This window comes from Akebia trifoliata, chromosome 7, assembly GCF_017979445.1.
Source record: "Akebia trifoliata isolate Shusen 1 chromosome 7, ASM1797944v1, whole genome shotgun sequence".
Classification (NCBI taxonomy): Eukaryota; Viridiplantae; Streptophyta; class Magnoliopsida; order Ranunculales; family Lardizabalaceae; genus Akebia; species Akebia trifoliata.
The window spans coordinates 29654519-29726607 of NC_141381.1; the positions used below are offsets into that span (position 1 = coordinate 29654519).

Here is a 72089-nt window from a genome sequence, read left to right on the forward strand (position 1 = left end):
AGCCAATGTGATACCGGAGGGAGGAGATGGAGTAAAACAGCCTCATTTTTTTTACTTTACATTTTTTTAAAACTTAACAGCAGAGAAGCTGAGAATGGAGAAGGAGCTCTGTTTTGGGAACGGAGGAGATGGAGATGGAGTTCTGTTTTGGGTGCTGGGATCTCTTCAGAGAAAATAAAAGGTGAGAAAGTTGGACTCTTCCTTTCCCTATGAGCAGCGATTCTTCAGCAAGAGATAATACTCAAACACCCAGCAATGAAGTTGTCTGAATAGCTTTCAATCAGATGAAAATCTGAGAATGGAGATGGAGCTATATTTTGGGAACAGAGGAGATGAAGATGGAGATAGAGTTCTGTTTTGGGCGTCTGTTTGAGGGCTTGAAGGAGTAAAAAAGGGTTTTAAAATTTATTTTACTTAACAGCTGACATGGCAATGAGAAAGTGAATCACAACTTGGCATCCACATCAGGGGGCATTAGGGGCGTGCGCCAAAAGAGCGTTATATTATCAACACTCTTTTTGGTATGTGCAAATAGATGCTCCCTAAATTAAAACCCTACACTTTTAAGAGCATCAAGGAGGGAACAAGCCATAACTGCTACTTCTATGGGGTCCTTTCATATTGAATTTTGTGCAATATCTCCTCTGTAACACTCGGACCAAATGAGGACAACAAATCCAAGCATAAAATTAAAAAAAAAAAAAGAAGATAAATTCAAGCGAGGAGAAGCATCTTCTTTTAACAAGATACCATCAAAACAAAATAAGAATGCATCTTAATGTTCCATGGAATATCATGGAATCAACTTCTAAGAACCCTCAAATAAAGTCTCTAGATTTCCAAGCAAAAGTTCAACTGCACCAAACACACACATTGTATTTGAGGGAACCCAATTCACTATATAGATGGGTTCATTGTATTAAATGATAGGTATCAGCATGATCATAATTTTGAAAATCATCCCAGACTGAGATGACTTGTGTCGTACACAAGAAGCTTTCTTCTTCTTCTTCAATCTCTTCTACAATTCTTGGTCCACAGATCGTAAAAAAAAAGCTTCAAAATCATCTGAAATACTTGAGATGGCTTGGCCAATTCATCTCAGTATCATTCACAAATGAGACCCGAAAGAATATTTAAAACAATGAGAGCAATAAATGCAACATTTTTGTGATTCAAAGTGTCAGTAGTACCATTCTAACATTATGCATTGCTAGATCCTCTAAAGTGAAACCAACATACCACTTAGTATTTCTGTTTGATGTTCCCGCTTGGGACAGAACATAAATGAAAACACAAAGTGTTCAAGGATTTTGATATGCCAAGACTTACAGACAAGAACAAACTTTTCAGTTTTATGTTAGATCTCCGCAAACAAGAAGAATGGATTTAAGCTTCTGAAATCTACCTAAGTTTTCAGAGCAGTCATTATCAAAAAGAAGTTTTTCACAGTAGACGAGTCATATAAGGGGTATTGAGTTGATATGCCAATCTTAACTCTTCTCAGAGTTGCTCTCCAGTTCCCTCTTCAGCTGCAGAGAGAAGTCATCATTGACATCATCGTCATCCCACTCATCTTCCCACTGATGAGTCACTTCTGTTCCATCTTCCTTGTCATCCCACTCTGTGAATGTCAACAGAACAGAAAAAGCATGTCAAAAGGGAACAATAGAGCTTCTACCACCTCATGCCCATAAAATTACGGATGGTTGGTCCATGTGGTTGAAACTTTTGAAGTGCAACGCAACCAATGAATATGGTATAAATTAGGAGAAAATTTTTCACATTCACAAGACATTAAGACCGATTATGATTTGTTTTTAGCATAATGGTGGAAATGAGTGTTCAAAAAGGATATAATAAAACGAAGAAGTTGATACTGACATGTCAAAAAACTATAACAAAGCAAATAAAAATTGAGTAAATTTAAAGTAGTTTCAAGTGGTCCCATAAGAGAATAATTTAAGGAAAGTTGATTGAGTTTATTTGAAAATAAACCACAAAAAATCAAAGAGCAATGATACACAAAGGGGGAGTGCTTTGCTATAGGTTGAAGGTGATGATGATATAGAATGAGGTAGTCAAAAAAGAAAAAAAAAAAAAAAAATCCTGAAGATACATGCTCTAACAAAAGATATGGCCCTAGATAGAGCAAGATGGCATGACAGGATATGTGTTAACAGATCCTAAATAGTTGGGATAATATTTCTTCATTACTGATATTCAAACTTCAAAGGTCAACAATTACATATTTTCATGAACAATTTTCTGGTACTCAATTGTTAAAATTTAAGTCAGATGTTTCTCTTTTTTAATCACACAATCTTCAGCTCTAGTACAAAAGATTAAAAACTTAGCTTGAAAAAAGACCCTAGTATCCTATCAAAACCCAAAGCATTTTCACATTCATGATTTGTGTAGCCTCTTCACATGTACAATCTTTAAGCATCATCGGGCTTGTGTCTTTGGAAGCTTTTGAAAAGTTGGTAGACAAGGTGAGTATGATATAGGTGTGGAACCTGGAGGAGTAAATGGGGCACGGGCATCACAAAATTAATGTAGATTGGGTGGTGAATCCAATGCCCTACCCAAGTCCTATATGGCTAACATGAAATCTTCAGAGGCATCAAAATCTACAAACTTGCTGTTGTGCAATCTAAAAACTGTAAAGTCTAATTCTTCCAAGTCAGAGCCGTGAAATTCTGGTTCAATAGTAAAAGATTCATCATCATTTCCTGCTATTTGCATTATTCCACTACATTTCCTTGCATATCATGCTGACATAGTACTCAAATAGTTTGGTTAGCAAAACCTATTCAAGAGTAGAGAGAGAGAGAGAGAGAAAAAAAAAAAAAAAACAATTTGACTGTAAGGTGAAAAATGCTATAAACTTGCTACTAAATTACAGTTCTTGATCCAACTGACGCAACAATTACTTGGCAACAATTTAGTAGCAAAGGTTTGTTTTTATGATCTCACACTATGACTGATAGAGCAACATGAGTGAAGTATCTTGGAAGGGTTATACTAAAAAAAGTAACAGAATGTGTTCATCGACAATGAAGCTATTATCTGGAAATTCTCCCTTCTTGCATTGAGTAGTCTTGAGCAATTTCACAGTTTCATGTGTAAAGAAGAACACATTTAATGCAGACCTGACCAAAAATCAATTTATGTGCAATACAATCAAAGAACATTGTTTACCAATTCAGAGTTGAACAGCATGATCAACTTTATCGTGACTCAGTTCGACTTTATGACATGGGTTCTACTTGTTCTGAAAGGGCTTTTAACTCTCTATAACTTGACTCCTAGTTGATTCTGCTTGAATCAACCTGAATATTTAATGGAAACAGACAAGAGCAGAATTGAGCTAGAAAAGATGCATCAACGATTTGGATCGATCCATAGAGACTATTATTACACTAATCTGACCTATTGAAAAGGTTCTCAACCAATGTGGTTGGAGCCAAAAGATCCAAACTTTTGAATTTATGGCCTATGGGTTACAACAAAAACTTAGCTACAACACGTGCTCTAAAGAAATGTAGGAGATTATGACCCACAAACATGAGTGGAGCATATAGGAATGGCATGGAGAAAATATCAAGTAAAACATCAAAATAGCACAATAAGCACAAAAAACTTACCTTTAATTTATTTTTTATGCATAGAAATACATCAACAGGTAGAAAGATTGTGAACCTCCCCATTATGATTAAGAGAATGAAAAATCTTTCTATTTGTCCTTTTAAAATTGGTTAATTAATACTCAATTCATGGAGGCAAAACAAAATTCTCATCCACTTGAGCAAACTCATGTTCTGATCCAATCATGAAAATCAAGTTCAATATGGAAAAAATCTATCAAACTTTAGACCAACTAAATTTCCTAACTACTAAACTAAAAAATGCCATTAAAACATTAAAAATACATAATATAGTAATACATTGCAATTCTATTGGGGGTTCAAGGATCCAATTACTTAGATTCCTAAGACAAGGAATTAGGGATTTCACATGAAGTTAGTAAATTAAGCTCTCGTATTTAGGATTAAGCCGTTAAGAAATCTAAATTTAAAGGAAAGATCTCCAAATTACCTCCATCGATTTCAAATTCTTCAAAATCATCATCGTTGTCGAATAGATCAACCTTGGCATCTTCAGTCACAACCTTCGATTCGGTTGCCGCCATTTGTCAAAATCTGCAACAATGGCAGAATTATTTCTCAGATAATATATTTCTTCCGTGCAATTAAACTAAAAGAATCCCACTGAAAAACTCTTAAACCCTAAATTTCCTCGATACTTCAAAATAAAAATAAAGAACAAGTAAAACATATAAACCCTCGAAGCAAACCCAGAAACAAAACCCTAGAGTTAAACCTCAAACCCTAACCCACCTATTGTTTAATAGCTATATCTGCTCCCGAAATCCTTTTATCTTGAAAGCAAAACCCTAACTTTCGTTGCACGAAGAACAGAGCTTATAGAAGTGTAAAGAAAACGAGAGTTGCTATTGACACCCCAGCTTTTACTTATTACACTCTATAAGTAAATGGTTGAGAATAAGTAAAAGTTGGGGTGCTGATAGAAGTTTTCTCTTGCTTTTTATTTTTATTATATATATTTTCTAATGTTACTTGAGATTATAATTTGAGCCAAACCTTCGTAATGTTTAAATGACATGTTTTAATCTTTAATTAAGGTGTAATAAGTAAAAGTTGAGATTGTTCCGACAAGGATCCAATTTAATAACTTGATGATTCAAGGCGGGATTGTTTCCAAATCCACCTTGAACCCATCTTGGGGAATTTGACAATATATGAACTTAATCATTCTCAATTGAATCTCTCTTGACACGAATACCGTGGTAAAATTATCCCTCCTCAATTAAACAACTGGTTCAAGTAAGTGTATACAAAGTAAATAAAAAAAATAAAGAACATTATATAAGAAAAGAATACACAATCATAAGATCATACAAACGAATGTATAGATTCATTAAGACATTCATGGTGAGAACACCAAAGTCAATAATCAGCATATTTCACATTAAAGGTTAATAGCATCCATGGTTTATAATCTAGTCCGAGACAAAATGACTCGCCTGACTCATTTCGGTCTCATTCAGCAATGATATAGATATAAGCGGTGTCTCAACATTCACTTCATTTCGCGAGGTAAACGAAATGTCTCAGGCAATATTTTGAAAATCTCGATCGAGGCAACCAGGATTTTGTAGATTTTGATCAAAATAATTATTTTTTTAGGTTTTAAATATTTATTATATAAATTAAATATGATTTTATGACTAAATAGTTCTTAATCTATCTTATTTTATTACAAAATTAGAATTATTTTAATTTAAATATATGTAAATCAATCAAAATAAATCGAGATTAATGGACTGTCTTATCCAAGACAACTAAATCATCCATGTAAGAGATGAGACATAAAACCAAGTTTTGAAACCAAGATAGCATCGGTGTTTGCAAATTAATTAGACTGCAAAAAGATGGAAAAATATATCGATAGATACATCTCACCTCACCTATACAATTAAGCAACACATTCTTGATCATGGCAGAAAGAATCTATAGAGAAAGAAAATAAAATTGAGGGAGAGAATAAATGAATTCTTGAGTTTCAAGTTTCAACGATTGGGCTTTTATGTTAAAATAAAAGAAAACAGATATCTTGTAGTTCTAGTCATGAAGTTCTCTTTAGAAACATAACTAGAAACACAAACCATCATGAAACGAGTGGGTGTTTTTGAACTGGCCCAGGGGCTTGATCATTAGATGGGTTGGCCTGGGGTAAGTATTTTGAGGCCCAAATTAATATTGGGCAATTTACAGTCTATCCAAAAACTAAACTGGCCCTTTATACTTCATATGCATGCATTTAGCATATTATGTTTAAAAAACCATTTTTAAATCTCGAAAAATTGATGTTTAAAACATGTCAGTCGACTTGGATTAGTTTAAAATAGTATATTAAATTTAGAAATAGCTTTTAATAATTTTTTTAAAACATAAATATTTGAGTCATTGATAATATGACTCACCAGGTGGCATACTCAAATGACTCCATGACGTGATAAGTTCGGGTACCGTACATCTGTATGCCTTGGGATACATGATTGCACTTTCCCCATAAAAAATATATCTCGAGGGAATCATGTATCCCGAGACGTACGTTGATCGATTGTAAAGCTTGCAATAGAGATGCAGAGATTAAGATTAAGAAATGGACTTTGGGTAAGTCGAATTCGTTCCACAGGGACAATGAGGATTCAAGGATTCATTCGGATAAAAGTGCCAAAACAGAATTGGAAAACAGATTTTTCTTAAAAAACAAAACAGATTTGTTGCACAAATGAAATGGAAATTAACTTGCAATTTGAAATAAAAACAGAAAGTAGAGATTGAAGATATAAGAAAGGAGGTTTAGAGAAATCAAATCAGCTTTTGCAAACTATCCATAATGCAGATCAATTCCAAGAATAACTCAATCCATGTAGCAAGTCATTGCTCATGGATCGGAAGGTGGAGCGGTTTAATTATTAAAGGTAACCAAGAGACATTCATGAAAATTCAGATTTAATTAAGATTGCCTAGCTTATATTCAGATTCTTCACAAAGCATAGCCGTTCTTGAACTTATCTAAGTAATGGCTATCAAAGTTTGAATCAGAAATATAAGTAGATCATCTAATCAAAGTAGAATTTCTAGAATAGTAAACATGTAAGCAAAATAAGGAATTAAAACTACATTAGAGGGATAAACTTGTTTCGGCATCATTGATCTCTCTAAAGAGGATCTAGCCACTCATTGCAAGATTCATAATTGCAACAATTAATAAAATGTAAAGAATATGGGTGAAGAAGATGAAGACGATGATCGATCCGAAATTCTCCTTTTATAGCTCTTCCAACAATTACATAAACAATGAGTGGTTCCTCTTGATGTTCTCACTACACTCAAGATCTCACTCAAAGGAAAATTGTAGAGAATTACAAAGAGGAGAAATCAAAACTTAGAGAAGAAGAGAGCAAGGAGAAGGACCATTCTCTAAAATCAACCCTCAAATTTATAATGTTCGTATTCGGGCAATCGGGTTGACTTTTCGGATGATTCGCTTCAAACTACCCATTCAGTTACAACCACCGAAGCTTCTGTGAAAATCTCGAGGGCAAATTCCTTGAGATGACCGCGGCGCGGTCATGCCTAGCCGCGGCGCGGTGACGTGGCGCCCAAATCCTTCGAGGTTTTTCTGGATGCTTCCTTTCGGCTCGTGTATTGTAACTGTAATTGTTTCGCGATTTGTTAGCTTCTACGTGCGCTATAATTAACACTAATATATCATTAGCTCTATTAATTTTGATAAATAAAATAATTTTGCAATTATTTAAAGGAACTAACATTTATGCAATGGTAATCTTAATGCAATTAAGGTCCCAAAATCGAATAATTGGGATCTTATCATACGTATCTATGGCTCTTGAATTAGTCCATGTCATGGAGTCATTTGAGTATGACACCTTGCGAGTCATATTATCAGGACTTTAAATATTTTTATATTTTGTTCTACATAAAATATTATCAGGTTTCTCATCCGACTTGGATGTTTTGATGAACTAACTTAATAATTTTTCAAAATGACTCGGTGAGTTGGTCCCATGAAATTTTGCACATGAGTTACCTCCAAATCCAATCCAGTTGAGTTAACTCAAATCAAGGAGGCTGTCTATAGAAGGGTTTGTCCAAACCTATGTTACCTAATTCGCTCCTAACATGCCAAACATGGTTTTAAAACTCGTTTTGAAGTCTCGTCTCGTCGTGAATGAGACAGAGTTGTCTTGGACAAGTTTTTCGATACGTTTGAGATGTCTCGTTCAACAATGAGAAAAACAAACGTGGGTTTTAAATTTTGTCTGATGCATTGACTTGTCCATCCATCCCTCTCATCCATGCCTGATGCCGAGACAAGTAGGTCTCGGGCAAGTTTTGAACTCATGATGCCAAATGGTGAAACAATACTAACTGAGCCAGTTTGCTGTCAATTCATACTGGGCTCGTGGAAAATAGTGATCCCTCTTGTCTATACCCAACTTTTGGTGAATATTAGGATACCCCCCATGTTTTGGTCGATATTAGAGATACTTTTGTTTTGGTCAATATTAGAGAGACCCCCATGTTTTTAGACGGATGACTTTCATCCACCCTTGTCCTAAGTCTTGTGTTCTATGACTAACATAAATGAACTAAAAGTTGGAATTCGTTTTAGAGTACCAAACACCAAATTGGAATTTGAATCGATGAACCAAGTAACAGAGATTCAAACCATGGAGCATTCATCTTGATTAGGTTTATTTATTCCCTTTTAGTACTTGGGTAGAGATTGAAGAGGATCATGACCTGCCTTCCTCTTTCCTTATACATGAACCTCCTCAACTTTTGAGATTATCTTGAATACTGATCTAAAATCTCCAATTATTTTAACTTGATTTTGTAATTTTCAAAATCAATTATGATGAGATATATGAGGGAGTGTAGGGAATTATAAATTTAGGATTTTGGTTTATTTACATTGTCATTTAGAGCAATCAAAGAGTATTTTATCTTGTTTAAACATATTTCCACCATTGATGTCATGCATGCAAGTAGAAAGGGCAAAAATTTACGAAAGATATGTAATTCTTCAAGGTTAGAATTTTAAAAATAAATCGAAGTCAAAGTTTGTAATTATACATGTGCAATGCACGTGCACTTTACTAGCATGGAAAGTGTGTAAGATTTGGCATTTGGTAGACTATGGAGGACAATTATTTTTTACAAAGCCCAGATGCCGTCCATTTCACAAGGTTCTATGACACCTGATCATATTGTAAAATAACATTGAAAAAATGGACGACATCCAGGTGCATGTCGTTGTAAAAATATTGTAACAAATAGTTGTCCTGGGACAACTATGTTCAATGAGTTGTTGAGTTTGGAAATCTATTTTGCTGAGATTTGGCATTAGAAGGAATGCTCATCATTGGATTTTTCTAAATACAGATTATAATTATGCGGTTAAAGCGATTCAAGGTGAGATTGAAATTTGTTGGAAATATGAGTTCTTACCGAGGGAAATTAGAGAACTAATGAAGCAGTTTGAAAATTTCACCATTGAATTTTTCTAGAGGGAAACAAAATAGGGTGGTAAACTATCTAGCAAAATGTTGAGCAATCGATCGATTTTTTGTTTTTGTTTTGCTTGACTATTTAAATTTTCCAAATGAGTTGCCAAGCGTTTTGCTTGATGATGTATCTTGCAACTATGTAAGATGATTGAGCCTGATGTCAGGGTGGGTACCCGTTAACACCTCAGCTTATCGATAAAAAAAGTGGTGGAAATTGAATTCAAACCGGAACATTTTGGTTCAGGTTCGGGTTTGGTTCAATCCATTCAGGTTTCGATTTGGGTTTAGTTCCGATTTTTAGGATCAATTTTGACTCGATTTTCGGGTAATAGGTAATTTGTACATCCCTAGTAGTTGAACACTACCCTACACTTATTTTGAGGATAAATCTCAACTATTGGAGTTTCAATTTAAATGGTTGGGATCATGTGTTTTTCCCTTGAGTCATTCTTCAAGGGTCATTGGATCCCAACCCATATTTATATACACTAAAATTTTCCCATGCTTGTTTGGGTTATAGGATAAAAAAGGAAAGATGACAAAATTGAATAAAGGGGGGAGAAGAGTAAAGATAATATAGTTGAAGGGTACTATTGAAAATTAAGGAAAATAGAAAAAAATATATAAAAATTTGAAGTGATATTCTTGGAAATGGGTAGAAGAGGAAATGTAATAAAATTGGAGATCTTGAAAGAAGATAAAAAAAGGCAATAAAATTAAAAATTGATCTCGAGTTTATATCCCAAACCCTATTTATGGGAGGGATAAATTGAGATAAAACAACCATATTGTGTTGTTTTATTTTATGCTAAGAGTTTGCTTGTGCCTATGACACTTCTTTGGGATTAAGGGGTAAAAGAGGAAAGAAAATAAAGTTGGGAGTATTATTATTTTAATAGAGGAGAGAGGAAAGATAATGTATAAAGTTGAAAAGATATTCTTGGAAATTGGGGTAGAAGGGAATGGCAATAATGTTGGAAGTATTATTTGAAAAGGGAGAAGAGAGAAGGAAATAAAATTGAAAATTTTCCTCGAGATCCTAATGGGGATAAAGATTGAGACAAAGGTAGGGAAGATAACTTTCCTATTTTATTATATAGATATATTAGTGTTTGAGTGTGCCTACGACACGAGCATCCTCTTTGAGGTTAAGGGAGTAAAATAGGAAAATAATTAAATTGAAGGGAGTATTATAATAATATATTTGGAGTTAAGGGTGTAAAAGATGAAAAATAATAAAATTGGAGAAGTATTATTAAGAAATGGGGGAGAAGAGGAAAGACGATAAATTTGGAGGGGTAAAATTGGAAAATGGTAGAAGAAGAATGGGAATAAAGCTAGGGTTATTTTCAGAAAGAGGAAGAAAAAATAAAACATATTCTTGAGATACATTGTTTATGGGTATAAATCTTAAGACAAAGCGAGTGGGATCTAACGCTAGGTTTTATTATATAAACTAGGGGTGCAACTTGGTCTAGTTCGAACCGAGAACCGAATCAAATCAATAGCTTTGGGGTGGTTTGGTTTTCTTTGGAACAAGATGTGATTCGGTTTCGGATTACGAAAATGAAGAATCGATTAATTTTGTTCAGTTCTCGAATCAAGCTTTAATAGAACCGTACCAAACCGAGAACGGAAGCTCTATACAATAAATAAATATATAAGTATATAATAATTATTATGAATTATTTTAGGAGTTAGAACATAGATTAGTGATCTTTAATGAATAAACTAATGAATTTTTATAGATAGATTTGTGATTTATTGTCTAAAAATTTGTGTTTATTTTATGTTTGTTTTTCATTAAAAAATATTACTTATAAAATTTATAGAATATTGGAAATCTGTAGAACTGAACCAAATCAAAGTAACTTTAATTCGGTTTGGGTTGATTTGATTCCAGTGGAATTTGGTTCAGTTTTGATTTTTATTTAGTGGAACCAACCTATGTTGGTCCGGTACCAATTTGACCTCAAACTGAACCAAGTTGCATCCCTAATATAAAATGGAGTTTGCTCATATCATAAAAGGGACAAAGAATAAAAACAATAAATTGGAGGAATATTATTAAAAAAAATCTTTGGGATTAAGAAGATAAAAGAGGAAAAATATTAAAGTTTGACCAGTACTATCAAGAAAAGGAGAGAAGAATGAAGGGATAATATTGGAAAGAGGAAGAAGAAAAAAAAGGTTAAAATAAAACTGTTTTCGAGACACGTTGTATATGAAGTATGCATTTGGAGACAAAAGGAGTGGGACCCACAAGTCCTACAAACTTTTCAAGTATAAAGGTATAACCATACTGTATCAAATGCCAAATCTTAAGCATTTTCCATATTAGAGGAAATTATACCAGATGACAATCCTTGCAAAGTCTCCATATTAAAGGAAAATTATAATTTACTAAAACAGTTGTACCAATTACCATATATATGTCAAATCTTACGAACTTTCCATATTAATGAATAATTATATCTCACACACCATCAAACTTACTCCTTAGAAAGACGATATTCTTTGTGAAATTTACCTATTTGTGGGAAAGTCTTCATCAAAATTAAAGGAGCAACACAACCATAGTCCTATAGAGCAACGTCAACAATGGGTAGTTTGAAGCTTGGTCTAGTGATGGTGGGGTTGGCGTTATTGGCATTGTCCCAATATTCTTCTAGTACCAGTGGCACCGACAACTTGTTTACGCCTAAAATACATGTATATGTGATGAATAATTTAACTACTAGGGAGCTGACCATCCATTGCAAATCCAAGGATGACGATCTGGGTAAGCATGTACTTGCTCAAAGAGAATATTTCACTTGGACTTTTAAGGTTAATATCTGGACAACCACACTTTTCTGGTGCTCCATGGAGTGGATCGATCCTTATAATAACCACCTCGTACAAGGAAGTTTCGATATATTCAAAGCTCAGAGGGATGTGGATGCATGTAGAGATTGCTATTGGATGATAAGAGAGGATGCCTGGTATTTGCTTCCAGATGGTACTGAACCTATATTGATGTATACTTGGCCAAAGTATGATAGAATCCAAACCAAGCCAAACCTAATCTAAAGGAATTATTTTAGATTTGTAATAACTGGTTTGGTGTTTCCTTAGTTTCTTTCAAAAACTATTATGAAATAAAAGGCTTTTGAGTACTTTTTTGGAAGTCTCTATTGTCGTAATGTGTTTTCTTAATCGAAGTCTGCAAATTGAAATAATTTACGTTCAACGCACTTGCATCCATGGTTTGAAAACTCAATCCAGACCGAGATATATTGCCCGAGTTGTCTCAGAATCACCCAGCAATGAGACGGACAGACAAGTCAATGTATCGGACAAGATTTAAAATCCATGTTCATTTTTCTCATCTTTGAACAAGATGTCTCAAATATACTGGAAAACTCGTCTGAGACGACTCTGTCTCGTTCACAGACGAGATGTCAAAACGAGTTTTAAAACCATGCTTTGATCTTAATAGTAATGAAAAAGACGTAAAGAGGGAAGCACCCACTTGAATCTCTCCCTCGAAGAAAAATTCTTGGCCCAGATTGCGATTTAATCCAAATGTAGTCGGGTCAGTATCGGGTTCACCAATTTTACTAAAGGGTTTAATAAATGGAATGGGATAGGACTTGATTTTTAGACAAGATAAAAAATGATCCACTTATAATTTGATCAACACCCCTAATTATAAACATCTTATGGAATTTAATTATGACTCTTTTGAGTCCAGACGTTCTTCAATCCATTCAAATGAATGGTGGACCAACTCAATGGCCTAGACCGCTATCAGGTATTACGTAAAAATTTTAGTGACGGATTATAAATTTATTAGGCAACACAATAAATTATATTTTAGGATTAGATCAAACAATGAGAGATTAGTATTACATCTAATGGTCATGGCTTTGATATTTATAGAATATAGACAAAGAGGGATTTTTAACTATGTTGCTTCTTTGACATACTTTTATTAATTTGTCGAAGGGTCACTCATGCCAATTTTTGTAATTTTAGGAGATTTTTGACTGATTCAGCATGGTAGGGGAAAATTCGATAACACGGATTTTGACAAACCAAGTATTCGACCGCCTCGTTGAGTTGACTCAATTAGATTTAATTTTGAGGTGACTCATTTGCAAAATTCCATGGAACCAACTCACCAAGTCAATTTGAAAAATTATTAAGTTAGTGTACATTTGATTGCACGGAAAATTGGGCAGAAAATGAAATTCCGTGGAAAACTGTTATTTTCAAGTGTTTGATGCTTCAAAAATTAGAAAATTGCAGGCAAAATGATTTGTCAATACATGCAATTTTCCTTCATAAATCATATCTTACCCCTCCCACCTAGGAAAATGATTTGCTATCACACGTAGTATTAAAATTTTAAAATAATGAATTATTTTAAATAGTTAAAAAATTATTTTTTATTTGTAAAATAAACATTTAAATTGGGTGGTTAGAAAAATGAAAAAAAAACAAGATCATAATTTTATTTGTAAAATAAATATTTAAATTGTTAAAAATAAAATAAAATTATCTTAGTTAATCACTTTTTTTTTTTTGTAAATTTTTTTATTAAATTATTTCAATATTTGTTTTGTAAATAAAAATAGAGAGTTACCATGGGCACCCAACTTTTATTGATTACACCCAAATAAAAAAAAATCATAAAGAAAAGTTTTGGGGCCAATAGAAACTCTCTTAGATTTTTTGTTACATTATTATCTATTTTTTGGTTTAGGATTTTATATGAGCTTAATCATAATTGTAAACAGCTACTAAAATTGTTTTAACAAGTGTTATAATGTTAAAATTATAATTTGTGCCAAACCTTTGTAATTTTTGAAGAGTGTGTTTTAATCTTTAATTGGATGTGATAAATAATTTAAGAAATTGGCGTGTAATAATTCAATATTTTCACAAAATAATGATTTTATCTTGATTTTTTTATATAGTTATCACAAAAGTCAAATTAAAATAGTAATTTTTTATTTTTATTTTTATACAACTCTTAAAACAAAAACAATTTTCCGTAAAAATTTTCGTTGTGCTCAAATAGTAGAACATGATTTGCGTGACTAATCATTTGCCTAGCAAATGATTTTCCAAGTAATATTTTCTCTACAATTAAGCACACCCAATCAAGTCAGCTCGAAAATGCATCAAGTTAGATGAGAAACCCAACCAAGTTATTTGATCATACATAATTTTTCCTTTCTGTAAAATAAAAATAAATATTTTTTAGTTTTTAAAAATTGAAATATTAACCTACTTTTAAAATATTTCTAAATTTAATATATTATATATGTAACAAATCCAAGTCGACACACATGTTTCAAACATCAAGTTCTTGAGATTAAAAAATGGTTTCTAAACATAATATGCTAAACGTATGAAGACGAGAATTAATTAAACATTGATGGTCTATCCCATATATGGCTGCCTATGGTCGGATGAAGTCATTTCCAACAGGCATCCTCTTTGAAGTTAAAGGGGTAAAAGAGGAATATAATAAAATTTGAATAGTATTATTAAAAATCTTTGTAAATAAGAGGGTATAAAAGAGAAAAAAATAATAAAATTAGAGATGTACTAATAAGAAATGGGGGAGAAGAGGGAAGACAATATAGTTGGAAGGGTACTATTGGAAAATGATAGTAAAAAAAAAAAAAGAATTTTTAAAGTTTGGGATATTTTTGAAAAGAGGAAGAAGAGAAAGGTAAAATCATCCCTGAGATACATTATTTACAATATAAATATTGAGACAAATGAAAGTGGCACCCAAATTGGCCCCAAAGATTGCTATCAAAATGAAAAATTTGACAAATTAAGGACTAAGATTTCAATCTTATAACAATAATTTTGAAAAGAAAACATAAAACCATCAAATTAGTCACCCAACTTTATGACAAATCTAAAACAAATCCTTTATTTATATATAGTTCCATTAATCAATTTCCAACACAAGCATCATCTCTTTTGAAATTCCTAGCTCTTGAGGTCTGTTTTGGTTTGGGCATCAATTCTTTACCCAAAGATACATCAGCTCACTTCTTGAATCAGGAGGAAGGTGAATCATATACCACGCATCATTTTCGATAGACCAATGGCATTCGATGTTACACTTTTTCATATCCCTTTTAGCTCTGTATACATCATGAGTTCCATCTACGAGGCGACCATTATAAGGATCAGTATACCACATGCGGCACCAGAAGAGAGTTGTTGCCCATAAATTTACTCGAAACCTCCAATTGAATGTTTGACCAGTTGCAAGTACATGTTGTCCTAGATCGTCGTCTTTGGATTTGCAATGCATTTTCAGCTTCGCTCCCAATGGTAGATTGTTATAAATAATTACGTCTACTGGATACAACATTGGGTTTGGAAGATCAAAAGCGACAGACGAACACACGCAAATTGCGACAGCGACCACCACAATTAGAGCAAGTTTGAAGGCAGTACAGCTGAAACTACTCATCGTTGCTTCTGCTGCTGTTGCTAATGCTATTGTTGTTTTTGAAAGTGTTTGTTGGTCTCTTAAATAATTAAAAGTCTCTTAGCAAAATGAGAGAATGGGGTGTGTTTCAAGTTCATTAAAAAGGCAATTAAATTCATTAAAGAGGTCCAATTCAGCGTGGCACATACATAGTGACAAGTGTAATGATTTTTGTAACTCAACCTGACATGGGGACTCAAAAATTCAACTGACTTTGTACCTTGCAAGGGCCTTGGATTTCCCCTCTGAATACACATCCCCATAAAATATGTGCAGTTGTGTATCCCGAAAAAAAAATTCTACGGTTCTTGTAGTCTTAAAAAAATTTAATTTATATATGTTATAAACAAAATAAAATTGATCTTTTGAGTTTTGTCCCACATCGGACACTCATTGCCTTGTCTCTCTTATTATAAGCTCTTGCACCTCTTCACTTATTATCAATTGATTTTGAATTGGAATTCCAATCCATTTTTTTGTATTGTCGTCTCCTTCTTATCTTTGTCTGACAAGTTGTGAAATCTTTATAAAAATCATCATTGTATCTCATTCTCGGAGCTTCACAACCACCACCCATTTCCAAGTCCACCTTGAGCCATCTCGAGGAATTGGACAGCATATATGGACTTAATCATTCTGAATTTGATCCACCTTGCTAGGAACTCGATGCAAAGTTATCCTTCCACTGTTATACAACTCATTCAAGTAAATTATATACAAATGAAAATTAAAGAAAAAAAAAGATTATATAAGAGAACCATACACAATTGCAATACATAACATAAGATCATATAAAAATTACACTCATAAAATCCCTTGATTTATATACCAAATCAATTTTATTACAAAATAAGTTAGGTCCCAACCGGGCCACCCGTTTGGTAAGGTTTGAAGGGAGTAGTCATTTTTGCTGTCCTTTTTATGGGTTGATCATCAAATAGCCAAATATCTCTTCCGACAGGGATGAGTGGGCCACTTTTATGGAGATGTACATTTTTGTATCCTAAGGAGTACAGAGCTAGAGCTACGGTTCTCACACAGGTCATGAGAGTCAACTGAGTATGCCACGTGGGGTACTCTTAAATTTTTTTTTTTTTCCTTATAGTAAGATTTGACCAGTTGCAACATCATTGAAATATTTTGTAATTATTGTCCCTTTACGTATAGCCTTAGAAATAGGGTCAGTGTATGTTATAAATCCAAGTCCTTTTCACACCACAAAGCATGAAGTGTGATAAGAAAACCAATTTTTTGATCCGATATGATCCTCATTAGAATTACGTGAAAATTGGAAAATTCGACATAAAAAATTGACGGGCCAAGGCCCACGAATTTTAGAAACTGAATTTTGACGGTCTAGGACCGTTGAAATTCTTGATGTTCCTAGATTTGATGGTTTAGAGCTGTTGAATTTCTCTCATCCTTCATTAATTTGACAATTTCAGCTTGTTGAAAAAAAAATTTGACAATAAAAAATTCGACGCCAATTCGTTCTCTTGGTCTGTCGAATTTTATTAAATTTGACTGCCCAAGGCCGTCAAATTTGGGCTTTTTTCACATTGTGTAGATCGGTCCCAGATTGACCTTTATCAAGAAATGTTGTTTGTTATTTTGTGGATGGAAAAAATATGTCTGAACTCATTTGATGATGACTTCAAAATCTACGTAAAAATGCGCTGGGGTGTATCTGTACAAAAACTCTCTGACATCCTTTTCCACACTTTTTATCTTTTCTTTACTATTATAACAAGAGAAGGCGGAGTAGAATTAATTCAATGAAAATTTTACATACCTTTTCCACACTTTTATCTTTTCTTTACTATTATAACAAGAGAAGGCGGAGTAGAATACACCAAAATTAGGATTCCAAAAATACCCCCATTTAACATTTAAATTATATATAATAAGGGTTATTTTGGTCAAAATGAAGAAAAATGTCAAAATGTTCCCTGGATGTTATCGATTAAGTTATGCATATGATGAGAAGGTCAAAGTAACATAACCTCATATTCCATAATAAAGATTCATAGCAATAGAGTAAGAAAATTAAATAAATATTAGACTGAAAAATATGAAAAAACACAGAGTAATTAAACTAGTTATCATCTTCAAAGATGAGAAAATTAAGAATCCAAAATGTGGAAACAGGAGTGCATACATACCATAGATACATATCACCTCACCTATACAATTACAAAACATAATTAATCTCGATGACCGATTTTGATTTTGGCACCTCAACTACATTACAGTTTAAGCGGCAGAAAAGCCTAATCGCACAAGAGAATATCATATATATTATTATTATACGTACGAAGGTCGGCCTTTCTGCAACGCAAACTGTGATGTGGTAGATATGCTTTAGAATTAGAACAAATCTATCAAAGAAAGAACATAAAATTTAGGGAGAGATTAATGAATGGATTTTTGAGTTCTAAGTTTCAACATTGGGCTTTTATTAAAACAAAATAGAAACATGACTTGACACTTAACTATCATGAGTGGGTGTTTCTGACCCGCCCAGCCCGACTTTTAGATGGGTTGGGCCGCAGTCAGTGTTTCAGGCCTGAAGTAATATTGGGCAATTTACAGTCCATTCAAAAACTAAACTGGACCTTGCTAGTAATTCAGAATACGGCAAAAATTCAATAAATGGAAAATATGCCGCATATGCTTCATACATGTGTATTATCTATTTCATTTTAAAAGTTTGGGGTGATGGTGGTGATAATGAAGACATTGAGGTTACTGTTCCATTGATTTTTTAAAAGAAGACTAAAGTTAAGGGACAAATCATCAATTTGAAAAATTAAGGTATAATCTCAAATAAATGTAGAGGGTCATGCCATTATTTTTTTTAAGATAAAATGGACGTTTGTCACGTAAAAATGTGGATTCCTCCAAAATTTTGAAGCATGACCACTTCAAAGTCAACTTGTGTTACACGTCACAACTTACAAGTTCGTACTTTGCAACATACAACAAGTTATAGTAGCATTTTTTTCACCAAGTTTTATAAAAATTCGTGTAATTTGTAGAAGTCGTAAAATTCGTAAAATTGCGTTTTATCTTTTCAAACTTAAAATCAGCAAATTATATTCAGAATAGTTCAGTATTCCGGAGTATAATACTTCCATTAAAAGAAAAAAAAAACCAAAAAATTCTTGAATTTTTCAAGAATTCCACGGGAGATTGCTAGCAAGGAACTAGACTAGCTAGCCCATTGATAGGCCTACATGGGACAGACCGAAATCAATGTTTAATTAATTCTCATCTTCGTACTTCTAGTCCATATGCATTTTAAACTTTGGATTTTGTTAACGGGTGCCCCCAAGGGCACAAGTTAAAGTGCATTAAATACATCTTGGGATCTGATTTTTGTACTAAAATTGCCCTCATTTTTTTTTGCTTTTAACCAAAAATACCCCCAGTTACTTGTTCATAAGGTGCATTTAATGCATTTTAACGTGTGCCCTTTGGGTACATGTTAACAAGACCCTTAAACTTTTACCATATTATGTTTCGAAACCATTTTTAAATCTGGAGAACTTGATGTTTGAAACATGTGAGTCGACTTGGATTAGTTAAAAGTAGATTTTAATATTTAAATTTTTAAAAAGTAAAAAATATTTATTATTGTTCTACTGATAAGAAAATATTATGTATAATAAAATAACTCGGTCAGGTTTCCTATCTGACTTGATGCATTTTTGAGCTGACTTGGTTGTTTTGATGAACTAAATAAATATTTTGAATTGACTTGGTTCCATGGTATTTTGCAAATGAGTCACTTCAAAATCAAATCTAATTGAGTCAACTCAATGAGGCGGTTGAATATTAGGTTTGTCAAAACCCGTGTCACCGAATTTGCTCCTACCATGCTGAATTGTGAAAACTAGTACTAAGTGAACCAGTTCGACGTCGATTCCTACTGGTTATGGAACACAACAAATCCACTCATATACCTCGCTTGCATTGCAAAAAATTGGTCAGAGCTTGATTGAAACAAGTTAAAATATCTATATTTTCTTGTTTGACTATAGTTTGAATTGATAAAGAAGAATTAGCCAAAAAAATAGGATACATTCTGGGAAAATAAAACTTTCATGAAAGAGAAACAAATGAAATGCTTTCTTAAAATTTTCTTGTAGAATCAATATTGAAGTTTTCATTTGAGTACATGTTAGATCATGAATTATTAACTGCATCCAATCTCCATAAAATTCGAAATTGTTCTGAACTTCCTATTTTTGGATAGGGATTACAAAATCTGGTAGGATCCAATAGAATTGAGCCACCAGTTTGGTATGGTTTGATGGTAGGAATAGCCATTTTTTTTGCTACTCCTATCGATGATTTGATCATTAACTAGTCAAAATCTCTTCGAAAAGAACAATAATTTTTTTAGGACTTTTGTAGGGCCCAACCCTGTTGGGTAGTTCCTATATAACATGGATGAGATTGAAATATCCTTCAATGTCATCTGATTATGAGAAAGAAAAATTCTAATGCTAATGGAGGCCAAGATTTATTTTTAGGTTCATTTAGATACGATCATTAAGGTTGTTTAAGATTTTCTAATGATTTGTTCAGCCAAATAATTAAAATCAGTATCTAATTTATTTGTAATATCGAATTATTTGATATAATCCTAAAACATGATTTGATATATCATAGTACATTTTATTATAATTTTCTATCTCTAACACTCTTAATAGGTTCCATGTTGTGGAATTAAATCCATAATACGTAATAAACCTACATAGATAGGCAAACTTGGCGGCTGTCCAAGCTCAAGTTGGTCAAACATTCATTGGGATGGGTTCGAGGATGTCTTGGTTCGGCTGCATTTGGATTAATTTGCAACCCAATTTTAGCCCCAATACAATTGGATTCATTTACTAGCTTGGTCTGGGTTTTTTTTTTTGAGGGAGAAAGTGAAGTGTTCTCTCTTTTAACTGTTTTTCAGTACTAGTAAAATACATGTACATTAGACGTGAATTATTTAAGAGTCATAATAATATGACTCACCAGGTGGACCGCTTAATCGACTCCTTGACGTGACAAGTTCGGGAATCGTAGATCTGTACGTCTCGGGATACACAATTCCACTTCCCTATAAAAAGTATATCCTGAGGCATACAAATTTATGGTTCCCGAGCTTGTGCAAGTCAGGGAGTCGATTGAGTATGCCACTTGACGAGTCATACTATTAGGACTCATTATTTAAAGGGCCAGACTATTTGCACCTACCATTTGTACGCTCATTGAACTCACTTAAAGCAAATTTTGGGTGCGAGTTATATAGGCAAATAGGTATCTTGAGCATAAATTGTTGGTACAAATAGAATGGCCCTAATTTTAATAGAGACTTGGATGTGTAAAGTATGGATTATTACAATGGATAAAAGTACTAAAATGTTTTTATTTCATAATAACTAATTTTGAAAGAAAAACCAATCCAACAAACTTTTCTGCAAATCTAAAACAATCCCTTTAAGTTAGCTTTGGTTTGGATTCTCTCACTTTCCCCAAGTATACCTCAATTCAGGTCCTTCACCATACTGGCTCGACTACATTTGGATCAAAAATTGCAATCTGGGCCTAGAATTTTTCTTCGAGGGAGAGAGTGAAGTGTATGCTTCTCTGTTTTCATCTTTTTCGTTGCTAGTAAAATGCACCCGTGTTGAACACGAGAATATGAATTATTTCAATTCGCAGATCTACGATAAAGAACGAATTAATTCAATGGAGATTTCGAAATAGTACTCAAAGTCTTTTATTTCATTATAAATTTTGAAAGAAACTAAGAAAACACCAAACCAATTATTACAATCTAAAACAATTCCTTGGTATCAATTCTCTCTCAGTCTGGCCAAGTATACATCAATTTAGGTTGGCCATCCTTTTCGAGAAAATACCAGGCATCCTCTCTTATCATCCAATAGCAATCTGTACATTTACCCACATCCCTCTCAGCTTTGTATACATCGTAACTTCCCTGTATCAGGCCGCCACCATAAGGATCGATCCACTCCATGGAGCACCAGAAGAGTGTGGTTCCCCAAACATTATCCCTAAAATTCCAAGTGAAATATTCTCTTGAAGCAAGTACATGCTTACCCAGATCGTTGTCCTTGGATTTGCAATGGATGGTCAGCTCCCTAGTAGTTAAATTATTCATCACATATACATGTATTTTAGGAAATATGAAGTTTTCAGGGCGAATGGTACCAGACGAATATTGGCAGAATGCCAATACCACCATCACCACCATCACTGGACCATGCTTCAATCTACCCATTGTTGATGTTCCTGTTTCTCTATAGGATTATGGTTGTGTTGCTCTTTTAAATTGATGAAGACTCTCTCACAAAAGGCAAGTACACAATGGGAATAGGTTGGCTTCAACTATTGATTAAATTCATTAAAGTGGTTCAATTAATGTGGGAATACAACAAGAAGGGAAATGCTGAAATGACAAAAAGAATTTACTGCGTTTCCATACAAGTATGACGTGGGATGTGCACATAATCATAGATGTGTTTCCTCGTGATACGAGTAAAAATCATCTATGATTATGTATGCATGTCCACGTCAGAATTGTGAGAATCACAGTAAATACTATGTCACCCCAGCACGGCTCAAAAAAGAATTCCAAGAAATTAATATGCACATATCACCAAGAAGCCTAAATACTTTTCTCGCATCTCGGCCTTATGATTTATGGTCCACCTCAAGCATATGTTCCTTGGTACTATAATACTTCAATTTTCCTTTAATATGGAAAGTTGGCAAGATTTGTCATCTGGTACATTATTGGTTTTACTATTAAGGTTATTCTTCCTCTAATATGGAAAGTGCTTAAGATTTGGCATTATGTACATTATGGATATCCTTTTAAATTTGGAAAGTATGTAAGACTTGGGGTAATATTTCCATATATATTATATATATATATAATAAAACGCAATTGTAAGACTCACTTTACCATAATTTTATTTGGGGGAGGGGATGAACATACGGGTGGCAATGGGTCAGGTCGAGTTGTGTCGTGTTGAGGTAAATGTATTATAAAAATTTACCAAACCCAAACCCAATCCATTTAATAATTGTGTAAAAAACTTAAACTCAAACCCAAACCCAAACCCAACCTATTTATAAATAATTATACTTGACCCAACTCTTATATATAACCTATTTAATAAAATTCTAATCTTTATTAAAAAAAATAAGTTTTATTTCCACAACAAAAAATTGTTAGAAATTTTTTACCTAATTTTGATTTATTATATTTATTTATGTAAAAGTAATTTATTTGTTCATGATTTATTTTAAAATTTCTAAAAGTTTGAAATACAAAAAAGGTTTGTTTAAAAGTAGTCATACCATCAAACTACTTTTGTATTTTTATAAATTTTAAATATTTGGAGGGAATTCAAATTTATTTGAAAAATTTAGTATTGTGGAGACTTAACTTTACACATATATTTTTTTAGTCCCACATAGAATAATGATAAGGTCCCAATAATATCATTTTGGGACCGTAATTTCACCGAGATTACCATCATATAAATACTAGTTCCCTTAAAATAATAATAAATTTTATTAAATCCCAAATTAATGTGACTAACAATAGTTTGTTACTAATTTCAGGTGAAAAGGGCACATTCGGAAACCAACAAAAGAAATAACAATTATGGTTACAATACGCGGGCCGAAAGGAAGTTTCTAGAAAAATATCGATCGATTTGGGCGCCACGTCACCGCGCCGCGGTCATTTCGAGGAATTTATCCTCGAGATTTTTACAGAAGCTTCTAGAAGCTTTGGTGGTTGTAACTGATTGGGTCATTTGAATCGAATTATCCGCTAAATCACCCCGATTACCCGAATAAGAACATTATAAATTTGAGGGTTGATTTCAAAGAAGGGTCCCCTCTTGGGTCCCTCTTAGGCTCTCTTCTTCTTTAATTGTCTTTAGTTTCTTCTTAGAATTCTTTGTAATTTTCTGTTGAGAGACCTCTTGAGTGTAGTGAGAACTTCAAAAGTGATCCATTCATACTTCTTGTAATCCTTTGGAGAGCTATTAAAGGAGCATTACTAATCAATCATCATCTTCTTCACCCATTCTCTCTTTTCTCTTTTATTAATTTTTGCAATTTTAGTTCTTGCGATGATTGGCTAAATTCTCATTAGAGAAGTTAAGGAAGCCATAGCAAATTAATCCCTCTAGTGTAGATTTAAATTCTTGTTTTGTTTACATGTTCTAAATCTGAAAACTCTCTTCTGATTAAGGTAATCCAACTTATAATTCTGATCCAACTTAGATAACCATTACTTAGATGAGTTCAAGAATGGCTATGCTATGTGAAAAATTAGAAGATAAGTTGGGCAATCTCAATCATGCTAGTGTTTTCATGATTATCTTTTAATTACTTTCAAGGATTTAATTGTTCCACCATCCGATCCATGAGCAATGACTTGCTCCATGCATTGAGTTATATTTCGAATTTATCTACATTATGGATTAATTGCAAAGGTTTGATTAACTTCTCTAATCTCTCTTTCTTAGATTTTCAATCTTTCTTTTCTGTTTAGATTTCAATTTAGTTTCTACTACAACTTTGTTTTGTTTTTAAAACTAATCTGTTTTTGTTTCTAAATTCTGTTTTGGCATTTTTATCCGAATGAATCCTTAAATCCTCATTGTCCCTGTGGAACGAATTCGACTTACCCAAAGTCCATTTCTTAATCTTAATCTCTATCTCTGCATCTCTATTGCAAGTTTTACAACCGATCAAATAAGAGTAAAACTCAACTCAATCTTATAAAGGACTCATCACTTATAATATTTATTATTTTAGTAGAAAGACTTTATTATATGTAGCGGTGACTCGTTGTTGTACTCGCGCACGACGTCCAAAAGGATGATTCGATGTTTAGAGCGTTTTAGATGCGCACTTTACACGTACGCATCATCAACAAGATTTATGCAATTATTGGTATCTATTCCAAAATTGTGTGATTATCTAACAGGAATCCTTAACAGTCATGGTGCCTATTCAAAAAGACACAATCACTCTTTAAATTCAGATTTTAAAATCCTTTTTATGAACATTGAAAAATCACAAATTTCTTGTAATTTTAAAATCTCTCTCTCTCTCTCTCTCTCTCTCATCTTCTTGGGCATAATATCTTAGTGTTCAGATATTTTTCTGTTAGTGCAAAAACAATGAGAGATAACAGAGAGACCGGGCTTCGTTGTATCTTGGGAACGTGTTGGTTAGAACCTTTTTTTGCATTCTTAATTTAATTTCGGAAAGGGCAAATAATATTTAAAGAAAGTATTGTCAAAGCATGCCTCGAAGAACAATTGATCTTCTTTTATTGCCTTCATACAATTTTTTCTAACAAAAAATAAAATATCATTACTAAAAATAAAGTCATACAGTCGTAAACTAACTTCAATGGTGAAAAATAATTTTCTTTTGAGTTTTTTTTTTTTTTAAGTTTGTAAAATTTTATCATTTACAACCATGTGTGATGGAGGGCCATGATCACTTGAAACTTCAACTGCTCAAAGGGACATTTCAGATTCTCAAGACATGAGTATTTCCAAGAGAAGGTCAAAGAGAGATGTGAAAAAGCTAGGGGCTGGGGTCAAATTGAGCTTTTGTAAGGATTTGAAATATATACATAAAGGAAAATGCTAGAATTCAACTGTTAAAATTACCAATCAAGCCAACCGAGGAAAATGGATTACACTTTATGGGGCTATGGGCGCGAGAGAGTAATCTATTTTATCACATTTATTTAAAAAATGATCACGAAACCAGCCAATTTAACTAGCAAACTTTACTGCAAATCTATAACAATTCCTTTATTCATAGTTCCATCCATGACAGAAATATTACCTATGAGGTACGTACTGTTCCCAGAGTGCATTTTAGCTAACCACCAGCCCTTTAAGTTTGGCCGATTTGGGCTTTGAGCTCATGTCTTTTGCCAAGCATGCATCAAGAGACTTCCTTCATAGTTATTCAAATACCACCCATAATTTTCGATTGTCCAATAACAAAAAGGCTCCACACATTTTAATATGGGTTAATTACCATTTTGTGAGCTGAAAATGAGTTATTTACGATTCCGGCTGACTGTTCATTTTAATTACCAAAACGTGAACAATCACGTTTTCATTAAAAAAATGTTCAGAACAAAGTGGCTATTTCGTAGGTTTAAAGTGACAATTTCACAGATTTAAAATGAAATTGTCACTTTAAACCTGCGAAATAGTCACTTTCAAAACCCCTGAATTTTTTGGGAAAGCAAAGCAACAATCAAAACCCCTGAATTCGTTATCGTTCACATTTTGATAATTAAAATGAACAGTGAATTGGAATTGTAAATTCGTCAAAAGTTGATCGCTTTTTTGTAAATATCTCTTTTAATATCCCTTTTGTATATATCAGAACTTTCCTGTACAAGACGGTCATTATAAGGATTGGTATACCACATGTTGCACCAGAAGAGAGTCGTTATCCATATATTTACGTGAAATTGCCAGTAGAATGTTTTATCAGTTGAACTTTATGATAACCTAGATCGTCGTCTTTAATTGGATTTGCAATGGAGGTTCAGCTTCACTCAGAATGGTAGTTTGTTAACCACGTGCTTCCTTACTGGGAATATGTAAGGGCTTAAACCATCAACAGGTGAACACCTGAACATTGTGATACATTGCAACCACCACCATTAGCATAGGTTTGAAGCCATGGGTATAACTACTGCAGAAACTACCTATTATTATTGTTGTTGTTGTTGTGCTATTGTTGTTTTTAAAATAAGTTTTGATCTCTTAAATAATTATAATCTCTTTACCAAATGATGTGTACATGAGAAAATGGGGTGGGTTTTTATGTTAAATGCATTAAATATCCTGTTTAATTCTTTAAGTAGGTCCAACTCAGGGTGGCATATATATGGTAACAAATGTCATGTTTTTTAGTAAAATACTAATGTTAAATTCAACAGTGGACCCACTCCCTTATCACCATATAAAAAGTTAAGATTAGGGGTGTCAACGAAGTCTTCGGCGGGCCAAATAAAATGATTGAAAAAAAAATTAAATGAAAAAATACATTTTCAAATATTTTTGGTGTGTGTGTATCTGAAGATTATCCAACTAAATATTAAATTAAATTAGACAATATATTTTACTTTTACTAGAAGATTATTCATCTAATTAAATATATTACATTTAGTTCTATGTGATTTAGTTGCGGGCCAGACAAGGCCGGATGGGCACTATAAGGCCTAATTAAACCAACTTGGATTTGACGGGCAGAAAATTATTGAGCACGCCCCGACCTTTGTGGGCTCATTATGAAGGCCCAAACCCATGTTTTCTTGGGCGGGCTGTGAGGCTAGTAGGCTGGAAGGGCTCAGTTGACACCCTAAGTAATGATTTAATCTCGCTGTGATTCTCAAGGCAAACTTTTAACTTTTTTGTCTTTCCTTTTCTTTCCTGTCCAATTTTATTATCTTTTCTATTCTAGCTCCCTTTCTAAAATTACACCTCCAAGTTTATTATCTTTCATCAACTACTCCTATACGGATGATACCCCTACAATTTTATTGCCTTCCTCTTGTACCCTTTAACCCTCGGGATCATGTTTTCGAGATGAGTCAATAGATCCCTACCCATATATTACATAGGCTAACACTATCCTAACCAAGTTAGTAAGGAAAAAAGGACTTACCAAGGCTTATCCACTATCAAAACAAAGCATCAAGATTTGTACCCTTAACCCTTGGGATCTTGTATTTTCTCATGTGTCAATAGAACTCAATCCATATATTACACAGGCTGACACTTTCCTGACTAACTTAATAAGGCAAAAAAAGGCCTAAGTAAGGCATTTTTGTTTTTTTAAGGAATTGGTTACAGGTTAGTAAGGTTTTTTTCCCTTACTAAGTAGTGCCAGTCGGACTCATAAATATAGAGAGACTAATAGTCACCATGCACCTATCTTAACCTTATTGCTTTGTTTATATTGATTTCAATTGTGATTGGTGCTCAAACTACAACTATGACAGACTAGGCCCAATTCATGTTTAAGTTTGGGGTTCAGGATTGGGAGCTAGGCCCTTTGGGCGGTCTAGCCAAGACTGCTTTAGTGAGGGGTTGAGATTTAATCTTGATACAAATCTCAAGGACAATTTTTAAAAATTTTTCATCTTCTCTTCCTTCCAACTTTATCTTCTTTCCTATTCTATTCCCCTTCCCAAGAATATCTTTCCAACTCTGTTTTATTTCTTTTACTACCCATTTTCCAATAATACCCCATATTTTTTTTAGGGATGGACTAGTTGCACATTGCTAGTTGTTGGTTGCACTCTAACCTTAAAAAAATGCATTTTTTTAAACCTTGATTTTAACCTACAAATTGCACTTCATTAAGGTAATCTTATGATTTTAGGGGTTTATTTATTTTCCCATGGCCTTTTCTCTATTTGTGTTATATTTTTCTTGTGATTGATTTTGCTTATGTTCTCTTTGACACTAATTGAAGGGATTGATTTTCCAATCTCTATTTATGCTTTATTTAAAATTGATAAAAAACTATGCTTGGATCTTATCTCTTAGAATTCCATGGACATGAATCTATCCGATGTGTTAACATGGATTCCAACGAGTTTCTTAAGTCTCACAATGAATTTAAAATCATCAAAAAATAAAATTTTCTTTGGTTTGTCAATCCTAATACATAGTGATTATTACAAAAGATTAATTTGTGATGTTTGCACATAGATTAAAGCAGACTACACAAAAATGATTGAACCACCAATAATTTATGTGGGTATGGTTAGGGAAGAAGAAGGTGTGCAATATTTTTTCTATAAATTTTGAAGTGTAATCATTCAAATGGAGTGCAAAGGAGAATTTTTAGGTAATGGAGTGCAATTGGTAATGGGTCATGTACTACTAGTCGGTCCATATTTTATTTTATGAATGCTATCTTTTGTATAAAAGAAAATTAAAATAATGGTAATTTGGGATGGGACTAATCCTTACAAATAAAGAGGCAACCCTGTTTTGAACATCATAGAGTGTTCAAGTCCACAAAATGGAGAACAACATAAAAAAATTAGACTTCTATTACAAAATAAAAACTTTTAAAAGGAAATAAGAAAACGCTGATCAAAAAAAAAAAAAAAAAAAAAAAAGAAAAAAAAGGAAATAAGAAAACAACATACCAGCCAACTCCATTGCCAATCTAAAATACTTCCTTTATTCATATATAGGTCTATTCCATCCAATACAAGTACTACCATGGTGCATGTGAGCAAACCACCCACCCCTTAGGTTTGGGCTTTGGGTTCACCTAAGTCTTTACCCATTCGTACATCAATTCAGATCCTGAACCATAAGGAAAGTACATAAAATACCACCCATTATTTTGGATAGACCAAAAGCAATGAGTACTACACTTTTTTCGAAAATGTTTAGCACTGTATATATCATGACTTCCCTGTACGACGCGTCCATTATAAGGATCGATATACGACATGTAGCACCAAAAGAGTGTCGTCCTCCAAAAATTTACACGAAAATCCCAAGTGTACGTTTGATTGAAACCAAGTACATGGTTGCCCAAATCGTCGTTTTTGGATTTGCAGTGGACGTTCAGCTTCGCATCCAACGGTAGATCATTAGTGATATACACATGTACGTTGTCCCCCCAAACGCTTTGACCATCAACGGACGAAAACCTAAACATTGCAATTACAACCACTACCATTAGAGCAAGTTTGAAGTCATGGGTAATACTACCGCTGAAACTACCCATTGCTGCTGCTAGTGCTGATGTTACCATTGTTTTTGGGAATAAGTGTGTTGTTCACTTAAATAATAAAATATTTTTTTGCAAAATAATGTGTGCGATGTAGGTAGGTCCTAATAGGAAGAAAGTATTTTCCCCACAAAGAAAGTCAATCTTAGATTTCACAGAATCTAAGATCGACCAACACGGTTTTTAAACTTGGTATCACATCTCGTCTCATTCAGTTTCGATATCGAGTTGACTCAGATGATACGTCTCATCTCGTTCGACATTGAGACAATGGTTTTAAACCATTAAAAAAATCTAAATTTTTTTATAAAAATTCAGAAATGACTTCTATTAAAAAATAAACCCAAAAAAATATAAAACTAAAAAAAATCGATTTGGAGGTGGAAGAATAGAGGGTTGAGGCTTTAACTCGTTTGTCTCGGTTAACTCGGACGAGATTTTGAAAATCTCGTCTAATAAGTCCCGTTTAATTCGTGAGTTAATCATTTTCTGTGCTGTCTTGTTTGTATCGCCCGAGATATTGGAAAATATCGTCTGAGATGACTCACTTATCTCACGATACGCGATCGTCTCAAAATACTTTGAGTTCGTCTCGTTTAGCTCTGATACCGAGTTAACTCGAGTGATACGTCTCGATCTCGGACGAGTTTAAAAACTTGTCGACCAATCACACGAAACTGCATTTATTGAGGGCATCCCCCATACTAATGGTGTAATCCAGGGATGAACTGTATAACATAATTACCAACAATTTCTAAATGGAAAGTTTATAAATATTTTTCATTTTTTCATTTTTCATTTTGGTTATTTTTTTCTTCCCTTTTTTGTGAATGTTGCCTTTTTTATTTATGTGTGCTGTTAAAATGTGCCCCAAGGACACATGTTAAAATGCATTAAGTACACTGCCAAAATTAATTTTCCTACCAAAAATGCTCTTAATTTTTTTTTCTACCAAAACTACCCTCAAATGCTTATTTTCAAGATGTTTTTTATGCATCTTAACATGTGCCCATAGGTTGACAAATTAAACCCTTAATAAATAAATAAATATAAGTGAATGAAGTGATGAAAAAAATGAGTAGTTCTAGAGTGGCTTCAAGATTGACCTCAATTTGCATTTTGTTGACGTGGAGGTGTATACAGAACCAAAGATGCTTTTCACTCGTATCTCGATGAAAATCATCTATGGTTCCGTACACACCTCCACCTTAGCAAAGTATGAATTGAGGTCACTCCAACATTATTAGAAAGGGGAATGCTAACGTCCAATATCTCATGGAGATGTTAACATTGTCCATCACATATATTTTTCAATAATACCCTTTCCCATTTTGTATTTTAGAGAAAAAGAGAGGAGTGCATTAGTCTTTTACATAATAAATGCTATGGGTATTTAAGTATTTTAAATTATATATATATTTGTAATAAATGCTTTGACAATCAATACTAATATAATAAATACATTTATTATATAAAAAACTAACATATCATTATCTTTTTCATTAAAAGACAAAATAAGGAAGGGTATTATTGAAATAAAAAAGTGTTGGACAATGTTAACGTCCTCATGAGACTTTGGACGTTAACATTCCCCTAAAAAAATACATATTTTTTAGGGTTTTGTTAACATATGCCTTAAGTGCACATGGTAAGATGCCTTAAATACACGTCCAAACATAATTTTCCTTTCGAATATGTCTTCAAATTTATTTCTATCAACAATACCCTGTAATGCTTATTTCCAAGGTGTATTTGATGCATTTTACATGTTAAAACCCATTTTTTTGTGAGATGTAAATTGATTCGACAAAATTTGACCATGGTTCACCAACCACGGTTGTACTAATTTGAATTTTTGGTCTACTAATTGGTCTAGTTGTTTTAACTTTTAAAGCATTAAGTTTTTCTAATAATATATATTTATTATATCCTAAATAGTGGGATTTATATGGCCAAGTAGTAGATTGGATGGCAAAATAGTCAAACAAAATTTTGGTAAGGGACATTGCCAAAAAAATAAAAAATAAAAAATAAAAAACTATTGGTCAGTTTGTGGTCAGATTCTTCATCATCATGACCTCAAGGTGGATTTATGGAAAAAATAATGTTTATTCTAAAGGCTCGGTAATTTAATAATCCACTTAGAAAAAATTTCAACCAAACATGCCCATATCTGTAATACCCAAAATACCGATAATGCCACATTTTATCTACATTTCCTAATATCAGTACCAATGCAAGGGCCAATAATATTGTGGAGGATGATAGCATCCCAATGAAGCATTAGATGTTGACATTCTTAGTTCTGTGATAATAATCTACGAAGATCTGAGTGTGCCGTGGGTGGATATTTTCGCAATAATGGAATGCACACATTCTATGTTGGGTAGCAACTTGGGCAGGTTGGCCCGAACTCAACCCTGACTCAACCCGATTGATGGGCTAGGTTGGGCTTGAGTTACATAGAAGATAAGCTGAGCCTGGGTTTGAAAAATCTCAACTCAAATTCAATTTGGGTTGAGGGTACGAGCAACTTGACTCAACCCAAACCTACGCTATATAATAATATATATAAAAAAAATTAGATTTTTTATTCTATCTTAATATTATCACTTGTGAAAAATTAGTAAATATCAATGTGAAATTTTGTTTTGTATGGTTTCTCTACATATTTTCCCAATGATGAATTTGAAGGTCGTGTGCAATTTTATTTATTAGTAGATTTGTTTTTGATGTATATTTTTTAAATATTAAATTTATTTGCTAAAAATTAAAAAATTAAGGTTAGTCAATGAGGCCAACCCACCCAACCTGACCGAACCACCCAAAATTATCTTACTCGGGCTAACACGAACTTAACCCGGTTTTTGAAGATCAACCTTGGGTTGAGTTTGGGTTAGTAAGCTTAAGTCCAATGGCCGGGTTGAGTTGAACTTGAGTTGAGGGTTCTGCTACTTGGGTTGAGTCTGGGTTTACCCTCCCACTCGGCCACTTGCAGCCCTAATGATTGTGGGATGAGAAATCTCCATGCCATCAATGGTGTCTCATGTCAAATAGGGTTTTGGCTGAGGGATCCAAGTTACTATCCTAGGGTGGTACGCCCAATATCTATTAGCATTTTGGACAACCCGACTTAAGAAATCATATCAGGATTGTCTCATGCTCTCTAGAAATAAATAAGGGCATCATACCAAAAAAAACAAAATAAAGGTACGCATTTTCTAACCTAAAAATCCCTCAGGAAGTTTTGGTATTGATGCGAAGGGTATGTGGTGCAGGATTCAGGAACACCCAAGAGCTCATGGGAGGAGCAGTATCCATTCAATTTTGGACTCACTCACGTTGTTGGTAGGAACAGACCAGGGAAACACGTGAAACCACGTTTAACGACTCAACCAAGAGGAAACACACAACTAGGAAGGCGTTGCTAATCAAGGAAAGGTGCTGCGTCGTGCATACTCGTGAGCAGGAAAAATTGCTGTGCAAGGTTGATGCGAAATAATGGAGAGGATATCAACATGCCTGTTACAATAAAATCAGGTTTATGTAGGGGAGAGTACTTCACATCGGCAGGGATGAGTCTCAGGCAACGATATTGTTAGGTTTATTATGATATGTCCAGAATCTGGAACAGAAAAGTATTGTCCAGAATGCATAGCAATAGATCTTGTATTAAGAACAAATGAGAGATAGTTGCAGCTTGAAAATCTTGCCTCAATACGTTGTTCATTTTAATTCTGAAAAACAGTAAGGGAATATTTGATTGCATGGAAAGTTAGGGGGGAATTGAAGTTCCATGGAAAATGACAACTTTCCAGTGTTTGATGCCTCAAAGACTCTAAATTTGCATGGAAAATGATTTGCCAACACCCTCAATTTTCCTTCATTAATGGCACATTATTTTCTTACCCCCTCCCCTTGGAAAACTATTTGCTAGCACACGGCAAATCAAACAAACTCAATATTTGTTTTATAAATAAAGTTAAATAAAACAAAACACACACACACACACACACACACAAAATATATATATATATAAAACAAAACATTTAAATTATTAAAAATTAATTATTTTTATAAAAATTAAAATTATCTAAATCAATCCACTTTTTGTAAATTTCTAATTAAATAATTAATTTTAAATTATATCAATATTTTTTTTATAAATAAAGTTAGAGAAGTGTGTGGCACCCCAAATTTTCTTGATTACACCCCCCAAAAAAGTTAAAAAGTAAAGGTTGTGGTGCCAAAAGAAGCTATCTCATTGTTTGATTGACTTGATCTATTTTTTTTAGTTTAGGATTTTATGAGCCTAATCATAATGGTAAACTACTACTTAAATTGTTTGAGCAAGTGTTATAATGTTGAGGTTATAATTTGAGCCAAACCTTTGTGATGTTTGAAGAATGCGTTTTAATCTTTAATTGGGATGTGATAAATAATTTAAGAAATTGGGATGGAATAATTAAAACGTAAGTGCCAATACTAATAGTAGTTCTCTAATAATTTAAGAAATTGGGGTGTAATAATTCAAAGCTTTTCCAAAAAAATGATTTTATCATTATTTTTTAAATAGTTATAATAAAAATCAAATTAAAATAATAATAATTTTTTTTATGCAAGTCAAACAACAAAAATAATTTTTCACTAAATTTTCAATGTTGTGCCCAAATAGTAGAAAATATTTACCAACTAATATTTTCTCTGCAATCAAACAAGTCCTAAATTCCAATTTTTTGAATTAAAATTTTCACTAAAAAAATTTAGGATATTTTAGAAACACCCCCTTGTAAAGTTGGTGATATTAGGTTTACCCCCTTCACAATTCAAGATTAGGCTTATCGATCCCCCTTGACCTTAAGTCAACATTGCATGTTCTTGATGATTTAGTGGTGAAATTTTAATTTTTTTTTCCTGAAGTACTCTTTAAATACTTAAATTACTAAATGAAATTTTGGGAAGATCAAAATTTCACTGTTAAATCCTCAAGAAAAGTAATGTTGACTAACGGTCAAGGAGGTAAGCCTAATCTTGCATTTTGCAAGGGGGTAAACTTAAATTTTTAAGTTAAATTATACAAATACCTTTCTCAAAATGTGCTTCTTAATAATAAATACTAAGGGATTTAATAATTTAAATTAATTTTTTTCCCTAGGAGGTGAAAAAAAGTAATTCTGAAAACGATGGTTTATAGTTTTTAGAATTAAAATGAATAGCATCAGGGGCCAAGCTAGAAGATTGGCCATGTGGGGGCAATTAAGAGTGAAAAAAATAGTTGTGGCTGCAACTAAGAGTGGAAACTTTTTATGAGGGTAATAGTGGCAGATTTTTTTACCTGCTCCTAAAATCTGTTGAAATAATAAACTTGATTTATCATAGTTTGTCTCTAGAGTTTCTAGAATTTTCTTGTAATTGGTAGAGTTTCTAGAATTATCTTGTAATTGCTAGAGTTTCTAGAATTTTCTTTTATTTACTAGAGTCACTAGAAATACTCTTGTATTTTCTAGAAACACTCATTTATTAATTGGTATGTAGGAAGTATCTAGAATAATCTAAGTTATGGTGTATCTAGAATTGTCCATAGAGTCCTATAAATAGAGATGTTCTCCCACCATTTTGTATCATCCAAAAAAGATCAAGTTGAGTTCAATAATAAAAAAACCTCTTCCATCCAAAATTATTCTCTCCAATTTTCTCTTTAATTCCCAACAAAGTGGTATCAGAGCAGCCAGGTTCGTGAAGAAAAATGGCAAGTGGAGGAATGGTCCCCTTCCAAGTTCCAATGCTCACCAAGAGCAACTATGACAATTGGAGTATTAAGATGAAGGCGTTACTAGGAGCTCAAGATGTGTGGGAAGTTGTCGAGAAAGGCCATAAGGAGCAAGACGATGTTGCTCTTTCCCAAACCCAGCGGGAAGCCTTGAGGGATTCAAGAAAGAGAGACAAGAAAGCTCTCTATCTCATCTATCAAGCAGTAGATGAAGATGCATTCGAGAAGATCTCAAATGCAACTACGGCCAAAGAAGCGTGGGAGAAGCTTCAAACTTGCAACAAAGGAGTCGAGCAAGTTAAAAAGATTCGTCTTCAAACTCTTAGAGGTGAGTTTGAACTTTTATTTATGGAGGAATCTGAATTAATTTCTGATTATTTTGCTAGAGTATTGGCCATTGTTAATCAACTAAGAAGAAATGGTGAAGATATTAGTGAAGTGAAAGTTATGGAGAAAATTCTTCGTACTTTGAATCCAAATTTTGAATTCATTGCTACGAACATTGAAGAAAATAAAAATTTAGAAACCATGACAGTTGAGCAACTCATGGGTTCTTTACAAGCCTATGAGGAAAAACAAAAGAGGAAAAAGAAGCAAAAGGAGACTATAGAGCAACTACTACAACTCAACTTGAAGGAAGAAAATTTTGGAAATAATAGAAATCAAAGAGGAAGAGGACGTGGCCAAGGACGTGGACGTGGACGAGGAAAAGAAGGAAGGGGCGGCTTCAACAACAACTTCAACAATTCCAACAACTCTAATTACTTCAACAACGGAGAAAGAAGTCGAAATCCACAAGCAACAAGAGGGCACGGAAGAAGCAACTCATGGTCAAGGAACGACAAATCTCACATCAAATGCTATAATTGCAATAAGTTCGGTCACTATGCCTCCGAGTGTAGATTGCCAAGCAAGGTCGAAGAAAAGGCCAATTTCATCGAAGATAAAGGTAGAGAAGAAGGTACGTTGCTGCTAGCTTGCAAAGACAAAGATGAAGGCCAAGAAAATAAATGGTATCTTGACACCGGCGCTAGCAATCACATGTGTGGACAAAGAAAAATGTTCGTGGAGCTCAATGAAGCGATAGGAGGGAATGTCTCCTTTGGAGATGAATCAAAAATACCCGTGAAAGGCAAAGGTAAAATTCTCATACGCTTAAAAAATGGAGGCCATCAATTCATCTCAAATGTTTATTTTGTGCCCAACATGAAGAATAATATTTTGAGCTTGGGTCAATTGCTAGAGAAAGGGTATGATATTCACTTAAAAGAAAATAACCTTTTCTTAAGAGACAGTAAAAGTAATTTGATTGCCAAGGTGCCCATGTCAAAAAATAGAATGTTCCTCTTGAACATTCAATACGATGTTCCAATGTGTCTAAAAGCTTGCTATAATGACTCGTCATGGTTATGGCATTTACGCTTTGGACACCTCAATTTTGGCGGGCTCGAACTTTTGGAAAAGAAGGAGATGGTAAGAGGTCTACCATGCATCAACCAACCCGATCAGCTTTGCGAAGGATGTTTGCTTGGGAAGCAATCCCGGAGAAGCTTTCCGAAGGAGTCATCATCAAGAGCTACAAAGCCGCTCGAGCTCGTACACACCGATGTTTGTGGACCAATTAAACCAAACTCTTTTGGTAAGAGCAAATACTTTCTCCTTTTCATTGATGATTTTTCAAGGAAAACGTGGGTTTACTTCCTAAAGGAGAAGTCGGAGGTGTTCGAGAATTTCAAGAAGTTCAAAGTCCTTGTTGAGAAAGAAAGCGGTCTTGCTATTAAGGCCATGAGATCTGACCGAGGAGGAGAATTCACATCAAACGAGTTCCAAAAGTACTGCGAAGATCATGGAATTCGTCGTCCCTTAACGGTGCCGAGATCCCCCCAACAAAATGGAGTGGCAGAGAGGAAGAATCGAACCATACTCAACATGGCTCGCAGCATGCTCAAGAGCAAAAGAATGCCCAAGGAGTTTTGGGCCGAAGCGGTGGCTTGTGCAGTCTACTTGGCAAATCGCTCTCCAACAAGAAGTGTGTATGAGAAGACACCACAAGAAGCATGGAGTGGAAGAAAGCCCGGAATTTCTCACCTCAAAGTCTTTGGAAGTGTTGCTTATGTTCATGTGCCTGATGAAAAGAGAACCAAGCTCGACGACAAAAGTGAGAAGTACGTATTCATTGGCTATGACTCAAGATCCAAAGGCTACAAGTTGTACAACCCAATTACCCGGAAAATTCTCATTAGTCGTGATGTAGAGTTCAATGAAGAAGATTCTTGGGATTGGAACACACAAGAAGACGAGTATGATTTTCTTCCTTACTTTGAAGAAGAAGAAGAAATGGAGCAACCGAGGATAGAAGAAACAAGACAAGAACTTCGAGAGCCTACTACTCCACCGATCTCACCAATCGGAAACCTGCATGAAGATTCGTCATCAAGTGAAAGTTCTAATGAGAAGACGCCACGCTTAAGAAGCTTACAAGAACTTTATGAGGTAACCGAAAATCAAAATGATATCACTCTTTTGTGTCTCTTTGGTGATTGTGAACCTCTAAGCTACCAAGAAGCGGTAGAAAACAAGAAATGGAAAGACGCTATGGATGAAGAAATCAATTCAATCACAAAGAACAACACATGGGAGCTAGCTACACTTCCACAAGAACACAAAGCGATTGGAGTAAAATGGGTGTACAAGACGAAGAAGAATGCTAAAGGAGACGTGGAGAGATACAAAGCAAGATTAGTGGCTAAAGGCTATAGTCAAAGAGAAGGCATCGACTATGATGAGGTATTTGCTCCTGTTGCTCGTCTTGAAACCGTTAGATTAATAATTTCTTTGGCAGCTCAAAATAGATGGAAGATCTACCAAATGGATGTAAAGTCCGCCTTCTTAAATGGTTTCCTTGAAGAAGAAGTCTACATCGAGCAACCATTGGGCTATGAAGTAAAAGGACATGAAGATAAAGTTTTGAGGTTGAAGAAGGCTTTATATGGCCTAAAGCAAGCGCCGAGAGCTTGGAATACTCGAATTGACAAGTACTTTCAAGATAAGAATTTCACCAAGTGTCCATATGAGCATGCACTCTATATCAAAGTTAAAAATGGAGATATTTTGATTGTATGCTTGTATGTGGATGACTTGATCTTCACAGGTAGCAACCCGAGTATGTTTGAGGAGTTCAAGAAAGAAATGGCGAAAGAGTTCGAGATGACAGACCTTGGGCTCATGTCTTACTACCTCGGCATTGAAGTAAAGCAAAAGGACAAAGGCATCTTCATTACTCAAGAAGGCTATGCTAAGGAAGTGCTTAAGAAGTTCAAGATGAATGACTCTAATCCAGTTGGCACGCCGATGGAATGTGGAATCAAGTTGTCAAAGCATGATGAAGGAGAAAAGGTGGACCCAACTCTCTATAAAAGTCTTATTGGAAGTTTGCGCTACCTAACTTGTACTAGGCCGGATATTCTCTATGCCGTTGGAATCGTTAGTCGCTACCTGGAAGCTCCAACAACAACCCACTTCAAGACTGCAAAGAGAATACTTCGATACATCAAAGGTACAACCAACTATGGCTTGTTTTATTCATCTTCTAACAATTATGAGATAGTTGGATATAGTGATAGCGATTGGGGTGGAGACTTGGATGATAGAAAGAGCACCACCGGATTTGTGTTCTTTATGGGAAACACTGCTTTCACTTGGATGTCAAAGAAGCAACCAATCGTCACACTATCAACTTGTGAAGCCGAATATGTTGCTGCAACATCATGTGTTTGTCATGCTATCTGGCTAAGAAACTTGTTGAAAGAATTAAATTTACCACAAGAAAAGCCTGTCGAGATTCGTGTTGACAACAAGTCAGCACTCGCACTAGCAAAGAATCCTGTCTTTCATGAAAGAAGTAAGCATATCGACACTCGTTATCATTATATACGAGAATGCATTGGAAGAAAGGAAGTAAGGTTGGAATTCGTGAAATCTCAAGATCAAGTAGCAGACATATTTACCAAGCCACTCAAGAGAGAAGCTTTTACCAAATTACAAGGTATTCTTGGAGTCACAAATCAAGTTTAAGGGGGGGTGTTGAAATAATAAACTTGATTTATCATAGTTTGTCTCTAGAGTTTCTAGAATTTTCTTGTAATTGGTAGAGTTTCTAGAATTATCTTGTAATTGCTAGAGTTTCTAGAATTTTCTTTTATTTACTAGAGTCACTAGAAATACTCTTGTATTTTCTAGAAACACTCATTTATTAATTGGTATGTAGGAAGTATCTAGAATAATCTAAGTTATGGTGTATCTAGAATTGTCCATAGAGTCCTATAAATAGAGATGTTCTCCCACCATTTTGTATCATCCAAAAAAGATCAAGTTGAGTTCAATAAAAAAAACCTCTTCCATCCAAAATTATTCTCTCCAATTTTCTCTTTAATTCCCAACTGTCCCAATAGCCGCTAATCCATAGACTTTGAAAATTCTTCTAGGGGCAAGTGCCCCCACTGTAAATCCGCCCCCTGAATAGTGTGCTGAAACGAGAATTCCACTATTTTCTCTACGTTTTAATAATTTTCCCTTAACAATTTACGGGTCAGTGTCAATAGACATGAAATAGTGCTAAAGTTTGCAAAATGAAGAACAAAATAACTCGAGTCAAGACTTTTATTTTATAATGATTATTAATAACATTGAAAAGGAAACAATGAACCAACATACAAGGAAACTTTATTACAAATCTAAAAAAATTCCTTTCTTCATAGTTCCATCCCACACAAATACTTCCATGGTGCATATTAACACATTAGACCAAACCCCTTTTTTATTTGGTTTGGTTTGATTTGGGCTTTGTGTTCACTCACCCTTTTTTCCAAGTATACCTCAATTCATATCCTTCATCATCAGGGAGCTTGAAATACCACCCATAATTTGGGATAGACCAATTGCAATGTTTACTGCATTTTTTTATGGTCTTTTTTTGGCCTTGTATATAGTAGAACTTCCCTGTACAAAGTGGCCACTATCATAAGGATCGAAATATGACATCCAGCACCAAAAGAGTGTCATCCCAAAAAAATTTATGTGAAAAGACCAAGTGAAAGTTTCATTAGAAGCAAGTAAATGGTAACCCAGATCGTCGTCCTTGGATTTGCAATGTACTCCCAGCTTTGTATCCAACGGTAGATTGTTCGTCGCGTATACATGTACTTTGCCCATGAAAATGCCTTGACTGTCACTATATGAATACCCACACATTGCAAGTGCCACCACCACCATTAGAGCAAGTTTGAAGTTATGGGTATTAGTGCTGAAATTACCCATTGTAGTTGGCTTGCTTCTTCAGATGTTGCTGCTGTTGGTCTCTTAAATACAAAGGTTGGGGTGCGTATCTGCTAAATTTATAAAAGAGGTTATTAAATTCATTAGTTAGATCCAACTCAACGTGGGCTAACTGTAACAAATGTGATGTTTGCAGTTACTATTGGTATATTCCTCGGATTGTACTTCACCACACAGCCAATGGTTTATAGATGGAAAGTTGATGAAGAATTTTAATGTCCAACGAAGGTGGACACTCATGTCCAAAGAAACACAGCTATGTTATCAGGTTCGTTCAGTTCAAATTTGGGTTCGTGATTCGCCAATCAAAAATGGACTCGATTCGAATAAACAGAGCTATGTTACCTGGTTTGTTAGGTTCAAATTCAGGTTAATGATTCATGGGAATATTAAATCTCAACTCCAACTTATGTGGGGCATAAATATTGGGAAGAGAACACAAGCTGTGTTTTATTATATATAATAGAGATGGTATGTGCAAATGCACTTGTTACTTGTATTAATAGGGTATAGCTGTAATTTAACACATTGATTAAAGGGTTTTGGCATATTATATGGTATAAGAGATATTTTTACAAGTTTGAAAATTAACCGACGTGATCCTAAAATTGCGGGTTGCAATTTTCTTGGTGTTTACCAAAATGACTTGATTTATATTAAATTTGAATGTAAAGGTGGGGGCATTTTTGGGATCCAAATTTTAGTGTTGACCCACTTCTAATTCACCTCTTCTCATTATATATTTTTATAGTAAAACACATCGGTGGATCCCACTCTCTTTATACCCTACAAAACTGTAGTTGTTACTGTCACGACCTCATCAGTACACCACTAGTAAGATGTAGAAAGGGAGAAGTGTAATTAGTTCTACATTGGGAATGAAAAGATTTAAAGCATGGGTTATAAGGACAAATTAGATCCAATATGATACAATACGTTTTAAAGCCGTGCGAGCTTTTGTCCTAGATGGACAAAATTGTATTGTTTGGGCCTGGGGCGTTATAATTACAATTTTATGAGGTATAGAAATTGAGACAAAGGAATAGGATCCACACTACCTCACTTTATTGCCTTTCCTCTTATCCCCCCTTCAATTTTATTGTCTTTCATCTTCTATCTCCTTCTTTCATTAATACCCATCTATCTTTAATATCTTTCATCTTTTACTACTTTAACCCTAAAGAAGATGCTCGTGTCGTAGGCATATGCAAGCTCTAATATATAATAAAATACAATGGTGAATTCCACTTTCTGAGTCTCGATATTTATACCCCATAAACAATGTATCTTGATGATAAGATTTATCTTTTCTCTTCTTCATCTTTATAAAAATAATTAACTTTATTTTCTTTCTTCTTCTACCTTTTTTCAATATTACACCTCCAACTTTATTGCCTTCCCTCTTGTCCTTTGATCCCTTTCTTAATAATGCTTTTTCAACTTATTATTTTTCCTCTTTTACTGCATTAACCCCCAACATTTTTTAATGATGCCACTCCACTATTTCTCTTCTTCCTCTTTCTAAAAATATCTCTAATTTTATTCTTTTAATTCTTCTCCTCTTTTCAATATATATATACATACACGTCCCAACCGTTTAGATGTTAAATTCAACATTTGAGATTTATCCGTATCTTGATAATACATATCTTGAAGATGCTTATCTAAAAGGATAAATCTCAACCATTGGATTTTATGTTTAAATAGTTGGGATCATGTGTTTTTTTTTCCATTGATCATTCTTCATGATTTAAGGGATCCTAACCCATATGTGTGTGTAACGTGTTTAGGGGACATCTAAAACTTACAACTATTTTTGCACAACCACCTTGATGTTGCCCATTTCTCAATGCTTTTTCTACAACACCACTAGATATCGTTGGATCCTTCACAACTGAGCCATTGGTTGGATGCCAAATACAACATGAGAAAAGCCCATACGGCTTAAGGCCATCTAATTTAATAAATTCAACAGACCAAGGCTTCAAACTTTTTATTGTCAATTTTTTTCTTTTTTGACAAGCCAAAACTGTCAAATTAATTGAGGATGGGAGAAATTCGATGGTTCTAGGCCATCTAATCTATGGAAATAAAAAAATTTCAACAGCCCTAGTGCATTGAAATTCAGTTTCTAAAATTTGTGGGCCGTAGCCTATATAATTTTCCTATCGAAATTTTCAATGTTCACATATTGAAAAAATACATAGGGAAGTCGGTTGCTTCATTAAAGAACTGTAAAGCTTATATAGAGATGAAGACATTTCATGCACCCATTTTTTGTGATTTTCATTCCATACTAATAAAGAAAGCGTATACAACAGATTTAGTTGCAAACTACAATTAAGGAGAGGTTTGTTATGTATTTGTATAAAAACTTGGCAAAATTTTTTTTGCTCGCAGAATTTTGCTCACAGAACTCACAGAAATCTGGGATCCACCAATCACATGTACCCACATGTATTGAATGGAATTCCTAATTTACTAAAATACCTTTGTTAGTTACAAAACTACCCTTATATTGTTGACGTGGCAAGCGCTAAGGAGTCTGTGAGCACTCCGAGCAAAAATTCTGTGAGGAAAAAACGACTCAAAACTTGACTAGCTACATGACTATAAAATAAGAATAATCTTCTTCTCAATATGTTCATGCTCTTGATGAGATTTAGATCCCATCTCTATATTCATGAGAAAATCCTCTGTTGTAGGCTTGTAGTTGTTGTTGATCTAGCTAGATGGGAATCAGACAAGTATTTATTTTAATATATTAAATTTCTATTTAATTTCTGAATTTAAATACATGGGGAAATATTATGTTAATATGGTAAGTATGCTTAGACAAAAAGAAAAAAATTGGTAAATGTCTCTACTTTTATAAGTAGGGAGGAAACTCAATATATTAATTTAACTCCAATGGGTTGGCGAGATGGCCAATAAAATACAATACTATAGAAGCTATTTTTGTTTTACCTCAATGTACTCTGCTCTGTTACTCTAAGAAAGGGTTCCTTGCACCTCCATGATGGCATTGATGTGGTACCTGTCAATAATCCTCCGATAGACAAGTTAGAGCCTTAGAAATGATAAGCAAGTCTCAGTTCGAATCAAGAGGAAGTCCAAAAAAAAAAAAAGATCCTCCACTTTGGGTAATCCCCTTAAATATATATATATATATATATATATATATGATTTTCCTAAGGGTTTTTCCCCTTTATTCGGGATTTGATCATGGGGAATCCCATGATCACAGGGATCCTAAATCGAATTGGAATCTTCCTTATCGTACTCCAGAATCTTAGAGCTTGATACGTGGGTTATCGGGTTGTACCAATATATTGACTTAGTCTGCCCTGCCAGGAGGGCAAACCTTTATTTGTGCACTGCCCTTTTGCTGCGTAGAGCTGAATTATTGGCCTTCGCCAAGTACAATTTATCCTCAATAGTTGCTATGCTGCTCTTCAATTCGTGCTTTCATCAGGACACGTGTAGGGTCATGATGAATACTAATTTTATCCTTTACAATTACCCTTTCTCAAGAAGGCGCGCAACTTTGTCGTATAAAAAAAAATGTATGATTTTATTCGATAATCAAGACACCTTGATTATTTAAATTATTTAAGATATAAAAAAAATATATGTATGATTTTATTCGATAATTGAGACACCTCGATATAGTGCGTTCTCTAAGTTGTTAGATTCTCAACTTAATATATTTTTCATAAAAAAAATATAATACTTACAAGTTATAGAAGAAAATTTTAGAAAAAGTTAATAAATGTGTGTTGTCCCACTGTGGACAAATAGACCCATTTTAAAGAAATGGTTGTTGGGGACTACAAGATCAATATTTGCGAGAACGGTCGGTGGGGTTAGTAAATGTGTGTTGTCCCATTGTGGACAAAATAGACCCATTTTAAAGAAATGGTCGTTGCGGACTACACTCTCAGTATTTTCGAGAACGGTCAGTGGGGTTGGAAAGCTAATACATAAAACTAAAAGTTTTGTGTTTTGATCATTTCTAGAAAAAGAATATTTACAGGAGAAAAATTGGCCGAAATAGAACCCATTTGTAAAGATGGCAGAAATTCAGATTTCAATGATATATATATATATATATATATATATATATAATTTAATATTCATCAAATTTCGATGCTTTTACCCATTTTAGAAAGATATTTTCGATATCCATCAAATCATAATGGTGGAATAGTTTAAAATTAATAATTTATTTCATGAAATTTAATTTATATTTAATCTACTTTAAACTCGAAAATACATAGTAATAAAACATAATCTCATTCCATTATTTAAATAAATTAATAAGATCAACCTAACATTCTCATTGGATGACTCATCACATAGAGTTCAAAAATAAAATAAAATAAAAATTAATAAATAAACCACTATGTGTTTATCAATGTTTCCACCCCTTATTTCGACATAAAACAAAACTGAAATATGAAGAAAGTAAAAATGAGTTTTTTTGAAAATCTAACTAAGGCACCTCCTCATGATGAGCATCTGCAATTTTTTTGAATAAACAACATGAGAAATATCCTAATAGGTACTACCATACTCATCTGTGATTTATTCGAGATAATTATCATATCGAGTAAATGAAGAATATTGTAAATCTTCTATTATTCAATTAATATTACAATTAATTAAATGAATAAAATATATCATACAATGATAATTCATGCAAAGATCTCACCCACATAACATTGGGCATATATGCACTAGGTCCTACACCTACATAACACGGAGTCTACCACAGGATATTTGAGGCCTTTTACCATAGGACACTTTGACTCCTTACTCAATTAGGGTTTTACCAATCCATTATGTCAATGCAATAATATAATTTTTCAAACCTTATTATCATAATCCATTTATTATTAATGATTCTTCTTTCATAAATAATATATTAAAAGAAACACATAATTTTTCTTACATAAAAAAAATGATGTACAAAAAACTTCAGTAAAACAAGATAATACTATTCTAACGAAAAGATTAAGAAAAAAGTATAAGTGTGCACCTACTTTATATTTTGATCTGAGAATGAAATATGTTCTAAACCTTGATTAGATGGAAAATTTTTATGTTTCGTCCAAGTGCAAGAGACTTTAGCAGATATAAGTTTCAGGACTTCTCTAGTAGTGTTTTTGTAGCAATAATGGTATTTCTCTAATTTCCTTGAAGTGAAGGTGAGGTGTGTACGAATTGGGGGGGCCTTTAAGGGTTTTTCAAAAACTTCAAAACTTTGTTTTGTTAATCCCTCAATAGTAGCATATGACTTTAACAAAATTAATGTGATCTCTCAATCCTACAGTCAAGATTTTTGGGATTACCAAAATTTATTTAGGTTTGTTTTTCTTTTCCAATGTATCTTTTTAATTTCTATGATATAGTAAATATGGGTTTCCACATGGCAACTCACTGTTTGCTAGTTTCCAAAATCCTAAATCTTTCTACCTTATCTCTTTGAGATATGTAGGAAAAAATCAGCGATTTTTTTTGTTGTTGTCTTTTTTATTTTATATATACTATTATTATTTTTTGACTTACACGTACAAGATTTTTTCTTCCCTTTAATCGATAACAATTGATTTAGACTTGATCCAATGGTAGAAAGCATTTTTAGCAAAGAGTTTCAAAATTTGAAAATTATTCCAACCATCTCCACTTTTTTTTAGCAACTTTTAAAGATTTATCTCTCCTAGATTTTCTCTACCAATTTCCACTACTCCCACTTCATTATGCACAATCTAAATACTTGTTAAAACATAAATAAAATAAAACACAAGTACAAATTTCAGCCCCCATACGTCCTTGATCTTGACCAAAGTCTAACGGGTCTTCTAAACCCTAATATGTTGAAAATATTGACTTGCCTTTATAAGAATATGAGAATACTATTTAGGGTATATATTATCCTAATAAAATAAATAAAAGTAAATATACACATTCAATCCATGATCGGGTATATCTGATGCACTAAAAATCCTAAGATATTGTAAAATCTTAGAAGGGCAAAACTATCCAAAAGTTTTCTGTCTCCTAAAATTTATGAAATTTGATATGTTGTATAAAATTATATTCTAAGCATATTTTGTATTTCGGCCAAAGTGAAGTTTTAACAATTGAGTGCCGAACATGCAAATTATTCAAATGTAAATGACGATTATGTCCCTAATGTAAAGAGATTCTTACTTTATGACTAAGTTCTGATCTTAGGACTATAAGGATTCGTCAAAAATCAAGTTAAAGGATAAATATCTTTGAAGGTGACATTTTCAAAGTGCCCAAATTAGTTCAGGGTAAAATTACCTTCTTACCCCTAATCAGAGAATGGTGGAAAATAATAAATTATATATAAACTATTATATTTAATCGAACACCTCTATATTCAAAGATTATTATTATTATTATCATCATCATATATTTATATTTATTTTCAAGTTATTACATACATCTTTTCCCTGTGTATCCTGATGAAAACCATCTATAGTTCCGTGCCCTTGCCACGTCAGCGGTGTATCAAGATTATGTGCATTCATCACGACTATTCAAACATTGTTTAGTAGTACTATTGCCACTGCTGTGTGATTATTCATCATCCATTTGTGCATGCATATTATCCAAAGTACATGTATATGTTGCCAATTACTTATCCTCGAGCAGGATGATGAGCCTCCATTACGTATATGTGTTGAACCAGATTACATGTACATAATTTTTTTAACTGTTTTACTGAAATTAAAACAGGGAAAGTATTTGCTGTTTAAAGAATAGTAAAATAAATTTGCTATTCATTTCCACAAATTTATCATTTCAGTGAAAATTTTTATTTCTGAAAATGGTAAATTATCTATTTCAGAATTAAATGAATAGTACGATGTTTTGGTAATTTTTTAATATTACTGTGCCGTTTTAGTAATTGTCTCAAGAAAATGTACAAGGCTAAAAAAGGGATATGTTTAGGTGTGGTGATATGCGTGGGATTGCCCCAACCTGATTTTTGAGGTCCATGCATTTTGGTCTTAATTTTAGATAGTCTAGTTTCACCTTTAAAAGAAATAAAATAAGAAAAAGAAAAAAAAAATTGATCTTGTAGTATTTAAAAAAAAAAATAACTTTTGGATTTGATCAAAGGTTTTGATATTGAACTTGTCCCAATCGACTCCTCAGTACTTGACATGTCAAGCATACGAGGGTAGTTTTGTAACCAGTAATGAAACTTTTGTAAATTAGGAATGCCATTCAATGCACATGGGTACATGTTTGTTGGTACTGTTGTGCGCCCCGGGATTAATCGGGTGCTCTAAAAGATAGGTTGATTTTTTTAGAAAGAAAATAAAAAAAAGCAAAACAAACTAAATATATTTATTTTTTGAGTTGTGCTGGAGTGACCTCAGCCGAGAACCTCATATCACACTTCTTGACTTGAAAGTGGATAGGAATCATAGATGTTTTTTCACTGGTATCTCAATGAAATGCATCTATATGGTTCCCCTACACTTTCGAATCAAGAAGTGCGATATGAGGTTACAGGCTGAGGTCACTTCAGCATTCTTGTTATTTTACATATGAGAAAAGAAAAACAAGACAAACATCAAACTAACAAACTTTATTTATTAATAAATTCACCAAACCAACAAGGAAAGAGGCTGCCTACATTTGGGTTTAGGTTTACTCTAATTTTTTGTTTGTCCAGTCATAGACCTTCTCGGCTGACCGAGTGTCTGCAAACACATAATATATCCCATCCCTTCTTACAGACCAAAGGCACTTTCTACACTTATCATAATCCCTACCGACACTGTACATTTTAAAACTTCCACTTGTCTCATGGCCGTTTTCAACAAAACTCATTGCACACCAGAATAATGTTGTTCCCCAGAAATTGGGGCGGAAAGCCCAGTTGTAATTTTGAGTCTGAAGCAGCGTGTGCTCCCCGAGATCATTGTCCTTTGATTTGCAATGGATGACCAACGGGATGTTATTGCCTATGTTATTTGTCACATATACATGTACTTTTTGATAGACGCCGATGCTGCAGACGAGAGACAAACATTCACAAAATGCGAATATGAGAAGAGCAAGCTTGAAGCCATGACTACTATCCATTGTTGCTGTTGTTGTTGTTGTTGTTGTTGTGGTTTCTTATTCTTGGTCCTTATATAATGAATTAATGAAGATAACATTTAATTCATTTAAAGGTCCTACTCAGCATTGTTTGATTGTGGTCAATATGTTTTATTATTTTGGCAATAATATAAATGGTAAAGGACTTTTGTAACCCTGAATGTACGGTTGAGATGGAAGGAAAAGCATAGGTTTTTTTAGAGATAAAAGAAAATATCTAGATGATATATCTTTCTAGGAAATTGTTAAATATATTTCTTATTTTGATAGATTCCATATCTTAATCATATCGTTGACTTTGATGAGATTTTTTTTTCCTTAAAAGAATGAGTGGGAATTGAGGATCCCAATGTGGGTCTTGTTGGTCAAAAGGTGGGGACTCAGGCATGGTTTTTAAACTTGATTTTGCATCGTGTCTCGTCCAGGCTCGATACCGAGTCGTCTCGAACTAGTTTTTCGATACGTTTGAGACTTCTCGTGAGATAAATCAAAATATTCAACATGAATCCTAAATCTCAGTCAAAAAATGACTTTGTGAGTTAGTCTCATTCAGCTTCGATACCAAGTTAACTCGGGTGATACGTCTAGGACGAGTTTAAAAACCATGGATTCAGGTGCTCCAATATTTTGCTTATTTTCTACCTCTTCTAAAGAGTGTTAAAATTCGAACCAAACTGGATGCCGACCCGATCCAATTGGATTTTTTATTGATTCAGTTAGTGAACCATTGGTTTCTACCGGCTTTCATAATTTACGGATTTTTATTACATTTGGAAATCAAGAACAAAAATCTACTAGAATTTCCTTTATTTATGGATTTTATGATCTTTCTCTCTCAACACACACACACACGCACACTCACTTTGGCCATTTATACATCAATTCAGCTCCTCCCCCATTAGGGTGGTAAAAATAGACGCCATCCCATTGAGCAGACCAAACGCATTGGGTAGAACATCTTTTTTCATCCCTTTTTTGATTGTATATATCAAAACTTCCTCTTATCCAAGTGCCCTGGTCGTTCACCCATTCCATGGAGCACCAAAAGAGAGTGAAATAAAACCAAGCACCCTTAAAGCTCCAGGTGAAATACTGATTGGGTCGAACAATTTGTGGACCCAGATCATCGTCCTTTGATTTGCACTGGAGGTACAACAATGTGTGGTTTGATAAGTAGTTGTTCACATATACATGTGTTTTGCTTAAAACCGATGGACGCCACAACAATGCCAAAATTGCTACCAACAAAATAACATTGTTACACTTGAAACCACCCATTGTTGTTGTAGTTGTTGGTGGTGGTGGTGTTGTGTTGGTCTCTTAAATAGCCAAGCCTCACTAGTTTCCACCGAGTTCAATGAACCAATTACCACCCAAGAAACAAAATAGGTAAGTTTTACATCTCAGCCTTTGATTGGACCTTCCAAGAAAGTACTTATGGACGTTTTGTGCTCCCACTTAATTAATTTAGGGATCTAGCACAATAAAAACCAAGTGTGATCGCTCGACAAGGTATGTTTTTAATTTGTGCACAAATTGTAGAAAGAGTTGTGCTGGAGTGGTTACTCGATTATGACATTTTGGTGTGGTGATGCACACATAACCATAGATGCTTTTCAATTATATCTCGATGAAAAGCATCTATGGTTGTGTGTGTACCACCACATCAGAATGTACAATCGATGTACATTTTAATGTTACTTCAGTATTATCCTTGTAGAAATAGGGAATACAATCTTTACTACTATAATGAAAGAAGGTTGAGTAAAAGGTAGTTCGACCTCAAAATTTGGATTCCAAAAATTCCCCCACCTTAACATTTAAACCTAATATAATCGGCTCATTTTGGGCAAAACCTAGAAATTTGAAATTGGATGTCCCTCGATCATGTTGATTAGTTTTTGAAATTACAAAAAATATCCATGTAATGTTCAAAACACTCTTTAAATAATTTTTAAATTACAAATAAGCCCTTTAGAAAAATGTGCACTTGCAAATACCACCTTCTAGGGATGAATATTGATAAATTGACTTAAAAAAAAAATTAAAGGATAATGTTAAAAGGTATTATCAAGTGCACATTTTTGTCTTTTAGTGAAAAATATAAAGATATATTGGTCTCTTACATAATAAATATTTTTTTGTATTGATTGTCAAAGCATTTATTACAATCAAGATATTTAAATCTAAAAAATAAATGTCAAGGCATTTAAGTTACAAAGGACAAGCATTTTTTATGTAAAAAAGATTAATATACCCTTATATTTTTCACTAAATGATAAAATAGGAAAGGGTATTATTGAAAAAAAAAGTGGTGGAGAATCTTAACATCCACATGAGGCGTGTGTTGGGATCCATTGACTCTTAAGAATGACTAATAAAAAAAATCTCATGATCCCAACCCTTTAAATGCAAAATCCAATGGTTGAGATTTATTTTCAGAATAAGTATCTCCGAGATTTGTGTTATGAAGATACTCTTAAATCTCAACCATTAGATTTTGTGTTTAAAGAGTTGGGATCATGTGTTTTTTTCATGAGTCATTCTTAGGAGTCAACGGATCCTAACACATATATTAAACATAAGTTAAGGTAAGGTCTATACTCCAATTTTTGTCATTATTAAATATAATATTATCCAAAATTATGAATTTTCATTTTAGATTTTTAAAGCTGTAAGCTGAGGTCTATACTCCAATTCTTGTCATTATTTTTAAATTTATATTTATTACTTGCAAAGTTAGTTTGGGGAAAAAAAAAAAGAGAGAGAGGAGATATCACCTTTTGAATTGACTGACCATTCATTTAAACTATTCAACTCCTATTAAGGACCATGGACGATTCATCCAAGCATACTAGCATGTCCAAAAATCAGGGAGTTACAGTTTCGTAACAAAGTTTGGATTTGATAATTATTTGGTAATAAGTGTGCAACTTGGTTAATCGGATAAATTCCTGAGTTTTGTTAAAAAATCGAGAAAATTCTAAGAATGCATAAATAATGTTTTTTAGGTTTCTTACCACAATATCTATCAATAGGGGCAGACCCAGGATTTTATCTACATGGGGGTAATTTAGCCTCTTATGAATTTTAAAAATTCTATCAGTGGATTTTATTTCCCAGGACAAGTGTGATTGTTGCCTCCACAGTATATCCACCCTTGCCCATCATTTTCAACCTCCCTAAAAATCTCTTTTTGTTCTTGAGATTTGAATGTTGAAGAAAATAAAATTGTAAGGGGGAATTGAAAAGGATAAAAATGTAGAGGACCATTTTAATTCGTAGTAACCTCAAACATTGTTTGATTATATAAGAGACCAATTAAAATTTTCTAGTGTTACATGGATTCCTTAGAAAATATCTACCCATCTCAGTCATGTATATTATTCTTTCACCCAAAAGGATGGAAATCTAATATAATTCCTTTATTTTATGGATTTTATGATATCTCTCTCTCTCACTTTGCCCCTTGGGTATCTCAATGGTTTTGTGCATATGTCACGTCTGTTGAGTGTATATGTTTTTTTCGATTAAGTTTATCATTACTCATAATTATTTGTGTAACAAAGTCTTTTACTGGGTAGACCAGCTTCCCAAATATTATTTATATATTAGGCTTGGGATATGTTGATTGATAACGAAATAGGAAATCCTGACTATTAAAAGCACAAGATCCATTTTTGTCTTGATAATTGAATTTTATGCTTTAAGATTGGAATTTCGTGTGTTTTATGACTAATCTTGAACCTATATAATTTCCCCCAAATTGAGAAAGCATCTCTTATAAGTAAGCTTTACTTTTTATTTTTATTTTAAGGATATGTTTAAATCCTTTTGAAGTCTGTAGTTTCATCAAACTTCAAAATCTGGAAATTAGAAATCAAACTTCAAAAGTTTCATCTAACATACCCCGTCACTGGTTCAAAACTTCTGAATTTTGATTATTAAGTCTGAAATCTAAAATAAAACAAACAAAAATAAGGATTCTGAAGTCTGAATTTTAAAGGTGCACTACCTCCATTCAGACTTCATAAGTGTTACCAGATACACACTACGTCATAAAGTGCAAAAAATGACGGCCTGTGATAGTTGTTTTTGAATAAAACAACTACTCTATCCATCGCAGCAGTTGTTGTTTTAAAAGGAATGGTTTTTTATTTGCGAATAACTAAAGATGTCGGGAGAAACGACTATTTTAGATAATCAAGAAAATGACTATTTTTGGACAATCATTGTTTTTTTTTTTTTTTTTTCTGGATTTATAATATATAAAAAAAAATTGGAATTAGCTCTGAATTCATAGCTTCTTTGTTTTATAGGTAAAAAGCATTATTAATGGGAGGATGAAAATGAATTTAACACTAAAACAAGATAGATTAGCCATTTCAAATAAGGTCCCATCTAAAGAGAATATCCTCAAAATTCTCAAAATTATTTATACTAAAATAAAACCAATCCCAAAACAACCTAGCAATCACCAGTTAACAAGCTGTCATCCACTGACATATTAGCGCCAAGCTGGTAAACTTGAGGTGGCAGTGTTGTAATAGACTGATTATGTTGCTTCTGGATGTCTGCTGCTATTGTTGTTGCATGTTCTTTGAAACAGAAAATCTATGAGAGTTCCTAATACCACCATCACCGCCACCACTTTATAGCTGCTGATACTTCTGCGATGATGAAGATACACTCTGACGTGCTTGTGTTGGGATGCCCTTGTTGTGGTTGAGAGTGAGATTGTAGAGGTTGTTATTGTTGTTGTTGTTGCTGTTGTTGTTGTTGCTGTTGTTGAAGCTGTGAAGGATGGGGCATCTGAGAAGGATAAAAAGTCCCATTGAAGAATGAAATCACCTAAGGATGGGGGGACTCTCCTCTATAAGGTAGTGGAGCAGCAATGGAAAAAGGGAATGGATACCCATTGTTTTGTAATATTGCCAAGTACCGAGCTTCATTGGGAGGAAAATTCTGGTAATTGAAACTCACAGTCGGGGCTGCCACTGTTGCTGTTGAAGAAGAGCTACTTGAAGCTGAATTAGCTGCAATTGATGAAACTACACGCGCAATGGCTGAAATAGATTTTACAGATCCAGATTGGTTGCTAGCCACTGCAATGGCTGCCACCACCTACAGGTAGTTCATAAGGAAGATAAAAGTAAAGGTGGGCTGACATAATAATAATAATAATAATAATAAATAAACGAAAACTTAAACTCCATGTCGGCATGAGTAATTCAACAAATGAATATATCTCTCAGAGAATCGGACAATACCATTAAATTACCGTTGGCAGTGGCACTTGTTGAAGAACAAGTTGCTTCCTCTGAACAACATCAACGAAGTTGATCGAGGCCACAGAGCTTTTTTCATTTCCCACATTTCCTGAAAAAGTCACTTCAACTTGTCCTGTGTCTTGCAAGGAGCTGAAATTCCTCCCAGAATGGCTTCCTTGAGACTTATTGCCAATAACTATAGTTTTTGTTGGCGGCACAACATTGAGATTGTAGGCTTTGGTACCATATAGATCGAGATGCAGAAACAAGTGCCAAGGGCCAGAAAGAGTTCATCCTTGTGAATTGTTGGTGATAGTGGATGTTTCGAGCAATGAGGAAATGAGAGAGGAGAAATTATAGTGGCTTTAAATTTTCAACAACAAATCCCAAAAGTACAATTAGAGATCTTCCATATGGTTAAAGAGTTTATGTGCTTGACGGAGTAGAAAAACTAGTAATACCTATAAAATAAGATAAGCACTAGCATTCCCGTCCAATGGCACAATTCCTTGAAGCGGTTGAACTTGACCGATGCTGTATTTGCGGATGAAGATCCAGTTATTTAGCCATTGAAAAAGATCAATTGCACCATTATACCAATAATCCTTGAGGTAATTGAAATCACACCCAAGAGGAGGAAGTACGCCAGGCCAGCCAGCAATAGTCATTGATAAAGGCAAAGAGGTGGATTGAACTAAAGTTAAAAAAAAAAAAAAAAAAAAAAATCCAATCAAATTAAACAAATATAACGTATTTTGCAGTACAGAAAATAAGAGATTAATGTTCAATTACCAGCTTTTTTCGATTTTGCCTCATTTCTAGATTGTTGTTGCTGTTGTTTCTGATTTTGTTGGTTGTTGGTGCCACCCACACTATCTTTGTTCTGCTTCTCTAAATTGATTTGCATATCAAGAATCCTCTGGGATCAAGCAATCGATTTCTGGGATTCAAAATCAAGGACCATCACATCCATCTTTTCTGCCAAACTAGGCTCCCTTGCATCCTACTTTGCATTTTTCTCCGGCTTTTCTTCTTCATTTGGCACAATCTCCATCTTCTCCACCCCACCAAAAAAAGAGAGAAAAATAACTAGATAAAAAAATTTAGTAACCAAGCTACCTATTATCAAAGGAGAATAAAAAAAATGAAGGAGATTGCATCTCACCATTTCCACATCTAGAGCCACAGACTTAGAATCTGACACAGAATCAATCACACCATGTCTAGAAAACGAGGAGACAGATCCATGCAGAAGGTCTCCCACAGAATTTTGCAACTCAAAGTGATGTCTTCGTTGCTTATCTTCACATGGAGGCATGTATGCTTGAAGAGTAAAATCTGGTGGATGAAAAGATCCAACGCTTGATTTATTCGCTTTGTCCTTCTACTCCAAATGGCTGACTAGGAGGGCAATTTGAACATCATTTTCCTCCATTATTTTTGTCAACCTATTGATGGTGTCTGTCATTTGGGCTATTTGTTCTTCCATCGTTAATGCTTCAACTATCATTACCACTCTAATGGAAGCGTGAGCCTGTGATGTGGAAATGGTTGATAGAGATCCAGATGATCCCTTGCTTTACTTCGAATCAAATTTAGAATCTATTGAGCTGTGTTTCGCAACGTTTGCCCACCATGTATTTGTTGTAAGTGTCGTTTTTGTGGCACTCTTCTTAGAGTGATGCTGGAGAGGTTTAACCAGTTGGAAACCACTCGATTTTATCATTGTTCGTGTTACAGGATGATCGCGTCTAGTAACCTGAGTAGATTCAGATTTTGAAGAGGTGACTTTCTTGCATTTCTCCACAGTAGTGATAACGTTGGCATTGCGAGATGTCATCATTGTTGTTGTTGGTGTTTTTGCAATTGATTGAAAGATGAGAAACTGAGATAATCTTACTGAGTGTGCTAAAAATTTGTCAACAATAAATTTTATAGTATCTACCTAGAGATTTGTGAAATAAGATCGCAAATGATTTTATTGATTTTGATGAAAATGAAAGTACAAATCTTAGTGTTTTCCTCTGATTAACAGTCAAGTACACAAATAGTGGTGACACATGTGCAACTTTATTCTCTTCGAGCTTCTCGCGTGATCGACTGAGAATGTTGTTTAGACGATGGCTTTGTTTGTGTTTAATTTTCAGTCGAGGCTTCTGTAGATTTTTCTTTTCTTTAGGCTTCACACTTTATCGACTAAAAATGATTTCTTGACTTTTGAAGAATGACTTTTGAGTTTGATCTTCTGTAGAAGCTTGTGTAGATTTTCTTCTCTTCAAGCTTCACGCTTTATCTGCAAAAACCCAAATCCAATCTTTAAAAATCATATTCCAACTAGTGGGACTCAATTTGGACACATGAATCCATTTCCAACTTTTAGGAGCCTTACTTTGATTTACAAAATTTGTAAGGGCCTTCTCAAAATTTCGACATCTACAACAAGTATTCAACAAAACACTGGGATGTATATCTAACTAAATAAGTGGGGACACTTTAGAAAAGGAGGTAAATTTGTTGCTAAGGTCCATTGAATTTACCCCTTTTTCATGTAGTATTTTTTTAAAACGTTAAAAATCAATTTTGTTGGGAAATAGAAAGAAATGTATAGTTTTATATTTTATTTATTTTTGATTGGTAAGCTTGTTCTAACTACTTACAAGATTCATGTTGTGTTTAAAAGGGTCGCGTGGAATTCACCCCTTCTTTCGCATAATGGGACCTATGTCTAAATCAACCAAAAGCATGCCTTTTTTTTTTTTTTAATTTTTTTTTATAAAAAAATCGTAAATATTTATCAAAGGGACAGACTAGTTGCACACCAATCTTTAAAAAAAAAAAATTCTCTATTTTAACCTATTGCTGGCACTCCAATGGATAAACTTTTAAGGTTTAATCATTATTTTAACTTGTATTTTTATATTCTCTACACATGCTCTATTTTGCTCATGTTTTGTTTTTTATTTTGCTGGTGTTCTCTTTGGTTTAACTTCATTAAGGTATTGGTTTTCTAGTCTTTGTTTAGAAATTAATGTGACCTTGTGTATTTCAAGGGAATGCAATTTTGTAAACATGGTTCCAAAATGATGAAATATTTCTTGCAAAAATTATTGAACCAGTAATAATAGAAGGAGTGCAACATTTTTTAAATTATTTTTAGAGCGTAATCATCCGAAAGGAGCGCAAAGGGGAATTTTAATTGATGGAGTGCAATTGGTAATGTGTGGTGTGCAACTAGTCGATCCCTTTATCAAATCTTCAAAAAAAATTAACTTGGTAAATAATTTAGAATGTGTGATTTCTAACATGAGTACAAGAGAAAAAACGTTTTTTAATATATATATTTTTTCTAAATCATGAGTACAAGAGGATTGAGTTTTTATTTTTCTTTAGTGTGATGTTCTATGGACTGTAAAACAAGAGCTACAGGAAAAAGATGCTACAGACGGTGTTTCCAAAATTTATTTTAAAATTTCACCTCAAAAAGTAGGGCATAAAAATGGGTCGAATTTGATTCAAAATCTGTAGATTGAATTTTAAAGCATTTGAACCCTTGGAGTATATTCAAATAAAAAATGGTGGAATATGGTTCAATGTCCCTTGTCTTTACATTACCTGACTTGCCCTGATTGACCCAAATCTAGGGATTATTTCTTTGAATTTAGGGATGTTTCTAATGTGAAATGCATTTCAACTCTACTATTTGATCCAACGTTTTCAGATATGATCATAACTATTATCCGAGTTGGATCTGGATCTGAATTTTATACAAATTTGAATCTGAATATGGATATGCTAAATCTGACCTAGGTCTGAATAATTTTATACCCCATTGACAAACATGGTCATCACCCACTCTGAGGTAGTAATTGAAGAAACAACGAGTCCCAGCCACAAGCATTGAATGAGCTACCATGGTAGGACTGCTACTCATTGACACATTTGTGAACAATATTGGTAATTGGGTACTATACCATGGACAGCCCACACGACACCTTAGATTGTTGTAGGAATTTAAAAGTGATTTTGGGGCAGACCTATCTTTTGCATTTTTATAACAAAAACTGCTTAGGAGCTCTCAGAATTTTATTACTCAACAAGCCTCGGCGTGGATTGACATCATTCTAAAAGATAAAATATTTATAATAGCCTCCAATATTTAAATCAAATACTTATTATATCCTCTCTAATAAAAATCATTGGCTCACAGAACCATGTTGGCAATCCAAGCCCACAACCCTCCAAATAATTTCAAGGTAAACTTTAGATTTAAAAAAAGAAAAAAGAAAAAAGAAAAAAGAAAAAAGAAAAACAATTTTGAACTTGATCCCATGACTTTGGGAAGGAGAATATATGTTGAAAGGAGAATATATAATAAGTATTCAATTTAAATAAATAAATAAAACTATAGATATTTAATCTTTTAAAATGATGTGGACCCACGTTAAGGTTTTTTGAATTCTTTTGTTGTTGTCAGGACTCTAAGGGACTTATGCCCCAAAGGCACACATTTAATTGCATTAAATACACTTTGGAAATTGAATTTTCTATTAAAAAAAATTCCTTTTTATTATTGGAAATACCCTCAAATACTTATTTCCAAGGTGTATTTAACGCACCTTAGCATGTGCCTTTAGGGGACATGTTAACAAAACTCTTTAGGGCATGTTTGATTGCATGACAAACTACAAGAAAAATGGTTGGCCGTAGAAAACTTGAATTTAACGGTTTTTTATTGGAAAATAAAGACAAATAGCAGGACAAATCATTTGTCACACGAGACTTGCCCCTAATGTGTTAAATCTTTTCTCACCACTCCTCCTAAGAAAAATGATTTCCACATGACATTAAATTTGGATATCATAACTACCCTCACTTTTACTTTTGAACTTGATGTAAACAAGGTAATTTGGTCAAACATTACGACCCCATAATCAAGGTAGTTAGTTTTTAGAACTTCAAAAATGTTCTTTTTTTACTTAATCCAAGGTTTTGAAAATGGACAACTACCAAACTCCCTAATTTAAAATTAAAATTTAATGGTGAAAAATAATATTTTTTTAACTTTTTTTTTTAAGTTGTAGAATTTTATCCTTTACAACATCTCTATGGCATCAGATCATGGTTTTGGATGCCACAAGGTGAGCACAATGACCCTTGTAAGATTTGAGATCTTACCAAGTTAGTAAGGCTAGACTTACTATATAAAAATTAATTAAACAAAATAAACCTATACGACCCAATTTAAATGAAAGGGCACAAAGAGATTTTCAACGTGATTTTCAAAGCTGTGCTCAACTGAAAAAGGATTTGTTGTATAACATTTGCCAGGTAAATTTTGTTCTGCAATCAAACACACCCTAAATTTAAAAAAAAAAAAAAAAAAAACAAACGTCGACAAATATCTCTTTAAAAAAATGAAGACACGTAAAGTTGCTTTCTTTGTGCCATAATGGAGATGTTTCCTTTCCACACGTCTCAATTTAGGGGTCGAAAGTGCCAAGTAAAGTTGCCTTCTTCACATGAATGGTGTTTTTAGGAAGGATTCAAACAATAGACTTTTTGATGCGGTGTGGGATGTGCGGGGCAAGTTACTGTGTGCTTTGTATAGATAATGGAGAATCATCGGACCATCTACTTCTACATTGTAAATTTGCGCATGGTGTTTGGGCTCACTTCTTTAAGCTATTTGGAGTAATAACTTGTTTACCGAAAACAGTAAAGGACCTCTTCACGTGTTGGTCGTCAATTGGTTTCTCGTTTGGTGGAGCGATAAGGTTGTTGTGGAGTATTACACCATTTGCAATTTGTTGGGGGGTGTGGATGGAGAGACATAGGCGTATTTTTTAAGGGAAACATGAAGATTGTATGACAACAATTATGTCCATCTTGGATCTTATCATTTGTTGGTCCAAAGTCTATAAGGAGTTTAGGGGGATTTTCTTTGAAGACTTTATCTTCAATTGAGATGGGATTCGATGTATTTCTAGTGAGTAGTGTCATATCTGTAAGGCTTTGCTAGGTTGGTCACCTCGACTGGCCTAGTGTTGTTATTAATAAAATACTACTTATCAAAAAAAAAAAAAAAAATGAAGACACATACCATTTTAAGACTGAAAAAAATTAAACTTACTATGACAACATTTGGTCATATTGAGTTGGACCTTTAAGTTAATCATTTGGTGTTTAATGGACGACAAAGAAGAGAAGAGAAATACAGGCTTATTTGTGATTAGTACCAGTTTTCTAGTGGTTGTGTTTCGAAGGAATCCTTAAAAATATTTTCCCATCTCAGCTGTCCATTTATGTTGGACACTTAAAATTTTCTATTTAATCATTTGATACAAAACCTTGATCGGCTACTTAAGAGATCAACACCCTCATCCCAAGAAAAAAACATCAGTAGGAACAACAATCACTATGGGATGCCTTCAAACTTGGTCTAGCCGTACAATTGGCACTGTTGTGTGGGTGTTCATCATCCATTCTTGCAGGTCTATCCTCCAGAGTACATGTTTATTTTCACTTGCTTGATGGTCAAGGACCTCAATTCATGTATAAGTGGCCAAAGTGAGTGAGAGAGAGGGATCATATCTGAATGTAATTTTTCAATAAATTAAACAAAGGAATAATTGTAGATTTCCATCCATAAAGTTTACTGTTGCTTTGTTTTTTCTTCTAGCTAGAACAAATAATTCCTTGTCGGCCGAAGGTTGTATATCTGATTTTGGAAATTTGTGTTTCTACTTTTTAGTTTCCATTTCCAGGGGTGGATCTAAGTAAGGGGTCAGTTGCCCCAACTCAATTTTTTGGGTGATTTTAGATTTCCTTGCATTTTGGTGTTAAATTTGAGATACCCTGTGTTTTCAACCAATGACAAACCCAAGGCTCATCCTTTGGATTGTTGAGTTTAGTCCCACCTCGGACACTCACTGCCTAGTCTCTCTCTTTATAAGTTCCTGGGCCATTGCACTCATAGCCAATTGGTTTTGAGTCAGACCCCAAATTTATCGTGGATGACCTAAAATCCCCCCCAAAAAAATGTTTTATACCTGATCTCTAATTATTATTTGACTCCACGCATGCAATATTGCTGCGGAGAGGGAAAATACTCCAAGCTAGGGATGACCCAAAAAAATGGATCACTAGAAAATCTGTTCTGATCCCTAAAAATAAGTAACATTTTTCCTCCCATCTCAGCCATGCATTAGGTTGGATGCTGTGATAAGGGGAAAAGCCCAAGTTTCCCAGAGATCAACATAATTTTCAATGGAAGCAAATATTCTCCTTCTCTAAAGAAAACTGTAGCAATCTAATTCAATGATTCCTTTATTTGTCTAACATTTGGATACAGACTTATTTTGGCCACTTAAACATCAAATTAGGACTTTTACCATTAGGATAATAAAAATATATACCATCGACTTGGGCAGATCGAACGCATTCTCCACCACATTCATACATATCCCTTTTAGCTTGGTATATCAAGAACTTTCCTTGTACTGGTTGGTCTTTAGAGTTCATCCACTCCATGGTGCACCAGAAGACGGTGGTTTTGAAAAAGTTAATGCGAAAACCCCAATTGAAATTTTGATTTGGAGCAAGTAAGTGGCGACCCAGATCATCGTCTTTGGATATGCAATGGATGCCCATCGTCCTATTTAAGTAATTGTTCACATATACATGTACCTTGGTGAGAGGTTGACCCGAAATGGATGAGCACGAGCACAATGCCACCAAAATCGCCACCAGACCAAGTTTAAGAACAGTCTTGAGACCCACCATTGTTGTCGTTGTCATCATCGTTATTGCTGCTGCTGCTGCTACTGATATTATTGTGGATGATGATGCTGGTCTATTAAAAATAACAAGGGATTTCTACCAAAATGGAAAATGCATTGGTTGGTGGGATGCCCCCAATTAATTACTCTGACTATATTAATTAGGCTCTCACCATGTGCCCAAACAAACATGTCTAGGCGCGCCACATGGTGAAGGAACTGGCTATAGCTAGTTAGCTGATTATCTCATAAGTGAGGTAATCGGCTATAGCCAGTTTTCTCCTCATGCAGTGCACCCAGAGGTGTTGGTCACGATGGGAGAAAACAAGTGATCCTGCAGTGTAAACATTAAATCCAACGGTGGGAATTTATATGAATCCGGATACTATACATCTCAAAGATACTTATCCCAAGGATAAATCTCAACTATTGGATTTTGTGCTTAAAGAGTTGGGATGATGTGTTTTTTCCATGAGTCAACAGTATTTCATGAGGCATTGGAACTTGACCATACACTTACCATTGTTTAGGAGAAGTGGTTTAAGATTGATGGTCCAAACCGTGGTTTCTTGCCTTGTTTTGTTCTCCACCTTAGTCTAGTTGATGGTCTGTCTCATCTCAAGTCAAATTAATTATTTAATGGAAAAATTACTTAAAAGGACCCCGATAGAGGGATTTCTTTCTAAATACTACCTATAAAAGAATGAGATATTATTAATTCTCTTAGATAATAATTACACCAACTCTGATAAGATTTTATAAAAATCAAATCATATCTAGAGATAAACTTTATCCCTAATAAATCTCAATCAAATCAATTTAACCTTATCTTAATCTCAATAGATATGGTACGGTGTACCGTAATATATCTTATTACAATGCAACATAACAAATTATTCCAATACTACCAAAGTTTTGGGACCTCTCTTAATAGTCCATTTAGTAAAACTTTTATTTCTATTTTGTCCTTGAACCTCATTTCCCACATTTCTCACGATTGAATGCCTTGACCATTCGAACTCATGTTTTCATCCAAAAAATTAGATTGTTGGCATCTCAATCGAGTTTAGAGACTACATTCCATTGAAAAGGATTTAAGAAGCAAAAAAAAAAAAGCCATTTTCAAGGGTTTTTTTTTTTTCCATTTTTGGATGAAAATCGATCAAGAATTGTTCTTTTGGGTTGAAATCATCTAAACACGCCATTATCTCAAGTTTTTAGTCGATCTTTCCATGTAGTTCAGTTAAAAAAACTTGAAAATCGAAAATGAGTGGGTTTTACCAATGTTGAGTTCACCATGTTTTATCTATTGTCGAGTTCGCCAACAAATAAAATGTGGTGAACTCGACAATAATAAGTAGTGAGTTCGATGATAAATAAAAAGCAATGAGTTAGCCAATAATGAGGGGCCATTAAGAAATAAAAAGTTTACTAACTGGACTATCAGACTACCACTCAAAACTAAAGAACTATTTAGAAAGAAATCCATCCATCCGGATCCTTTAAATAAGTTTCCTTTATTTAAATTTAATTAAAATTATTTATAGGGTCTTCTTAAGATGCATTAAATACACCTCAAGAACATAAAATTTTACTGCCTAACATTCCCTCAAAACAAGTTCCTATAAAAAATACCCTCAAATGCTTATTTTCAAGGAATGTTAATGCATCATAACAAGTACCTCAGGGTACACATTAACAAAACCTATATATAAATAATAAAACATTGTGGTCGGTGAATCTCACTCTTTGTTTCGAGAATTATACCCATAAAGAAAGTATCCCAAGGACAGATTTTTTTTTGCTTCTTTCTTTTTTTATAAATACCCTTGACTTAGTTCTCTTTCTTCTTCTACCCTTTTCCATGATATCACCGGTCTTACTTCATTTTCTTTCCTCTTCTTCCCTTTTTTTAATAATATATCTCCAATTTCTTATTTATCCACTTTTACACTTTAATACAATTTTTTTTAATAATATCCCTCTAACTTTATTTTTATTTTTTTACCCCCTTAACTCAAAGAGGATGAGCGTGTTGTAGGCATGGGCAAACTCTAGTACATTCATATTTAAAAAATTATGATTTTTTATTATTTATATAAGTAGCACTTGATGTTAGAGTATTATGTATGATGCATGATAATAAAGTGTACTACAATACATTAAATCATTTTTCATAGAGATAAAGGCTAGGATTGGAATTTGGGATAGGATTGGTATCCGGATAAGATTTGTTAGAGATAGAGATTGTTTCTAATTATGATTTGCTTTATTATTTTTTAGAAAAATGTTAGAGTGACTTCATACAACTCTGTGTTTGATAAAGAGCTAATGTGGCGGTGTGCACAAAATCATAGTTTTTCCTCGAGAAACAAATCTAAAACATCTATGATTATGTGCACATCACGTCAGCTTAGCGTGGAACACGGTGGCCTGCACAGGTACTCCAACATCACCTATTTTCTATATAAACCCAAAATCTCATTTTCATAAAGGTAAAAAATATTTATATCATTAAAATTAATATTTTTTTTTATTAAAAAACACCAATTAAATCAACCAACTCTTCATAAAATCGACCATTAATATTTTCAAAATACCGAACAAGTCATAGTGGATGTTGACTCGTTCAAGTCATCTTGATATTGACAAAGTCAAGTAGTGGATGATTCACATTGCTCGCTCATTGCCTTGGAGAATGAGATGACTCACTTGATCTCAAGTCTAATTGTAAAGGGTCATGATGAATGCACGTGGTTTTTGTAAGCAGCTGATGTGGCAAGGGCACAGAACCATAGATCTTTTTCTTTGGGATACACAAGAAAAATATTTGCGATTTTGTGCCTTTGAAGCGTAATAAAAATCCCGTGCATTCATCATTATTCAATTTTAAAGCCCATACCCATCAATTGGGGTCTTCGTTTGATGTCTCTTTATCCTCAAACAATTAGAAGTCTATCATACACGGTCTGTACGCGGTTGACGTGGCAAGGGCACATAACCATAGATCTTTTTCTTTAAGATACACAAGGAAAAAATCTTTGGATCTTTGGTTCTGTGCCCTTGCCACATCAACCGTGTATGATTTACCGCGTGCATTCATCATTATTCATTAGAAAACACTTGTCTAGATTGGCGTTTCAGACTCCTTTTTTCCCATTCCTATCCTTATTTACTACTAGTGTGCCATATTTCAAATCTCAGTTTGAAACGATTGAGACCAATTCTGATCCTCTCAGACGGGTCAAGTCATCTCAGATTACATGAACCATTTAACTTTTTTATTTTTGATAACCTATAAACAATTTAACTTGATCTACAATATGTTCGGTCTGTCAGAATATTGTAGAGTTGCAAAACATACTACGAAACATACCAATAAATAAGGGTGAATTACCATTTCGTGAGCTGAAAATGAGTTATTTACGATTCCAGCTCACTGTTCATTTTAATTACCAAAATATGAACAGTCACGTTTTCGTTAAAAAAAATTCAGAACAAAGTGACTATTTCACAGGTTTAAAATGAAATTGTCACTTTAAACTTGCAAATAGTCACTTTAAAAATCTTCGAATTCGTTATCGTTCATGTTTTGGTAATTAAAATGAACAGTAAGATGGAATTGTAAATTTGTCAAAAGTTGATCACTTGTTCGTAAATATCTCTATAAATAACTCAAACATATTTATTTTATATTTCTGAAAATGAAAAAAAGACAAACACCAAACCAACAAACTTTATTTTCTCATGATTTCACCAAACCAACAAGGAAATCCTAGCCCTCTACCCCACATTGTAGGCCTGCATTTGCATTTGGGTTTGGGTTTTCTCTCATTTTCTCAATTTGATGGCCAATTGAACATTTTCACAGACGATCGACTGTCTGGATACACATAATATATTCCATCCCTTCTTACAGACCAAAGGCATTTATCTTGGCACTTATTTATATCTCTCTTAGCATAGTATATTTTAAAACTTCCACTAATATCGTGCCCATTCTCAGTAAACCTCATCGAGCACCAGAATAGTGTAGTTTTCCAGATATTGACATGGAATCTCCAACTGAAATACTCACCTTGATACAGCTTGTGCTCCCCAAGATCATTGTCTTTGGATTTGCAATGGACGAATAATTGCGTCTTGTTGCCTATATTATTGGTCACATATACTCGAACTTTTGCTTCGACGGACAAGAACCCACACAATGCGAATACTAGAAGAGCAAGTTTGAAGGTGGCATGAGTAGTGCTGTTGAAATTAGCCATTGTAGCTGTTGTTGTTCTTCCCTGGTTCCTTAGAGGAAAAGTAAGTACTGAAAGAAATATAACTCTTCAAATTTATTACTTCATTTAAAGGTCCAATTCATTAACATTGTCTGATTGTGGTCACCAAATTTTATTTTATTTTATTTTTTACGGGTTTACTGATTGTGGTCAAAGCTTTGCAATGTGTCAAACCAACAAATCTATGAGTCTAAGACCAGATTTTATTGTTTTCCGTTTAGGACTTGTCTATCTAGCCTCAACAAATGGCTGAGGATTTGAGGGGAAACATAGATTTCCTAGAGATTAGTTTCAATCTTCTAGGGATCTTTTTCTTAGGGATACATTTAACCTAGGAATTCCTAACATCCCAATGGTCATGCTGATGGAGATCTCAACCCATGGGTTGTGGTTAAAATTTTCCTTCGGCTACAGTTTTGTTAATGTCTGTCCCAAGGGCACATGTTAAGATGCATTTAAAACAATTTGGAAATAAGCATTGGAGGGTACTTTTGGTAGGAAAAAGATTTTGAGAGTATTTAAGGAAGTAAAATAAATTTTGGAGGTGTGTTTAATGCATCTTAATGTGTTAATAAAGGAAATGCTAGCCTCAATACACGGGCCAAGGATCTCCATCAACTTGACCATTTGGATGTTAGGGATTTTAAAGAAACATGTATCCCTAGAAAAAAAAAGTGGATTAACTTTGGAAGATTGGAGCTGATCTCTAAGAAATCAGTGTTTTTCCTAAATCTAACGGTTACGTTGATAGAACCTAACCATGGGGGTTGAGATGGTGAGGGTAGGGAAGTCCTATAGTAAAAGACTTCTCTAGCCTCGATTAGAGACAGCATCAAAGATATGGTAGAGATGGAGGAAAAAATATAGATTTCCTAGGGATAAATAGTTTGTTGATGATACATGCATTGGAGACTAGAGTTTTCCGCAAAAGGACTGAGGGGGAATTGAGGACCTCATTGTTGTTTTAAGATGGTTGAAAGGTGGGGAAGAGGATTTTCGGAGGTGTTTTACAAGCAAAAAATGAGAATGAACTTTGTAAAAATTATAGAATGAAAAGAAATAGTAATTAATTACAAACAGGGTGTAAAATACAAATAACGCCAATTAAATTCATTCTTAAGAAAAATATTATGCCATGAACTACATTTTTTTGTATCCCCCTATGAATTAATCTTAATAAACATAATTATATATATATATATATATATATATATATATATATATATATATATAACAAAAATAAAAATCTAACTACAATTTGCATAAAGTCACCCATGTTTGACCCCTCCCCCTTTTACCCTTTGTCCACCTATTCAACCTTGCCCAAAATCCATCACTTATATTCCAGTCACCCTCCCAAAAAATCAAACTTTTATTAGTAAGGTTTGAAGGTTGAAGGAAAAAAGAATTGACGTTGAAGATAAAAAAATTTACCCTAAAAGTTGAGCAGGATAGGTTTTTAAGGAAAAATAAAAAAGATTTATTAAAAAGAGGTTAAAGATGAGGAATGTCTTGTTTTCAGGTTGGTGGTTTTTTTTTTTTTTTTTGAATATCTTGGGTGTCCCCACCATTCGGATGAGACTATTCCCACGGTCACGCACACCGTCCTCTCAGAAAATCCTACATGCAATATGTTGAGTCAAGGGTCAACATGACCCTAGAGGGTGGCCCCAAGAAATTCATAGCTTCATGTGGGGTTTCCAACACATGACCAACCTCAATGGTTTGTCAAGCGCACAGCTTGCCACTAGGCCAACCACAACCCCTTGGGGTTTGAGGAATGACTTAAATCTTTTCTTAAGTGGGAGTATCCTTAAATAATGAATTAGTCTATGCTTAGTACTTCACATTATTATTCCATGCTCATACTAAAGATGAGGAATAGGGAATTAGGGATGACCGAACTAAAATCCGGTTGAAGATGTCTTTAACCAAAAAATATTGGAACCAAATCATAATGACCACCATGGAACTTACCCAAAATCCTACCAAATCTCAATGATTTTTCTGAATTCCTTAGTCAAAATACCGAGTTATAAATTGAGACTTAGATTATATGGTACAGATCAATTTCTAGATTGTCACTCAATTGTAATTATTTGATGAGGATCCTCTAGTCTAGGTATTGAAGAAACGGGAGATCTCAGATCTCACTTCAGCTTTACTAGCCATTGGATCACAATATAGTGTACTAGCCATTGATAAGCTTGGTAACAAAGAAGATATCAAGTAGTTACAGCAGCTCTTAGATCTACTGCTCTGATATAAAGAAGCAAAATAATTGATTTGATTTAAAAATGGGATAGACTAGTTGCACACCAATAGTTGTTGGTTGCACTCTACATAAAAAAATTCCTTTTTTTTAAACCTCACTTTTAACCCACTAATTGCACTTCATTATGACAATCTTACGATTTATTGGCTTATTCATCTTCCCATGGCTTCTTTCATGTTTGTCCTCTATTTTTCTTGAGATTGATTTTGCACCTGTTCTCTTTGGCACCAATTAAAAGTATTTGTTTGCAATCTGTCGACATGGATTCCAAAGAGTTTCTTAAGTCTCACAATGGATTTAAAATTGTCAAAACCAGCCCTTTATTGATTTGTCAAATCGGATATATAGTGATTACAAAGCATTTGTGAAGTTTGCTAATAGATTAGACTATACAAACATGATTGAACCAACAATAATTCATTATGTGGACTTGATTGGGGAACAAGAAGAAAAGGAGTGCATTATACACAACGTGAAAAAAGCTTATATTTGACGGCCCAAGACCGACGAATTTCATAAAATTTGATGGACCAAGGCATCAAAATTTTTATCATCAATTTTTTTTTTCGACGGATTGAAATAATTAAATTAATGGAGGATGCAAGAAATTTGATGACTCTTAGCCATCAAATTGGGGAACATAAAAAATTTCAACGGCCACAAGCCGTCGAAATTTGGTTTCGAAAATTTCTAGGCTTTGACCCATTGAATGTTCTTGTCAAAATTTCTAGTAGTCACATAGTGATTTTTATTTTTATTTTTATTTTTGAAGTGTAATCATCCAAATGAAGTGCAAAGGAAATTTTTTAGAGAGAATGACCCTGAAGGACTCTTTATTGAAAATATGTTTCGAATAGTCCCCTAGTAAAGAAAATGGACCATTAAGTCTCAGTTAATAAAATATTAGTCTATTAAGGATCTTTTGAAGAATTTTTTAAGAAAAATATTTGAAATACCCTTTTAACAACTTTACAAAGTGTTTGATCTAAAAATATAAGGAGTCAAAAAAAAACTTGACCAATTTATTTAGTTATTAATATTTCTGTGAAAAAAAAATATATTTTATTTATTAAAAACTAAATTCAATATAATTTTATTTGACTTATTTGTGTCGACTTGCTAATTTTTGAGTTGAATCAATTTGATGAACATTCAAGTCGAGTTTTAAAATTATATTTTAATTATTTAAAATTATTTATATATTTTAATAAATCTAATATGTATAAACCAAATCAGTTTGATATGATCATACCCATCTCATCATCATTGGTGTAGTCATCATCATCTTTGTGATTTAAAGACTACTAATTTTGATTAGAGAACCAAGTTTTTATTTTTAATTGATCTATATGAGATGATCATAATTAAGGAGCATGCTATTAATAATAAAACATAGGAGTAGCTCAAATACTCTGAAATAAACATGTTTCTTTAAACTTTAAAAATCATTGAAAGGGTAATTAAAGTAATTTCGTTAAAAAAATCTTTTTTTTGACTAATATATGAGAAATTGGGTACTAAAGAGTCCATATTTTTTTAAAAGGGATTTTTTGGTACATATTTTCAAAAAATAGGTCTTTGTGGTCATTGTCCCAAAATTTTAAGTGATGGAGTGCAATTGGCAATGTGTGGTGTGCAACTAGTCGGTCCCTTTAAATTTTCTCTCAGATTTTGCTTGACCATGAGAGAGGACAGTTGTTGTATTTATAATTAATCTTACAAGATTTTACAGAATATTACAAGAGAGTACAAGAGATATTGTCTCTCAATTAAGATAGAGCACAATGTAGATTGTATCTCAATTAAGATCATAAAGCTTAGAGAGTTTCCTTGTAAATGGAAACCTCTTTGAATTGTTTCCTATTTTATTCTACTGCTGAGGTGTTTCCAAATGTCTAGACTTGGACAGCTTAGAGAGTTCCTTTGTGATTGAAAACCTCTTTGAATTGTATCCAGTTTTATTCTACTGCTGAGGTGTATTGATATCCCATGAATCTTTAGCATTGAAATCTCTAGTTTCCAATGGCTAGTACAGCTAGATTGATATCTAATGGCTAGTACAGTTGGAGTGAGATATGAGATCCAACGACTATAGGGCAGCCTAGAGAGTTTCCTTATGAATGCAAACCTCTTTGAATTGTGTCCAATTTATTCTACTGCTGAGGTGTATTGATGATATCCCACGACACTTCAGCATTGAGATCTCTAGTTTCCAATGGCTAGTACAATTAGATTGAGATCCAATGGCTAGTACAGCTGGAGTGAGATCTGAGATCCAACGACTAGTACTAACCATCGGAAACTAGAGATCTTAATACTAGGGTACCCAAATCTAGGTCCCCATTTTTTGTTACTTCGAACATTCCTTACGGCTCATCCATAGAGATTAATCTCACAAAAAATTGGCCCATTTTGAAACTTCTAACCCATATTTTCAAAACACGTATACATGATCATCCTCTTTGGGGTAAAGTGGGTAAAAGAGGAAAGACAATAAATATGTAAGATTTTATTGGAAAGGGGGGATTAAAGGAAAGAAAATAAATTTGAATGGGTATTATTAGACAGGGGCTGAAGAATAAAGCACTCAAGTTGAAGAAATATTCTAAGACAGAAAAGAGAAATAAAAGAAATAAAACTGAAATTATTCCTCAAGATGCATGCAAAATTGACAACAATTAATGGAAGACAACACTTGTATTTTATTATTATTATTATTATTATTATTATTATTATTATTTTAAAAGGGCACAGTGACCAGAGCATTCCTACAAATAGGAAGAAATCTTGAGTTCAAACTCCCATGTTGGAGATATTTATCTCAATTTTTAAATGGTATATGTGGTTTGTAGGGTATTGCATGTACTTGAGGGGTTTTTGGGAGAGTTATGGTGCTCTAAGTTGCTTTGTCCTACCTAGTGGGGTGATAAGGTCCCAATAATCTCACTTTGGGACCATAATTTCAACGAGATTACCATTGTATAAATACTAGTTCCCTTAAAATAATAATAAATTTTATTAAATCCCAAATTAATGTGGCTAACAATAGTTTGTTACTAATTTCAGGTAAAAATGGCACATTCGAAAACCAACAAACGGTGTAACAATTACTGTTACAACATGCGAGCAAAAAGGAAGCATCCGACAAAATCTCGAGGATTTTGGGCGCCACGTCACCGCGCCGCGGCTATCCAAGACCGCGCCGCAGTCATTTCGAGGAATTTGTCTTCGAGATTTTTACAGAAGCTTCGGTGGTTGTAACTGATTGGGTCATTTGAGTCGAATTATCCGTCAAACCACCCCGATTACCCGAATACGAACATTATAAATTGGGAGGTTGATTTTAGAGAAGGGGGGGCTCTTCTCTTCTTCCATAATTTCTGATTTTTCTTCTTTCTTTCTGTGTAATTTTTCCTTTGGGTGAGCTTTTGAGTGTAGTGAGAACATCAAGAGTAAGCCATTGGCTCTATTGTAACTCTTTTGAGAGATTATCAAGAAATGAATCAAGTTGCATTTCTATTTTACATTTTCTTTCCATCTATCTTCTTGTTTAGTATTGTTGCAACTATGAATCTTGCAATGAGTGGCTAGAATCTCCTTAGAGAGTTTAATAATGCCAGAGCAAGTCCATCCATTTAATGTAGTTTCAAATTCATTATTCTTGCTTATCTTG

At 33.7% G+C, this 72089-nt stretch overlaps 5 protein-coding genes across 6 annotated transcripts; 1 reads left to right on the forward strand and 4 right to left on the reverse strand.

The window, feature by feature from the left end:
* Window positions 1-1223: 1223 nt before the first annotated feature.
* On the reverse strand, window positions 1224-4553 carry LOC147398886 (protein DELETION OF SUV3 SUPPRESSOR 1(I)-like). 2 transcript variants are annotated; one of them, XM_086448226.1, is made up of 3 exons: window positions 4404-4553; window positions 4102-4205; window positions 1224-1624 (listed from the first exon to the last, which is right to left on the reverse strand). In XM_086448226.1, the coding sequence occupies exons 2-3, from the start codon at window positions 4193-4195 to the stop codon at window positions 1494-1496; spliced, it is 225 nt and encodes a 74-aa protein (XP_086304352.1). In that variant the 5' UTR covers window positions 4196-4205; window positions 4404-4553; the 3' UTR covers window positions 1224-1493. The 2 variants fall into 2 exon arrangements, with proteins under 2 accessions (XP_086304352.1, XP_086304353.1); XM_086448227.1 differs by lacking the exon at window positions 4404-4553 and having other exon boundaries at window positions 4102-4397.
* A 7238-nt stretch (window positions 4554-11791) lies between these two features.
* On the forward strand, window positions 11792-12262 carry LOC147398887 (S-protein homolog 24-like). The gene has a single exon (XM_086446773.1). It carries the CDS (start codon window positions 11792-11794, stop codon window positions 12260-12262), a length of 471 nt encoding a protein of 156 aa, XP_086302899.1.
* Window positions 12263-15218: 2956 nt separating this feature from the next.
* Window positions 15219-15680, reverse strand: LOC147398888 (S-protein homolog 5-like). The gene has a single exon (XM_086446774.1). The coding sequence runs from the start codon at window positions 15678-15680 to the stop codon at window positions 15219-15221; it is 462 nt and encodes a 153-aa protein (XP_086302900.1).
* A 5884-nt stretch (window positions 15681-21564) lies between these two features.
* Window positions 21565-22002, reverse strand: LOC147398889 (S-protein homolog 5-like). The gene has a single exon (XM_086446775.1). The coding sequence runs from the start codon at window positions 22000-22002 to the stop codon at window positions 21565-21567; it is 438 nt and encodes a 145-aa protein (XP_086302901.1).
* Window positions 22003-48351: 26349 nt separating this feature from the next.
* On the reverse strand, window positions 48352-48789 carry LOC147398890 (S-protein homolog 29-like). Its single transcript, XM_086446776.1, has one exon. The coding sequence runs from the start codon at window positions 48787-48789 to the stop codon at window positions 48352-48354; it is 438 nt and encodes a 145-aa protein (XP_086302902.1).
* Window positions 48790-72089: the final 23300 nt, after the last annotated feature.

Coding starts and splice junctions, on each gene's coding strand:
- LOC147398886 (XM_086448226.1), bottom strand. CDS start 4,195: ATGGCGGCAACCGAATCGAAGGTTGTGACTGAAGATGCCAAGGTTGAT. Junction 1,625..4,101: donor AGAATTTGAAATCGATGGAG/GTAATTTGGAGA, acceptor TGACATTCACAG/AGTGGGATGACAAGGAAGAT.
- LOC147398887 (XM_086446773.1), top strand. CDS start 11,792: ATGGGTAGTTTGAAGCTTGGTCTAGTGATGGTGGGGTTGGCGTTATTG.
- LOC147398888 (XM_086446774.1), bottom strand. CDS start 15,680: ATGAGTAGTTTCAGCTGTACTGCCTTCAAACTTGCTCTAATTGTGGTG.
- LOC147398889 (XM_086446775.1), bottom strand. CDS start 22,002: ATGGGTAGATTGAAGCATGGTCCAGTGATGGTGGTGATGGTGGTATTG.
- LOC147398890 (XM_086446776.1), bottom strand. CDS start 48,789: ATGGATAGTAGTCATGGCTTCAAGCTTGCTCTTCTCATATTCGCATTT.